The sequence below is a fragment of the Solanum dulcamara genome, chromosome 7 (genome assembly GCF_947179165.1).
Source record: "Solanum dulcamara chromosome 7, daSolDulc1.2, whole genome shotgun sequence".
NCBI classification, from domain to species: domain Eukaryota; kingdom Viridiplantae; phylum Streptophyta; class Magnoliopsida; order Solanales; family Solanaceae; genus Solanum; species Solanum dulcamara.
Window position 1 is genome coordinate 13,207,549 of NC_077243.1, and position 60,948 is coordinate 13,268,496.

At 32.3% G+C, this 60,948-nt stretch overlaps 3 protein-coding genes and 3 pseudogenes across 3 annotated transcripts; 5 read left to right on the forward strand and 1 right to left on the reverse strand.

Moving 5' to 3' along the window:
• The first annotated feature begins 13,275 nt into the window (after window positions 1-13,275).
• LOC129894175 (trans-resveratrol di-O-methyltransferase-like) lies at window positions 13,276-14,744 on the forward strand. Its single transcript, XM_055969734.1, has 2 exons — window positions 13,276-14,126; window positions 14,270-14,744. Exons 1-2 carry the CDS (start codon window positions 13,341-13,343, stop codon window positions 14,573-14,575), a joined length of 1,092 nt encoding a protein of 363 aa, XP_055825709.1. The 5' UTR covers window positions 13,276-13,340; the 3' UTR covers window positions 14,576-14,744.
• An 8,264-nt stretch (window positions 14,745-23,008) lies between these two features.
• Window positions 23,009-24,207, forward strand: LOC129894529 (trans-resveratrol di-O-methyltransferase-like; annotated as a pseudogene).
• A 12,769-nt stretch (window positions 24,208-36,976) lies between these two features.
• On the forward strand, window positions 36,977-41,081 carry LOC129894176 (trans-resveratrol di-O-methyltransferase-like; annotated as a pseudogene).
• A 2,136-nt stretch (window positions 41,082-43,217) lies between these two features.
• LOC129894530 (uncharacterized) lies at window positions 43,218-46,026 on the forward strand. Its single transcript, XM_055970237.1, has 6 exons — window positions 43,218-43,715; window positions 44,169-44,624; window positions 44,748-44,924; window positions 45,091-45,201; window positions 45,337-45,432; window positions 45,508-46,026. The coding sequence occupies exons 1-6, from the start codon at window positions 43,218-43,220 to the stop codon at window positions 46,024-46,026; spliced, it is 1,857 nt and encodes a 618-aa protein (XP_055826212.1).
• Window positions 46,027-48,050: 2,024 nt separating this feature from the next.
• LOC129896867 (uncharacterized) lies at window positions 48,051-49,592 on the reverse strand (annotated as a pseudogene).
• An 8,914-nt stretch (window positions 49,593-58,506) lies between these two features.
• On the forward strand, window positions 58,507-60,144 carry LOC129895235 (trans-resveratrol di-O-methyltransferase-like). Its single transcript, XM_055970919.1, has 2 exons — window positions 58,507-59,354; window positions 59,683-60,144. The coding sequence occupies exons 1-2, from the start codon at window positions 58,605-58,607 to the stop codon at window positions 59,983-59,985; spliced, it is 1,053 nt and encodes a 350-aa protein (XP_055826894.1). The 5' UTR covers window positions 58,507-58,604; the 3' UTR covers window positions 59,986-60,144.
• Window positions 60,145-60,948: the final 804 nt, after the last annotated feature.

Below are 60,948 nucleotides of genomic sequence, written 5' to 3' on the forward strand. Positions count from 1 at the left end.
GGATTTTTTTTGGTCCAAGGATCAACTAGGTAGCTATCCATACCGAAGCATTGATAAAACAATTTTTTGCTGGGTTTCAAAGCAAGCTAGGAGTAATTGTTCCTCCACTCTCTAGCTTGAGGGGAAGCTGAAGATATATATGGAACAGGAAGCTAAAGATATATATGGAACAGGTAAAACAACCTGGTCCAATCAACGTACAACTGGAGTTCGAGTCACACTTGCAGAAAAAGAGGCATAAATTGTACTAACTAAAGTCGACAAGGATTAAATTATTTATAAATTGCAGTATTATCATAGTAGTAATAGTTATTGTAGTAGGACTCTAATTATAGCTAGCTTAGGACTCTACAACCCACTTCTATATAAGGAGCATGTACTCTATAGTTTTAATAATCAATAGAATCCTTGATTTCTCTCATCCTTTTGTTGAGAATTCAACAAAATTTACTTATTTTGAACTATGAAAAAATATATCTAATAATTCACTTAATATGAACTAGAGAGAGTAATATGTAATGACTTATTTTGGACAATCATTGTTAATCCTGCTATTAATGGATAGGAAACATAAATAAAGTGTATTAAAAAAAGTTAATAGGTAAATTGGTAAAAAATATATATTTTTTAATTTATAATTTCTTAAGAGACGTATAAAAAAAAATAGACAACTAATAAAACAAATCCCAAGAAGTACAGTAAATTCCAATCATTTGCCTTAAACTTTTGGTTATAGAGAAATAATTAAACCCGTACCGGCCCCTTACTTAAAATAACAAAGACAATCACCCTTAACTGTGAAGTCCACACCGCATTTTAAATGTCAAAATATAACTGTCAATAATTATTGACCAACATGTATATATATATATATATATATATAAAGAGTGAATTTTAGACAATCAACTAAACTTTGCAGAAAATGGAGGAGGGGAGGTGAAACAATTTTACCTCTAATGATGATGTGATGAATAAAAGAAGAGAAAAAAAAAATACATTTTCGATATGCTATTTGTCGAAAAAAATGGGACTTTCTCTAGTAAAATGATAATTATAGAGAACCCTGATGGGACCGTAATTTTTATCTGGGCTCTGCAGTACACGATCCAAATTTAATCAAAATTTCACGGGCTCCGGACATTTCGTGGAAAACAAAAAAAAATGATAATTAGAGAAAAAAAGAAGTTGAAGGATAAAAAGGAATTAACATGAGAGTATTGGGTCTTTTCCTTTTGGAACTCCTTTTTCTATTTGTCGCTTGATATTTTCTTTCATTTCTTAAATGTTCATTTGCTTGTTCAATATTTGCTTGTTCAATTGATCCAATTAAGAAATAGATGTAAACCGAAAAATATAGACTGATAAGCAAATGGAATACACAATCCATGTAATTATTTGATTGTTAATTTGTTATCTTGATGTTTACATAACATTAATGAGGTTTTCCATGATATATATATTGGTTTATATCAATGACGTCTAGTGGTGAGAGCTACTTGTCTACTTAATTTCAGTACAAAAAATGTTAGATTGAGATAGTTTTAAAATTAATAAAAATTCAGGAGTGAACCCATGTTGGTCATTTGGATGGTCGAGCACTCATTATTTTCAAACACAAAATATAAATTTATACAAATTTTATTTGTGAGGACCTATGATCGAAAGGACAATTGTGTGTTGTGATTTTTCGGGCAAGTAACCAACGGCTAAAACCCTTTTGGTGTCCGATCGAGTACCACAAAATTCATTTTCCCTCAATCAGTGAGTTATTTTCCTTATTTGCTTTCTTATTTTACTTTTGGTTTATGATATGTGCTAGACTGTTTAGTCTTTCTTTAATTTCCTAACTTTTAATGATTTTTCCTTTCTTCCATTTCGGTTTTAAGGTGTCTTTGTTACGGAGGAGATTAAAATCAGAATATGTTTTTAATTATTATTTTTTATCTTTGGTTGGTTAAAATAGTTTTAAAAATATTATTTTCTCTAAAAAATAAGAAGTTACTCTAAAATTAGGAAAATAATTTAAATCTAATTTTAATCTTTCAATGAATAGTTGTTTTAGAATTAAATTTAGGGTAAGTATTGATACTATTATTTATCATTTCCAAAATATGAAAGCATCGAACTAAAAGAGTAATGACAATTATGGTGTCCGTGTTATCTTTTGTGCACCTTGATTAATTTCAAATGATACATTTCCTCTCCCATCAACACAATTTACTGTTGGAAAAATTATAATCACACCAAATATAATATACACGCTAAATAGCTATAGCAAAAGAGTAATAATGACACTAAATATTATGGGGTAAATATGATATAATAAGGCAGAACTTATCGGTGACCCCCTAAAGTTGACACCAACTTTCACTTAGATACCTCAACTAGACTTTGTTCATTTTAGACACCTCAACTAGACTTTGTTCATTTTAGACACCTCAAGTAAGGTTTCGATGTGTCATTTTGACATTGTTTTTACAATCACCCAAATATCTAAAGTGTGTGTAGTGCACTCGTCGATGACGTGTCAAATAGTGAATTAAACGAAGACACATGACATATATATCTATAAAAAATAATTCTCAAATGATGACTTTTGAGTAGAAAAAAATGGGCAATAACTTGATGACATGTGATATTTTTTTAATCCAAATAATAATTAAAAAAAGAAAAATTAACAACTTCTATTAATCCCCCACCGTCCTAGTCGTTTCTCCAACTCCACTCACCTTCTCCAACATCACCCACCCCAACCCCTCCCCCAACCCATCAAATCTTCATCTTCACCCACTCCAACCCTACGCATATCATTTCAAAAATACTTTAAAAAGAATTTAACTATTTTTAAAAATTTATTTTATCATTTTTTTCTTCTTTACTTATAAAAATTAGTTATTAATAAGCAGTGGAAGAAAAAAATCAATTCTCGTATGCGCAAAGGAATCAGAATACGTGAAGAATAATTTGTGGATCTATAAGTTACTAAATCTAATAAAAAAATTGATTATATGAAGATGTCTTTAAAATATTTTGGAGAATTTTAAAAATATTTGTTGATGTTTTCCAAATTATTTCGAGGAGGAAGAAGGCAACAAAAAAAGAAAAGGTGTTTAAGCTTGAGAAAATCTCGTGGCATTCGAATTCACTCTATATTTGGTATCATCAAATCTATTTCACCATGGATGAAAAATGGTAGCTAGAAAATGGAGAAGAAGAAGAACAAGAAAAAGATAAAAAAAAATAATAATTTTTTTATTAAAAAAACGTTCTTCACATGCTCAAAATGAGTGCAGCAGACGCAATATGCCAAGACAGCACAAAGTGTCAAAATGACATATCGAAACCTTGCTTGAAGTGTCTAAGTGAAAGTTGGTGTCAATTTTAGGAGGCCACCGATGGGTGTCGCCATATAATAATAGTGATAACAACTTAGTAGTGACAAAAGACAACTACTCTTTTTAAAAGAAAAATATTTTTTTGTTTCACATAACTCACTAAAATATTACTCCCACATTATTTTCTCACAAATTAAGAAATAAATTGTGGATTAATCTCAATGCTCTCTGTTGTTGTAAGAATTTTTGGATCATGGGTTGTCCATGTGAATCGACCCGATTCAATCTTATCCAATCTGTGAAAGGATAAATCTGATTTTGAAATAAAAATGTGGAACAGTTCTTGTTCAACTCCAACTCCTTTTTCAAAAGGAGAGGGAACAATTAATTAACTGTTCAACCTCTTCCTATTTTAAGGGTCAGTAACTTCATGAAGTTACGTGAAAAGAAAAACAAAAAGAGAGAAAAAGGAGAAAAGCCAGACAAAGAAAATTTATCTAAATTTTTTATATTCATCAACACACACGAAATAGAAATACATTTAGTTTATGGATTTGAAACTTGATTTGCTAGTGAAATCAAAGTAGATTTGTGGCAAATTTACTTGGTGGACATAACAACAATCCGCTGTGTATAAGAAGTACACAATCCGTTGTTCTTGCTCTATTTTTTTCTTCATTGATATCAGAGCCATGGATATATGTTTGATTGATTCATGAAACTAGCCTTGAAATCATGATTTATGTGTATAAGATGAATGTTGTAGTTTGACAAATTTTTTCTGACAAGTTTTAAATAATACAGTTTCTGTTTTGGTCCATTTTATACATAGTTTGTTGATTTTTGAAGCCTAAATCTTTGATATTCATGATCTACTCGTTGTGGTCTTTTTGAAAACATATTATAATAAAATAATGGATGAAAAACGAGTGAGATATAAATTTTAAAAAATCGGGGTAATTTTTTGACTGTTTTATCCCAAAAAACTGCTACTTTTTTGTGGTTTTAGGCTTTTTTAATTTAAAATTTTCAGACTTGATTCTTTCATATTAATGACCTATTCGTTTTGAGCTTTCCAAAAATATATTACAACAGTCAAATGGATTTAAAATGAATGAGTTGTTAATTTTGAAAGTTTTAAGTATATTTTATAAATACAAAGTCTTCCAACCTTAGAGCCTTTTCATGATCCTTTCTTTTTACTTTCTCGTATGTGCAAAGGAATCAGAATACGTGAAGAATAATTTATGGATCTATAAGTATAATAAAAAAATTGATTATATGAAGACGTCTTTAAAATGTTTTGGAGAATTTTAAAAATCTCTGTTGATGTTTTTCAAATTATTTCGAGGAGGAGGAAGGCAACAAAACAAGAAAAGGTGTTTAAGCTTGAGAAAATCTCGTGGCATTCGAATTCACTCTATATTTGGTATCATCAAATCTATTTCAACATGGATGAAAAATGGTAGCTAGAAAATGGAGAAGAAGAAGAACAAGAAAAAGATAAAAAAATTAATATTTTTTTATTAAAAAAAACGTTCTTTACATGCTCAAAATGAGTGCAACAGACGCAATGTGCCAAGACAGCACAAAGTGTCAAAATGACATATCGAAACCTTGTTTGAAGTGTCTAAGTAAAAATTGGTGTCAACTTTAGGAGGCCACTGATGAATGTCGCCATATAATAATAGTGATAACAACTTAGTAGTGACAAAAGACAACTACTCTTTTTGAAAGAACAACATTGTTTTGTTTCACATAACTCACTAAAATATTACTCCCACACTATTTTCTCACAAACTAAGAAATAAATTCTGGATTACTCTCAATGCTCTCTATTGCTGTAAGAATTTTTGAATCATGGGTTGCCCATGTGAATCTACCCGATTCAATCTTATCCGATCCGTGAAAGGATAAATCTGATTTTGAAATAAAAATGTGGAACATTTATTGTTCAACTCCAACTCCTTTTTCAAAAGGAGAGGTAACAGTTAATTAATTGTTCAACCTCTTCCTATTTTAAGGGTCAGTAACTTTAAAAAGTGAAGTTACGTGAAAAGAAAAATAAAAAGAGACAAAAAGGAGAAAAGCCAAACAAAGAAAATTTATCTGAATTTTCTATATTCATCAACACACACGAAACAGAAAGACATTTAGTTTGTGGATTTGAAACTTGATTTGCTAGGGAAATCAAAGTAGATTTGTGGCAAATTTACTTGGTGGCAATAACAACAATCCGCTGTGTATAAGAAGTACACAACCCGTTGTTCTTGCTCTATTTTTTTCTTCATTGATATCAGAGCCATGGATATATGTTTGATTGATTCATGAAACTAGCCTTGAAATCATGATTTATGTGTATAAGATGAATGTTGTTGTTTGACACATTTTTTCTGACAAGTTTTAAATAATACAATTTCTGTTTTGGTCCATTTTATACATAGTTTGGTTATTTTTGGAGCCTAAATCTTTGATATTCATGATCTACTCGTTGTGGTCTTTTTGAAAACATATTATAATAAAATAACGGATGAAAAACGAGTGAGATATAAATTTTGAAAAACCGGGGCAGTTTTTTGACTGTTTTATCCCAAAAAACTGCTACTTTTTTGTGGTTTTAGGCTCTTTTAATTTAAATTTTCAGACTTGATTCTTTCATATTAATGACCTATTTGTTTTGAGCTTTCCGAAAATATATTGCAACAGTCAAATGGATTTAAAATGAATGAGTTGTTAATTTTGAAAGTTTTAAGTATATTTTTATAAATACGAAGTCTTCCAACCTTAGAGCCTTTTCATGATCCTTTCTTTTTTACTTTCTACCAGAAAGTTGTGACATTTGTTGTCACATTGAATGGTATTTATCATAATTTTAATTTTTGATTTCTATTTCAGATATGACTGAATAAGAATATGCTTCTATTACTCCAAGTGGGAGTGATATAAACAGAGAAGTAAAAGAACTCAAAGCAAGAGGATCAAAGTATAAGCTGATTGAGATTCTGAGCCTGAAGTCATAAGAAATGACTCAAGGGTAGTACAGAATCAGAACAAAGATGAAAGGGCTATTCGAGGGAAAGAGAGAAGAAACTAAAAGAGTTCAAGTCTTTTAAGATGTCCCCTACTATTTCAGTTGCTAACTTTATTCATTTATTTGAATTAAATATGTAGAACTGAAAAATTATGTAGAACTCTCGAATTGAAAAACTTTGGCTATATCAGTAGACTCTCTTTGTGAGCCATGGGGAGAGAGACTAATTAATGTATGTCACGAGGTTTGGCCTAGTGAACCTTTTTGTGTGTATATACATTATCTCAAATTGAAGTGCGGGAAACTTTATTACTAATGACTTGTAACTTCATTTAGTTTGTTTATTTCAACATATGTATTATGTTATTTCTCTCATCATTATGAATATGTGAGTTTTATCATATTTTGGATTGGTTGTTATTCCATATTACACTAAAATATTATATTAATTCTAAAACTTAGAAAATCTTTGTGATTGAGTCTTCATAGAAATAATACACATTAAGAAATTAGTTTGTAATTTTAGTTAAGCATTTGGTTTGTAGAGGATGATTGGATATTTACATACCCTTTCGATTTTACATCAAATGTGAAACCCTTATTGGAATTAATTTGCTTGAATGTGTATGTCACATGCATTATTGATGAATAAACTTGTGTGATTTTCTCTTAAACTACAGACATGGCATCTAAAAGTATCATTGCTGACTTAAACAAAGGCGAAAAACTAAATGGTGACAATTACAACATTTGGAGTCGTAAGATATATATGTTTTAGATGAGCAAAATGACACGAAGGTATAAGTCATGTCCTTTGTCAACCTGAAGAGGGTAATACTTCTCAACACAGAAAATATCTCGAACCTTACAAAGCTTAGAAAAGAACGGATTTCATTGCACGTGGAATCATTGTAAGTTCTGTGGTTGATGAACTTATTCGTGAATGTGAAAAATTTCCTAATGCTCATGCCATGTGGGCACACTTACGAGGAACATATGGGGGTACTTATGTGACCCGTCTGAGACAACTGACTATCAAATTTAACACTATCAAAAAGCTTCATGATCAAAGCATCAAACAACACCTTAGGGTGATGTCAAACATGATAGCACAACTCAAGAGTGCTGGTCACGTACTCTCAGATGAGAGGCAAGTTCAGGCAGTGATCCGGTCTCTTTCTAATAATTAGGAACATTTGAAGGTTAACTTCACCCGCAATAAAAATATTAAAACCTTTTATAATGTCACTCAACATGTTGAACTTGAAGATGAATGACTTGATGCCGCTAAAGCTTCTTCTAATGTCTTTGTGATTGAAGCTAGTAGTTCAAAGTCTTTAGTTTTCAAACGTAAGAAAAATTGAAAAAGGAAAGAAAAGAGTAAGGAAATCGAAGGACCCTCTGAGAAAAAGAAGAAATCAAATTCCAAGAAAGGAAAAGAATTCTTCAAGAAAAGAGACAAGAGAAAAATGAAGTGCTACAATTGTCAAGAATTAGGGCATTTTGCTCATGAATATACCGAGCCAAAAAATATAGCATTTTTAAAGGCATCTCCAAGTGCTTCATATGTTTCTAGCACTTCTTTATTAATTAAATCTTATCCTATGTGAATTGTAGACTCAGGATCCACCAATCACGTGAGTCGAGATCGAAAAGTGTTTGTGGAATTTCATCGAGTTTTCCTGGATCAAGATGGATTTACATAGGAAATAATGCTAAACTTGAAGTCATGGGAATAGGTACTTGCAAAGTAGACTTGCGAGATGGCCGATCGTTGATGTTGCATGACGTCCTATATGCTCTAGAGATTCGACAAACTTTAGTATCTGTCTCAGTTCTTTTAGATGTCAGTTTCGATATTTTTTTTCGTCGTAATGGCGTTAAAATAACTCTAGATAATGTTTTGTATGGTTTTGGTATTCTAGTATTCAAGTGTTGTTGGATCTGATGTACGCTATGATGTGTACTCATCCAAACATTTGTTATGTCGTAGGTCTTGTAAGCAGGTATCAATCTAATCTTGGAAGAGATCATTGGAAGGCAGTGAAGAGAATATTCTAATAGCTAAAAGGAGCTGTAGATTATTCACAATACTATAATGGATCTAATTTACTCTTGAGAGGCTACACAAATGCTGATTGGGCTGGTGATCGAAATGATAGAAAATTCATTTCCGATTATGCTTTCTTACTTAATGGTGGTACAATTTCATGGAAAAGTAACAAACAAACATGCACAGCTCTTTCAACCATGGAATCTGAATTTGTAGCTTGTGCATCTATAGTGCAAAAAGTTGTTTGGTTAAAGAGATTCTTTGAGCATTTCAATATTTCAAAGAATTCAAAGGGTCCCATAATTTTATATTGCGACAGTCAGGCGGTTATTGCATATACAAAGGATCCTAAGTGTCATAGTAAAATCAAATATATTGATATCAAATATAACTTTGTAAGAGATATGGTAGCAAGTGGAGAAGTGAATTTACAATATATTCCTACTCGAGAAATGATAGATGATCCTTTTACAAAGGCGATATCTAGAGACTTGTTTGAGAAACATGTGAAGGCTCTAGGTTTGCGTAGTATATAATTTGTATTGTAAAATAACCTTGTTGTTAATAATATTTTCATCAATAAAAACTATTACATTTGTATCTAATATGCATGTGATAATTTTTTAGAAATAAAATGTGTCGGACAAGTTGCGAGATTGGGTCTCTCACAAGAGAAATCATCTCTTACGTCAGAGAACATGAAGAGATAGTTATCACTGCCATATTATGGCTTATTTTTGAAAATCAGACAAGAGTCTCTCTAAGAAAATGAGTTTGAGGATCACCGAAGAGAGAAACTCGGGTTAGACACCAAGAGGTGTTTAGACCAAGGTCTAAACGATGTTGGATGATGAGACGCATACGTCAAGATAAGATGAGAACATCGTATCACGTATTTCATACCACGTGTGTTAAGCAATCAATGAGTTAATGAAAGAATGATCCCTGCTTCTTCATTATGTGAGACCCTGAAAAGTTAAACTTAAACTTTTCATTAGAATACCCTTTGACCTTTTACTGTTTCCAAAAATATTTCAATCAATGTTGTTACTTTAGCATGTCATTAATAGCTATGAATGATTTGGCAATGAGGTGCATGTCTAGAAAAGTAGTTGATTTGAGATAGATAGATTCGAGTAGAAAGGGAAGATGATTAAATTGAAATAATATGACTTATGTACACAAGCCGACTGTTACACTGACTATGTAGATGTCGAGTGTAATTGTGTATAAAGTTAAAATTGAATTCGAGTTCACCTCTTAAAGAGGATGAGGGATCGAATGAGTAACTAATAATATAGTAAACTATAGGTATTGTGAGTACTGATATCATAATATTAATAGTGAATTCTTTCCATATGTGATTGAATTTCTATATAGGGCTTATAAGACCTTGAAGGCAAGCCTTGATGCTCACAGGTTGTACGAACTATTTGTCGTATGAGTTGTGTGTCTGGTTGATGTTATTGGATCGGGTCTTGTCCATCATGTGAGAAGTAGGAGACGTAAGAATGTTTAGATCATGGATCGATCATGTGAACCTACCCGATCCAATCTTATCCGACCCATGAAAGGATAAATCTGATTTTGAAATAAAAAGGTAGAACATTTATTGTTCAACTCCAACTCCTTTTTCGAAAGGAGAGAAAACAGTTAATTAACTGTTCAACCTCTTCCTATTTTAAGGCGACATGATGTCTCCTTTTTGGGTAAGTCCGTAATTTGAAAAAGTGAAGTTACGTGAAAAGAAAAACAAAAAGAGACAAAAAGGACAAAAGCCAGATAAAAGAAAATTTATCTGAATTTTTTATATTCATCAACACACACGAAACAGAAAGGCATTTAATTTGTGGATTTCAAACTTGATTTCCTAGTGAAATCAAAGTAGATCTGTGGCAAAATCACTTGGTGGCAATAACAACAATCCGCTGCGTATAGCAAATACACAACCCGTTGTTCTTGCTCCATTTTTCCTTCAATTGGTCTCTCTATTTTGGTGTATTTTTAAATATTCAATTACTACTCTATTTATAGAGTTATGAGCCTCTTGATTACATCATTAGTGACACAAATATAACAGCCAATTTCTACAAAGTTTGGTTGTCAACATTTACCAAAATTTTACTAACAATTTCAACAAATGTGGCGGCCAATTTCCATAAAGTTGGCTGCCAACTTCAACCAAAATTTAACTACCAATTTCAACAAATATGGCTGCTAATATTTGATCCCACATTTATCAGGTAACTCTGTCTATCAAAGCTACAGCAGATAGGAAGAAATGGTCATCTAGGGAGTATTTTTTTTTTGTCTTATAATTCTCAACCACTTTATTAACTTCTATTGTTACTATTAAACAAGCTCTTGACCAAATCCGGATATATAATTTCTGATCGGTGTGTTATGACCAGGGATTAATTAACCATCTGATTCATAAGGAAGTAATCAGGGAAATTATTTGATTCTTCGTAAAGGAAGCCTTTTATTTTGGTAGGCGCTAATGAGGAGGACGTACATCGTTACCTTATTTTACGCACAAGGTTCTTTTCAGCTACTTTACGATTTAATTCTGAAATCTGTATCATTATATCGTAAGGTCGTGCGAGGTTATTCTAACATTTTATTGGGCGAATCCTAGTAGCTTAAATACGCAGATTTGCTCGCAATGCAGATAAATAAGACAGAGAAGTATTGAAGAATTTATTTCATTCTTTTAGGGGGGTTGACGGGCCTATCGACCCACGGACCTTTGTTTAGAATTATTTTCCTCGAACAAGATCGTACATTTTTACATAAAATAAGAAAAATAAATTTTATATATGTATAATCACTGAACTTTTCTTATACTCTTTTATTTAGAAATAAGTACTTTAAACTATATACTATTAATTTCTTTAATGCAAAACTATTTACTTATGATTTATTAAATCATAAATTCTAAAAGTTTTTCTTTATTTCTTAAATCTTTTATCAAGTAAAATATTGCTACATAATTGAGACAGATAAGTATAGTATATAAGAATATGTACACCCTGTATTATCTTCTTATGAATAAACATAGATCTCATTTATGCTAGAAAATGCTAGAGGAAGAGAAGTCAAAAAGGGCTGCCAGCATTTTTAACTTGTCAAAGTTGGCAGCAACCCTTTTTTGACTTGGTTGTTGCCAATAAATCTTTACACGTTTTTGAAAATGCGTTTACGCATTTTTCTTTCGCCTATATAAATAGAGGGCCTGTTGCCCTCATTTAGATCATCCTAAAATCCCAGAAAAAGAGAGTAAAAATACAAAGAGAGTTATACACCAAGATAAATATTGTAGTCTTGAGTGTCCTCTTTAGTAGTTGTTCCTTTTACAAGAGAGAAGTGTTAATTGTTGTTTTCTCCTTGTATTTGAGAGCTGTGTACTCCATATTAAATAGTGAGATCCTTTTACCCCGTGTTTTTTCCCCTCTATCAGTTAGAGGGGTTTTCACGTAAAATTCTCGTGTTCAATTTATTTTCATTAATTTTATCATATCAAACTTTAGTTGTGGTGCTTCCTCACCCTAACAGTGGTATTAGAGCCCTCGGTTATTCTGTCTGTTTTATGTGAAGGTACTATTCGTGAATAGTAAACTTTTGTGAATAGTAAATTCGGTGAATAGTACTTTTTACGTGAATAGTAAATTTCGATGACGGTACAGTTTGTCACGATTGTTCGCAAAATATTCAAAAATGATCCAGAAGGTTGTGAAGCAAATAACAATGTCGAATACAATAAAGTTTGACGTTGAAAAATTCAATGGGACTAATTTCTCATTGTGGAAAATGAAAATAAAAGCGATATTGAGAAAAGACAATTGCTTAGCTGCAATTGAAGGCAGACCCACAGACTTTGTTGATGACAGCAAGTGGAACGACATAGACAGCAACGCAGTTGCTGATCTACACTTGGCACTAGCTGATCAAGTGTTGTCTAATGTGGCGGAAAAGCAGACGGCGAAGGAAATATGGGATACGCTTACGGGGTTGTATGAGGCCAAGTCTTTACATAATAAAATCTTCTTAAAAAGAAAATTATATACTCTTCGAATGGCAGAGTCCATGTCAGTTACTGAACATATCAATACTTTGAATACTCTGTTTTCGCAACTTACAACAATGGGTTGCAAAATAGAGGGGAGTGAACGTGCGGAGCTTCTACTTCAAAGTCTGCCTGACTCGTATGATCAACTCATCATCAACCTGACGAACAATACAGATAGTCTAGTTTTCGATGAAATTGCAGCCGCTGTCTTGGAAGAAGAAAATCGGCGCAAAAACAAGGAAGACAGACAAGCAAGTACGCAGCAAGCTGAAGCTTTGATGATGGTGAGAGGAAGACCAACGGAACGTGGCCCTAGTGGGAGTCACAATCATGGCAGATCTCAATCAAAAAGTAAGAAGAATATCAAGTGCTACAATTGTGGCAAGAAAGGGCACTTCAAGAAAGATTGTCGGTTCAAGAAGAAGAGTGAACACCTTGAGCCATCAAATGCTCAAGGGAATGTTGCATGCACCTCGGATGATGGCGATATTTTATGTAGTGAGGCAATATCAAATAATGAAGGCAGAAAATGTTTCGCTGATGTCTGGATCATGGACACAGGAGCAACATGGCACATGACTTCCAGGAGAGAATGGTTCCATCAATATAATCATAAATTTTAAAAGTTTTTCTTTATTTCTTAAATCTTTTATCAAGTAAAATATCGCTACATAATTGAGACAGATAAGTATAGTATATAAAAATATGTACACCCTGTATTATCTTCTTATGAATAAACATAGATCTCATTTATTCAATCATTGGTCCTCTCGTTTTTCTTATAAATATATACATAGACCTGGATCACTATCACAACCATAAGTATCTCAAAGAAATTAAAGTATCACAAATATGGCATTGCCTAATAATGATAATATTGAAGACAAAAGTAGAGAAGTATTGGCTGCTCAGGCACACATATGGAACCATACATTCAACTTCATCAGCTCCATGTCACTCAAATGTGCTATTGAACTTGGAATTCCAGATATCATTCATAGCCATGGCCGACCCATGACCCTCTCCGATTTAGTGAATGCCCTCCCCATCAACGTCAAATCCAATGGTGAGGATTGCATTTATCGTCTCATGCGTATGCTAATTCATGCAGGCTTCTTTATTCAAACCAAGATTAACGAAGAAGAAGAGGGTTATTTACTTACTCCGTCTTCACGTCTTCTCCTTAAAGATGAGCCTGATTCGAGCATGATTCCTTTTATTCAAGTGGTACTTGATCCTATTATGATGGATCCGTGGCACTATCTCAGCCAGTGGATCCAGAATGGCGGGCCTTCTCCCTTCGCCACCGCTCATGGCAAGCACATCTATGAATATGCCGAGAAGGCACCAAAATTTAACCGTATATTTAATGAAGCCATGGCTAGTGATGCCCGCTTGGTCGCGAGCATGTTGATAAAAAATGTTAAGGGAATTTTTGAAGGGTTGAAATCGTTGGTAGACGTTGGAGGTGGCACTGGAAGCGTAGCTAAAGCTATTGCCGAAGCATTTCCACAAATAAATTGCACTGTGTTAGATTTGCCTCATGTAATTGAAGGGCTTGAAGGAAGCAAGAACCTAAGCTTTGTGGGAGGAGACATGTTTAAGTCCGTTCCTTCTGCCGATGCAATTTTACTAAAGGTACATATGTATATAACTTGAGATACATATTTAGAGATCTATTAATTTTATATATGTATAGTCACTGAACTTTTCTTACTATAATAATAAAGGTAAGCTTTGTATTAATTATTAGTGGTTTATGTTTGATGAATGACAAGCAGTGGATATTAGATGACTGGGGCAATGAAGATTGTATCAAACTATTGAACAAGTGTAAAGAAGCAATTCCAAGTAAGGAGAATGGAGGAAAGGTAATCATCATTGACATTGTGATATTGGATAGCCAGAAAGGAGACGATAAGTCATATGAAACTCAACTCTACATGGACATGCTTACGATGGCTGTTGTTTCTGGGAAACAAAAAACCGAACAAGAATGGGCAAAACTCTTCTATGATGCTGGTTTTAGTGACTACAAGATTCATCCCATCTTAGGATTAACAAGTGTTATTGAGGTTTACCCTTAATCTATAGGGTTGGACAAATTAAATAAAACACCCTACCCTGCGGCGTGTGAAAATAATAATAATAATAATAAAATCCAGTAATGTTCCTCTCGTTCCCGTTCTTGTTCTTCGTACGATGTATTATGTGTTAATAAAAGAACCTCCTTGTACTGTTATACATGACAAGTGAGTTATATAATCATTTTCTACTGATTTTCAATAGTGTTCTTATTTTAGAATTATAATCATTATTAAAATCTGTCGCTAAAAGAGATTAGCGCGATGAAATTTAGCATGGTGAAAATATCCGATGACCCGACCCGTGCTATCTGTTTTCCTTTTAAAAAATCTATCCAGCTAGTAGATATATAATTTTTTTTAACTAGTCTAGTTTGATCTTGAATATTAATTTGATGGTCGTTTTTCTAATCAACAATATCAAGCAAAATGCATATTTACTTTGGAGAATTCAGTCGTGATCTTGCTTTTTGTAATTTAATCTTTTAAAGATAATTTTTCAAAAAATAAATTCATTGCAAGTAATGTTTTATTTCATGAGAATCTGATGAAGGGTAATGTGAGATGACAAATTCTTGGACAAAAACAAACAGTATAATATGGATCAAACATATATGTTATATATCCACTAGAAAAGGGATATTCAGATTAATAATAGGGACAATTTCAAATATGTACATTAAATTAATTAGTTTACAATAAATATAGCCATGTTTTATTTAAATTACTTATACATAAACTATACACTGAATATACATTAAGATACACTCAAAAACTGAATATAGTTTGACTATACATGAAATATATACTGACTATACATGCCTATACAGCAAATGACCATTTTTTTGATAATTACTTTTGTCGAATGGCCATGTGGTGTAATTATCCCTTAATAATATGGATATTCATATTATCATATACCATTAATTTGTATGCTTGTTATTTTCATGAGTACTTGCTTTAAGTTTAAGCTTATTTTGACGTTTAACTTATGTCTTTTCTTCCTTTCGTATGGTGGTGTGTCCCTCTTATTAGTAAAATTAGTTTAGCGGACTTGCGTTGCACGTATGTGTCGCATCAATAATAATGGGACGAATAAATGACTCAAAAAATATTATCACGTACTAATTTAATAATTTATGAAAATTCTTTTAATATAATATAAAAGGATTAAAAGCCTTTTAAAAAAAGTAATTTTAATGAAGAAGAATACCGAAATCATAGAAACTAATATTATAAATAGTCTATACTATATTAAAGGCATGAAAACCATTAGAAATGTTGTTTGAATTTTTTGTCTTTCATTAAAATATTCTGTTTTAGACAAAATCGTTTTTTCATCATGTTTCTCAAATTTTAATTTTATTTAATATCGTTATAATATTGACTCCTAAAATATACGGAAAAAATATTAAAGAGTTCTAAAATATATGGAAAGAAGAATTAGAAATAGACTCCTAAAATAAAATAAATAGTAAGGAAAATTGAGGCTTTGATGAATGTAATTTACGTAAAATAGGAATACTAATTACTTGAACGTGGGAAAAATAAACTACCTTAAATAAATATACTAATATGTGTGTGGGGTGGGGTGGGAGGAGGGTTACTACCTTAAACAAATTTATTCTTTCTTGAAATTAAAAGTGAACAAAATATTTAAAATACTGCAAGTTAGAATCTATCTTGTCATATTTAAAATCTTCTTATAATTATTTAATTTCAATTTGCAAAGTACAAATTTTCATGTACCCGTTTAATTATTATTTTTCAAATAATTGTTATTTAATATTTAATTATTATCCTAATATTTAGGACTTTAAAATTAATTAAAATTATAGATATTAAATCTTTATTTATTTATAATAGGTAAAAACTTCAAATATATAGTACTTAAAATTGACAAAAATTTGCTTCTTATATCATTCCTTACTAAGCTAGAAAGTCTCAATATTTAGGACTCTATTTAAATTTTACCTTATAAAAATGCACCTTCATAATTTTTGTATATATCACATTAAATTAAAAAGCAATGACAAATAATACCTACCAAGATATCAATACCTACGTGTATTTCATTAATTTTATTCCATCTAGGATTCTACGTCTATATATATTTATAGGAGTAGCTGGCCAACATCCTTTTTGTTTTTTTTTATTTTAGGTTGTTCTTTCTTGTTTGATTTTTTTTTAGTTCTAAAAATTGTATTGTCTTATTATATTTAATTTTCTTTGCACTGATTTTGTAGGTATCTTGAAGACGGATGATGTTGATAATATAGACACAGTTGATAACAAAATTTTGAAAGTAAATTAATTTGAGGTCTTCTTTTCTTTAATCAGTGTTGAAGAATTTGAGATATCTAATTAAGAGTGAATGTGTTCCAACTATTCCACCACAATTCATATTGATTTGCGGCTTATGAATTTGTCAATATATTCAATATCAAATCTGCCAAGCATTTTGATATTTGACATTCTATTAGGTATATTCTCCTGATTTTTTTCTCTTTTTTTAATCTAGAATTTGTTGCCTATTTTTTCTATTAAAAATGTACTAATATTTAAATTTGAGCTTTTAATAAATATTTAATTCAACTAAAGTCGTATTCAGTTTAAATTATGGTAAAGACTATATATGTTGATATTGAAGTTGATTACAACATTCTGGTGAGACGTAAAAGAACAAGCTATTGATTAATTAATATTGAGTTTTAACGTATGTCTAGAGCTAAGTATGATTAATGTACAGTATATCTGTTTTTTTATTTAATTATTATTCATGAAAGTAAAATTGTTTCCTCTTCATAATTTAAAAGAGTTATTTATTGATTCCAACATATATATGATTTTTGTAATGATAATAAATAGATTACAATGTCAACATATATTATTTAAATAAATATATCATCTATTTTAACATCAATTATTGTTTTTTAATAATTTTTTTGTCATTTACTACAACAACAACAACCCAGTGAAATCCCACATCGTGGGGTCTGGGGAGGGTAGAGTGTACGCAGACCTGACTCCTACCAATGTAGGACGGCTGTTTCCGAAAGACCCTCGGCTCAATAAAAGCATAGAAAAAGGTCAGACAAGAATATTAGAGTAAATAAGTAGATGACAAATACGGTCCAAACAATAGTATAATCAAAGCACAAAAAACAGTAGATATTATTATTGGATAATAACATAAATATCATAAATAACATACATCAGAGTACAAGAAATCATAGTGCGTTAATACGCCTACGAATAAGGGAGAATAAAACTATTATGTACTAGCCTTCTACCCTAATGTGTGTCCTCCACACCCTCCTATCTAAGGTCATGTCCTCGGTAAGTCATAAATGTGCCATGTCCTGTCTGATCACCTCTCCCCAATATTTCTTCGGCCTACCCCTACCTCTCCTGAAACCATCCATGGCCAGTCTCTCACATCTCCGCACTGGTGCATCTGGGACTCTCCTCTTCACATGTCCAAACCATCTCAATCGCGTTTCCCGCATCTTGTCTTCCACCGAGGCCACTCCTACCTTTTCTCGAATAGCCTCATTTCTAATCTTGTCACTCCTGGTATGCCCACACATCCATCTCAACATTCTCATCTCGGCAACCTTCATATTTTGCACGTGGGAGACCTTAACTGTCTAACACTCCGCCCCATATAACATAGCTGGTCTAACGACCACTTTGTAGAACTTGCCCTTAAGTTGTGGTGGCATCTTCTTGTCACATAACACACCGGAGGCGAGCCTCCATTTCATCCATCCTGCCCCAATACGGTGTGTGACATCCTCGTCGATCTCTCCGCTGTCTTGCATGATAGAACCAAGGTACTTAAAACTACTTCTCTTTTGGATGGCTTGTTCCCCGAGCCTAACTTCCGCGCCAACCTCTTGAGGTGTCTCACTGAACTTGCACTCTAGGTACTCTGTCTTGGTCCTACTCAGCTTAAACCCCTTAGACTCCAAGGTGCGTCTCCAATCTTCCAGCTTAGCGTTAACTCCGCTACGAGTCTCATCGATGAGGACTATGTCATCCGCAAAAAGCATACACCATGGTACCTCACCTTGAATTTGTCGCGTCAATCCATCCATCACCAAGGCAAATAGGAATGGGCTAAGAGCTGATCCTTGATGCAACCCCATCATAACTGGAAAGTGTTCTGAGTCCCCTCCTACTGTCCTTACCCTCGTTTTGGCACCCTCGTACATGTCCTTGATCACCCTTATGTACGCTACAGGTACATCTTTAGCCTCCAAACATCTCCATAGTATCTCTCGTGGGACTTTATCGTAAGCCTTTTCCAAGTCTATGAACACCATATGCAAGTCTCTCTTCCTTTCCCTATATTGCTCCATTAGTCTCCTCATAAGGTGGATGGCTTCTGTAGTTGAGCGTCCCGGCATAAATCTGAACTGGTTCTCTGAAATAGACACGCCTCTCCTCACCCTCATCTCTACCACTCTTTCCCACACTTTCATAGTATGACTTACAAGCTTAATACCTCTATAGTTGTCACAGCTCTGGCTATCCCCTTTATTTTTGTAAAGCGGGATCATGATGCTCGATCTCCATTCTACGGGCATCGTTGCCGTCGTAAAGATGACATTAAATAACCTAGTCAGCCATTCCAAACTTACCGAGCCCGCACTCTTTCAAAATTCTCCAGGGATCTCGTCAGGTCCGGTCGCTCTTCCCCAGCGCATCCTACAAACAGCATCCTTAACCTCATCGACCGTAATACTCCTACAACCCCCAAAATCGTGACTCCTTCCTGTATGTTCCAAATCTCCCAACACAATTTCTCTGTCCCCTTTGTCATTCAAAAGTTTATGGAAGTATGGCTGCCATCTTTGTTTGATAAGGGTCTCCTCTATCAATACCTTTCCATCTTCGTCTTTAATGCACTTCACTTGATCCACATCGCGTGCCCTTCTCTCCCGGGCCCTGGCTAGCCTGAATAATTTTCTGTCCCCACCTTTCTCTTCCAGTTCAGCATAAAGACGTTCAAAAGCTGCCATTTTTGCCGTTGCAACCGCTGACTTCGCCTCCTTCCTCGCTATCTTATACAGTTCTCCATTCGTCCACTTCTCCACCTCATCCTTGCTCTCTATCAACTTAGCATACGCCACCTTCTTTGCTTCCACTTTCCCTTGCACTTCTCTATTCCACCACCAGTCCCCTCGATGCCGACTACGACTACCTGTCGAGACTCCTAGCACTTCCTTTGCTACAACCCTAATATAACTAGCTGTCATATCCCACATATCGTTCGCATCCCCACTACTATCCCAGGCCCCCATATCCTTCAATTTCTCTCCCATCTCAAGGGCACTAACCGTTGTCAAACTCCCCCATTGATCCTAGGTCGTTCTTCCCCGACCCTCCTCGTCCTTGTCTTCTTTATCCCTAAATCCATCACTAAGAGCTTATGTCGGGTTATAAGGTTGTCGATCGGGATGACCTTACAGTCTTTGCACAAACCCTTATCTTCCTTCCTGAGGAGTAAAAAATCTATCTGAGTTTTAGCCACTGAACTACGGAAGGTTACCAAGTGGTCCTCCTTCTTTGGAAAACTCGAGTTGGCTATCACCAATCCGAAAGCTCTTGCGAAATCCAACAGTGCGGTTCCTCCTCCATTTCTGTCCCCGAAGCCAAAGCCCCCATGCACATCATCATACCCTCCCGAAATAGATCCGATGTGCCCATTGAAATCCCCTCCTACGACAAGCTTCTCAGTAAGTGGTATGCCTCCCACTAACTCGTCCAACTCCTCCCAAAAGCGCCTCTTATCCTCCTCGCATAAGCCCGCTTGCGGAGCATAAGCACTAATAACGTTCAACGTGATCCCTTCAACGGCAATTTTAATCGACATCATCCTATCATTGACTCTCCTAACCTCCACCACCTGATCCCTTAAATCACTGTCTATTAAAATGCCTACCCCATTTCTATACTTCGATTTACCAGAAAACCAAAGCTTATACCCGTCTACCTCCTTAGCTTTAGAGCCGACCCATTTTGTCTCCTGGACACAGGCTATATTAATCTTCCTCTTCTTTAGAATCTTAACCAGTTCTATGGATTTACCCGTTAACGTCCCAATGTTCCAAGAACCTATTCTCAGTCTAGACGCTCCTTTAACCCACTTACCTCTCCTTACCCTCGTCCCCGTCCATGAGCGAGAACATGACCCTAGTCTACCATCACTATCCAAAGCCACGAAAATGCGTATGAACTAATAAATTATTCGGGGGTTTAAAATCGGCAAAATGTAACTACAAGTATATGAACAAAGGATAGAATATAAAGATATAAAAACCGGAGGTACCAACTCCGATAGAAATGAACCTGGTTGCCGCCGAAAAATACTGCTCACGTCGGAATACTGTTCACGTCGGCGTACTTAGTTTAGTTGCAGCGGTTGTTCGTCACCGAAAATACAGATCTGTACACCTGGAAAAAAAAAACTTTGCCGGAAAAACCAGAGCTTCGCCGGAAAAACTGGACAAAACTTTACAGATCTGCCTTCACCTACGCAGGGTCTCGAGATTTCCGACAACTTTGACTTCTAAAGGACTGTCGACGTCCGACGAATGTTGCTTTGTCAGAGTTTGCTGGTCCCACGTTCGCCGGTGGTCTTCGCCGGTCGGAGCGGCGACTAGAGAGAGAAGAGGAAAGGATGAAGAGAGAGAGAGAGACGGCGGATGTCTCCTGGCCTTCGCCGGAGCAGCGGCGAAGAGATAGAGAGAGGAAAGGAGAAGAGAGGAGGGGGAAAGAAGAGGTGGAGTTTGGTGGCTCGGGTCTTCGCCGGCTGAGCGACGGAGAGATGGGAGTGGGATTGCGATGGTGGCTGTGGTTGTTCGCTGGTGGAGAGGAGACGGCGAAGTGGAGTGGTGGTGGAGGCGGCGAGTTTGTGAAGACGCAGAGACAGTGAATAGGCTATGCAAAAATGTCAGTCACCGTTGCAGTGCCGGAAAACGCAGTTGAACAAGACAACGATCTTACTATTTTTCTCAAATTATTATTTAATTTTATTAGGTTAACATATTTAATTTTCCTTTAAATATTCTTGTCGTATTTAGGTTGTTTAGGTTTAATTTCTTTGTTTAAGATTCTTTTGTTTATGGTTTTCTTTGTGGACTGATTATATTGTGACTCCTCACTACAACCGGTTGATTGATCATTTAAAGATAAAGATTTGAATGATTCATATGAAGAAAAGTCACAAAAGCTTGAGCAGTTCTTCAATTATGTATTGTTGGAGAGATTTGTTGGATAACTCAACATGCGTTTTGATTGTAGTTATTAAGTACTCTCTTTGTTCATTTTTCTTTATCTACTTTAATTTTAAACGCTCTTTAAAAAAATAATGATTATAATACGACTATTTTATCAAAAATTTAAATTAATTAATGTATAGTTTTAGATCTTAAAAAATCTTTTGGTGAATAAGTAATTAGTATTAAAAGTAAAACATGAAGAAGAAAAAAAGGTTTGACACTTTTTTTTGCACTTTTGAGATATAATATACTGTAACGGTCCGTTTCAATCGTCAAGGATAGATCAATGGTGAAAGAATTGAGCCAGAATTTTTCTTGTGTAGTAACTTAGAAATTTTAGGCTAGGCCACTCTCAGACGAAATATGATTGAGATGAGGTCTAGGGCAATCCGGGAATGAATTGAGCTTAATGTCTAAGTTTGGTTTTGATTTTATGTTAGCTAAGAAGTTGAATTGGGTAAGTAGAACTCTCGATATCGAACTTGGTGTAATCAAGGTTTGAGGTTGTGTTGTGAAATAGAGGATTGAGAGAGAATTTCCGAGTTTCTATCTCTGTGCAAGACGCTATGACGAGGCCGCCTTAACTGGACAGTCGCGGATTTAATATAAAAAAGTCTCAAAACCAATTTATTTCTGCAACTTAGTTCTTGGGTTAGAAATAAACGATTTAGGTTATTTTCTTTAGTTTTCTATCTCTCCTAAATCGTGTTTTGATTCCTAAACCTGAAAATATATGGTGATCATCTTAGGGGAGGATTCTTGACTAAAATTAATGGAAGGAAAAAATTCTAGTTGAGTGGTATGATCATGAAATTGGTCAAGGATTAAGATTTGGATATAATTCGGATATTTTAGGTCATTGTTCATTAATTATTGTATTTTGTATTTGTTTAAGAGTAAGAAAGTCTCAGAGGGCAAAATTTGGGACCAACACACAATTTCTTAGGGGTCCAACCGTACTAGAATGCATTGTCAAATGCACGCCAACCACTAAAGATAAGTTCATGTTGGCAGGCTGTACGATGAAGCATTACAAGTCCATGTCCACAGGGTGGATTGGTCCTCTATTTCTTCTTATATATATAGACATGGATCACCATTATTACAACCCTAAGCATCTCAAAGAAATTAAATAAGTATCACAAATATGGAATTGCCTAATAATGATAATATTGGAGACGAAGCTAGAGAAGTTCTGGCTGCACAGGCACACATATGGAACCATATATTCAACTTCATCAACTCCATGTCACTCAAATGTGCTATTCAACTTGACATTCCAGATATCATTCAAAGCCATTGTTGAGCCATGAACCTCTCCGATTTAGTAGATGCCCTTCCCATAAACAATAATAACGCTAAAACTCAGGATTGTGTTTATTGTCTCATGCGTATTCTAATCCGATCCATGCAGGCATCTTTATTCAAGAAGAAGAGGGTTATTTACTTACTCCGACCTCACGTCTCCTCCTCAAAGATGATCCTATGAGCATGATCCCTTTTTTGCAATTCGAACTAGATCCAATTATGTTGGATCCGTGGCACTCAATCAGCAAATGGTTCAACAACATTGGTGACGACTCTAATACTACTCCATTTGTGACTTCTCATGGCAAGCCCTTCTTTGAATATGCCGAGAATGAACAGAGACTCAACCATTTATTTAACGAAGCCATGGCTAGTGATGCCCGTTTGGTCATGAAAGTGTTGATTAAAAATAATGGTAAGGGAGTTTTTGAAGGATTGAAATCGTTGGTGGACGTTGGAGGAGGCATTGGAACCGTAGCTAAAGCTATTGCAGATGCATTTCCACAAATAAATTGCATTGTGTTAGATTTGCCTCATGTAATTGAAGGGCTTGAAGGATGCAAGAACCTGAGCTTTGTAGGAGGAGACATGCTTAACTCCATTCCTTCTGCCAATGCAATTTTAATAAAGGTACATATATATATAACTTGAGATACATATTTAGAGATCTATTAATTTTATATATGTATAGTCACTGAACTTTTCTTACTATAATAATAAAGGTAAGCTTTGTATTAATTACATGACTAGGGCAATGAAGATTGTATCAAACTATTGAGCAAGTGTAAAGAAGCAATACCAAGTAAGGAGAATGGAGGAAAGGTAATCATCATTGACATGGTGATATTGGATATCCAGAAAGGAGACGATAAGTCATATGAAACTCAACTCTGCATGGACATGCTTACGATGGTTGTTGTTTCTGGGAAACAAAAAACCGAACAAGACTGGGAAAAACTCTTGTTTGATGCTGGTTTTAGTGACTACAAGATTATTCCCATCTTAGGATTAAGATGTTTTAGTGGGGTTTACCCTTAATCTACAAGCTCTTGGCCAAATTAAATAAAACATGACCACCCTGCAGCGAGATGCATATATATTGCTACTACTTATATATAATACTAATAACAAAAGTCAATAATCTAGTGAATGTTCCCTGCTCCTGTTCTTCTTCTTCATATTCTGTATGTGTTAATAAAGCAACCACTTGGATACATGACCATTCCTTGAATGTAATATTTTATTTCATGAGAATTTGATGAAGGGTAATGTGACGTGACAAAATTTTGGGCAAAAAAGCAACAGTATACTGTATACCTTAGGATCGGTAAAATGGTTTTAAAAAAACTATTAATCATCCAATCTGACCCATACCCAGATAAGATATTTTTAAAATGAATCAAATATGGATATACTACAAGTCTATTACTACTCCCAGGTTTTCAGTACAAAAGGGAAACTCTATTTCTCCTCTGAGATTAGGAAACAGAGAAGAGAACAAAATTTTAGCTTCTTTACACAAATTGATTCCTTCTATGCACGTGACTAACAATAGCCATATGCATAAGTCCAATAAAGGTTTTTTTCATCACGAATCATGAAAAAATTTATGATATAGAACCTAATTTTTTTACTTATTTTTCATCAAATCAGCTCACTAGAAAAATGTATGGTAAGTAATAGATTTTTACTTAAATAGTGAAAAAACTTTTTAATTTTTTCGTGCGAAAATATTACTATTTACTCAAAATATCTATAGATAAGTGTCAAAAACACACATAAACTATCACATTTGTTTGAGTTTCATACCTAAACTATTGAAAGTGTGAGTTTCACACCTAAACTATCACTTGTTAGTTTAAAAAACACACCTCAGTGGTGTATATAATAAATTCTCTCTTTTATTTGACACTTATCTCAAATATATATGAAAATAGACACTGAACAATTTTCAATGAAAAAAATAGTTATTTTTTAGTAGTGTTAGCTATATCGGGTAATGCATTCGGAGAGTATATAATTCAGTTTGCTCTTCTTATACTCCATTCGATTTCCAAACATCTGAAATATGTAGTATACTTATTTAGAATTAGGGAAAAGACATAAATTGCCTCTGAAGTTATATAGAAAAGTCAGCTACATACTTAAACTATCATGGCGATCTATTACGCACCTAAACTATCTAAAAGTGAATTTATTACCCCTGAAACGTATAACACCACTCTCACAGTATGTGGTGTATTACACTCGCTGTCACGTCAGTGCCATTTCAGAAATTATAATTTTTTATATCTTTTTTCTTTTCTTTAATAATTAATTTTTCTTTTATTAATTATATTTTATACTAATTAACTCCTAATTAATTATTAAAACTCTCATAACACCACCTATCCCCCCCTTCCAACCCCAATCGTCTTCTCCACCAAAATCAAATTCACCTTACTTCGTCTTCTCAGTCATACCCAAACACTCTCTATTTTTTTCTAGTCAAAATATATTAAATGTTCTTGCCTATAAATTTAATTTGCTTGAATCTGAACAATTTGAGTGATAGATAATTTCTATTCCATATCTAAAGTGGAATAAAAAAAGTTTGACTTACAAATTTTTAACTAGAATTCTTCTTCTTCTTAATGCGTTTTGAAAGAAAAAAAATCAAGATTCAAAATGGGAAGTAAATGGAGGAAAGCAAAGGTGGGGCAAGTAGGTTCCAAACACACTTGAAGATTCACCGGCAATGGCGACGGTGGCCAGAGGGAGATTTTCAATGTTATTTCGTGGTCTCACACTTTGATGTTATGATGGAAAATAAAGAATTGTGATGAAAAATAAAGAATGAAGAAGAAGGGGATAATGGGTGGGTGTGAAGAAGAAAAGATGTGGGGGTGAAGTGATTTTGTTTTTTAAAACTTTATTTTACTACTGACGTGCTATATTTTTTTTTTGTCACGTCAGTTTTAGGGGGTAATAAACTCACTTTTAGGTAGTTTAGGTATGTAATAGATCGTCATAATAGCTCAAGTGTGTAACTAATTTTTCAATACAACTTCCGGGAGAAATTTATGCCTTTCCCTTTAGAATTATAATCATTAGTAAGATCTGTCGATAAAAAAGACTAGTGATGGCTTCAATCCGTATTCATTTGTAGCTGCAATTTAGCAGTGGTGAAAATATCTGTAGGGCTGGTAAAATGGTTTAATTTTAAAAAATGATTGTTTACTGAGAGTCGAGGCTTATTTAGGCTTTTAGCTTGTAATAACGTGGCTAGCAAAGTAACAATAGCCATACGCATCAATTCCAACCTATACGAGCCATTACACTATTAGAAATGAAGATTTGTTTTTTGGTAAATTAATAAAAAATTTGAGGTATAGAACGTGATTTTTTCACTCATTTCTTACCGAACCAGCTTACTATTAGGAAACAGATTCTCACTGAAATAATGAGAAAATTAATATTTTTTTCGTATGTAAACATTTCTACTTTTTTCTTTTCTCATTGATTCAACCAAAATATCTATGAAAAGAGATTTTTTAGTGGAAAAATAGTGTTTTTAGTAGTAGTAGTAGCTATAGCCGGTAATACATTCGGAGAGTCTATAATTTGAATTACTCTTCTTATACTCTATTTTATTAAGGCAAAATGGTCTGATGGACCTTTGTACTTATATGGATTGTAATCTGCACCCTTCTACTTAATATTTTGCCAACTAAATCCTCAAACTCAATGAAACTCAATATTTGAAACCCCTCTGACCATTTACCAAGCTTAAGTGGCAACTTAATTATTGACTTAGAAAAAATGTGTGATTTCACGGACAAAAAACGCGTAACATAAAATTTTAGGCCAAATATAATTAAAAGAAAAAAATAGAATAAAAAAACCAAAAAGAAGATTGAAAATTAATGTTCACTGCTTTCTTTTTTTCCCTACCCCTCGCCATTTCTTTTTCTCTTTCTACCGTCACATGTGAAGGAAATCAACAAGTGTGTTGATGTACCTTGAGCATCATTAGGTGCAGTTAGTTAAGTTAACTATGAGAATCTGTTTCTATTAGTTAGTTAACTATTAGCAATGTATAGAATCGGTTGGAGTTAGTTAGAGACCAAAAAGAAGATTGAAAATTAATGTTCACTCCTTTCTTCTTTTTCCTACGCCTCTCCATTTCTTTTTCTCTTTCTACCGTCACATGTGAAGGAAATCAACAAGTGTGTTGATGTACCTTGAGCAACATTAGGTGCAGTTAGTTAAGTTAACTATGAGAATTTGTTTATGTTAGTTAGTTAGCTATTAGCAATGTACAGAGTCAATTAATTGGAGTTAGTTAGAGAGGTTGGTCGAAATCACACAACTAGCTTGATGTATATAAACAACTCTTAGATTGAGTTGAATGTAATGCAAGATATTTTCTCATATCATTTTCTTCTCTCCCAAATTACTCTCTTTCACTTACATTCCTCTCTATTTTTCCTCCACCTAATCCCTCATTTCTCTCTCTTTATCCCCTTTCCCACTGCTCTCCAGTTTCTTCTTCTTCTTTTTTAAGGCAAAATGACACGAATTAGCAAACATATACTAGTTAATTATTATAGATAGCTATAGTTTAAGTTAATTCTCACTCCCGGCAAACTTTTTATAATAATTAATATATATAGCTATAGTTATTCAGAATTTGTATAATTAAGCTCCTAATTGTATAAATTCAGAATTTGTTTGTATAAATTCAGAATTTCTAAGTTAAATAAATCCAGATTTTGTATAAGCTTACCATACCATGTATATAATTATAATACTGATACATTTAATTTGTATAAGTTCTGAAAAATTCTTAAAATATATAAATACAGAATTTGTATATACTTACCATGTTTGTATATTGCCAGCGAATTATACAAGCGAATTTGTATATTCGCTGCGAATTATACAAACGGGTATGCGAATTATACAAACAGTTGTTATAGCTTTAGTTGCGGAATGTAATTACCTAAACTGTAGCTATTTCTGTCTATTAAGATTTTTATAGTAGCTATTTGTGAAATTTACTCTTTTTTAAAACTCTCTTTCTTCCCAAATTAGAATGAAATTATGCGATGACAGATTGTGAGGAAGTAATTTATTGAGTTTTTTATTGAGCATTTGAAGTTCTTCCCCTTATTTTCACTTTCTCTTTCTCCCCGTTCTTCCCCCACCCTCCCCATTTTTTTTTACTTTCTCTTTTCAGTTGGTGATGTGACAAATCTGATAATTTGGGTGGGTAAAAATTAATAGTTAAATGTCATTGTGAAATTAGGTGGTGTTTGTAGTATAAAATTGTGTACAAATATTAAAATATATTGAGGTATTATAGTGGTGATCTGTTGGCATCAATAGAGAAAAGAGGTTTATGGTGTTTCAAGTGATGGACGAAGTGTTAAAAAAAATGTGATTGAAAGTTATAAATGATGAAAACTATAGAAGAATGGTGATTTTTAGTTATTTAGGGAAGTGGTGGTAATGGTGAAGAGGGAAGGATATGGTGGTGCCTTTAATGTAAAAGATGCAAAGAGAGGTGATCAAGGGAGAATGAAGGAGGAATGGAGTGAAAATTAAAAAAATGATTTTTTTAAAAAATAAATAATAATTAATGTGTCATTTCAAATCTAACGAGGATGATGACATGTCATTTTTATTGAGCTTTTGAAGTTCACATAAAGCCAAATACTGAGTTTCATTGAGTTTAACGGTTCAGTTGGCAAAGACTTAAGTAATACAAATGCATACAAGTATAAGGATCAATTAGACCATTTCTCCTTTTAGGAAAGCATCCACAATTTGATTAGATCCTGTGAAGCAATTTTGAATCCGACAATTTCTCTAATTGATCAGTTCTTTACCTTTCTGAATTGTAACATGCATCTGCCATGGAAGTATGATTTTGAATTGTAACATTTCAACAACCAAAAGGGAGATAGTCACATGCAATGACAACTTAACTATTCGAATTTGTTTTCTATTTTAATATTATTTACAGCCCTAAATTATGCGAGAATTTTACCCTCTGAAACTAATTGTTAAGTTTGCACAGGTTTTATGTTTAACTTTTTATGTCTATTAAGATGATGTTATTGCACAATTGAGTGCTTTTGTGCACGGGTTCTTATATTTATAAATTTGCATCATTCGTTTTGATATCTATAAAATTATTCTTGATATTTTGTACAGGTTTACTTTATTTATGAAGTTGGCATACTTGTAAATTTGATATTTTGCATAGATTTCTTCATTTATTTGGTATATAAAACTTGCAAATTTTTATTTTTGTTCATGTTGTTGAATAAAAATGGACTACAATTGTAGAAAAAACTGCACCAAAGTAGCAGTCGAAACTACACCAATAATCCACCAAAAACTACACCAAAACAATAATAAAAACTGGACCAAAAATTGCATTTAGACGAAAATAATATGGGAGTTTGAATAATACGAAAAAATTAAGTTCAAGGAGGATAATGTTGGGAAAATAATAATCACACTCAAATTAGCAATAGTAAGATAGTAACAACGACACCAAATATTATAACGGGGAATGACAATTTGGTAGTGGCAAAGGACGACTACTCTTTTTTTTCCACACAATTCGCTAAAATTTGTTCACACACTTTTTTCTCATAGACTAACAAATAGACTGTGGATTACTCTCAATGCTCTCTATTGCTCTCTCTATTTTGATGTAATTTCAAATGTTCAATTGCTACTATATTTATAGAGTTATTGAACCTTTTGCTTGCATCGTTAGTGACATAAATGTGACAGCTAATTTCTACAAAGTTTTGTTGTCAACTTTCACCAATACTTGACTAACAATTTCAATAATGCGGCAGCCAGTTTCCACAAATTTGGCTGTCAACTTCGACCATAATTTAACTATCAATTTCAACAAATGTGGCTACCATAACTACGGACATTTGATCCTCCAAATCTCTCTCTTAATTTTGATTTTTCTTCTTTATTTCAATGCTTGATCTCAATCTCTCGAAATCTTTAAACTTGAAAGGCTTTGTAAAGATATTTGCAACTTGATCATGAGATTTCATAGACTGAACTCTACCTCTTTCTTGGCAATGCATTCTAGGACAAAGTGATATCTTGTGTCTATGTGCTTTCTCCAGTCATGATACACTAGATTCTTGACAAGTGCTTGTGCAGATTTATTATCAACACAAATTATTGTGGCTTCAATTTGTGGAAAATTGAGTTCCTTTAACAATCTCCTTAACTAAACTGCATGATACGCACATGATCTTGCTACCACATATTCAGCTTCACGAGTCAAGAGAATAACAATAGAGTGTTTCTTTGAACTCCAAAAAATAACACAATATGATCCCTACAAAAACACAAAATCAGATGTGTTTTTTCTATCATCAACATCTCCCGTATAATCACTATCACAATATCCCACAAGGTTAAAATCATCAGAAGAAAAATAAAACAGCCTAAGATCGATCGTACCTTTTAGGTAAAGAAAAATTCTTCTCGAGACCTTCAAGTGAGTGAAGGTGGAAATTTTATGAAGTGACTTACTATTCCAACTACAAAGAGTATATCTGATCTCGTACATGTCAAGTACCTTAAGCTTCCCATGAGACTTTTGAACAGAGTGGAGTCCACCGTTTTTCCATCATCAATTTTGGATAATTTTGCTCCACTTTCTATTGGGGTGTTCACGGGGTTGCAATTGAACATGTTGAACTTCTTCAAAATCTATTTTATATATATTTCTTGAGATATGAAGATGTATTCCTCCATTTACTTTATTTTTATGCCCAAGCAATATGATATGAGCCCAATGTCCGTCATCTCGAACTTAAGGGACATCACTTTTTTGAAAGCTTCAAACAATAAGTTGTTACCCATCAGAATAAGATCATCAACATAAACAAAAAGCAAGAAAAATATCTCTGTTAGTATGAACTTTAATGTAAAAAGCATATTCATGGAGGAAAAGAGTAAATCCATTGTCTTGAAAGTACTTGTCAATGCGACTATCTCATCCCCTTGAAGCTTGCTTCAACCCATATAAGGCTTTCTTCAACCTCAGCACCTTATGTTTATGATTTCTGACCACAAAGACTAAAGGTTTTTCAATGTAGACCTCTTCTTAAAGATATCAATTGAACAATATCAATTTGACATCTAGTTGATAACTTTTCCACTTTATTTGCGCTGCCAAAGAGATCAGCAGACGAATCATCTCCATATGGACAATAAGTGCATAGACTTCCTCATAGTCGAGACCATGCCTTTGCTTGTAGCCTTTAGCCACAAATGTTTCCATGTATCTCTCCACTTCTCTATGATAATTTTTCTTTTCCATGTATACCCATTTGATTCCAATTACTCGATAATCCTTAGGAAGAGTAGTTAACTCCCAAATGTTGTTCTTCTCTATTAACTAGATTTCCTCTTCCATAGCTTGTCTCCATCTTTTATCTGTAACAACTTCATCAAAATTCATTGATTCACTATTAGTAAAGAGAAAACACAAAAAATCAAAATTAGTAACTTCTTTTATGTTATCATAGAGTTCTTGGATGCTCCTCATCCTATGCGGCCTTTCACTTGAACTTTATTGAGTAGACAGAGATGTAACATTTGCTAGTGAAGAAAGTGAGATTACATTCTGTGCAGGTGTCGTTCACGCTCCGAGAGGGTACCCTAGACGTAGCCGGCACTAAGAGACCATGTCTAATCTCCAAGAGAACTACTTGGTCTTATCACTCATTCAGTCATCAACAAAAAACTTCAAATAAAAGAAAGAGAGTTTTTCAAATAAAATGGTCTCGTATAATAAAATAGTTTTAAAAAATAATAATAACTCAAGGGAACTTCTCCAACCTACTCCGTCTATCTCTAAGAAGCCTCTAATCACTATCTAGGCGGTGCCAAGGACATGTACATGGCTACCTCAAAGAAATAGAGTACTCAACTCAAGAAACAAGTAAATAAAGGGATTCCTTCGAATGTAAGGAGGTCTCACAACAATCAGGAAGGGCAATGATCTTCAACAGAGCGCTTGTTGATGATCTCTAGCACCTGTATCTGCATCATGAAATGATGCAGGCCAAATTCCATCAGTACATAGAATGTATGAGTATGTGAAATAGCTAGAAAGGAACCACAACCCACAAAACTCAAACTCATGCATCTCAACTAAAAGGGCTCACTCTGAAATGACACAATTCAATAGAGCATAAAATAAAATAACACAGTGCTTTAAAATGATATGCAATAATAAATGCAACTCGGTATATAAAAATATAATATTTTACTCTTGGAAGTTTTTCTAACCGACAACCACCACTTATGAGCTAGTGATGATACAACACTTAAAATTATCATTGCCACAGTAGTCCAATACCTTGCCAGTGCAAAGGACACTTAACCTCGTAGATCCAATATAAAATTCCTCTTTTGGGACAAGAGAGGCTTGGCCTCTATCCAACGCTGGCTACGAAAATTATGGGGTTGGAGTTACTTCTACTCTTACCTTCTGTCAGTACTTAATACTACTGTCAAAATACTCTATTATGCTCATATAAATTAAGCGAGAAAATTACTCAATTAACTCATTTAGTCTCTTTTAGACTTTAGCTCAAAACTTAACTCGTCTCAACTCAAAGAATGCATTTAAAATAAAATTATAATTCAACCTCTCAACTCAATCTCAAAATAGACGTTTTAATATAATAATGCTCAAATGTTTTATACTTAAAATACTCATGCTCAAGATAATAATTAAGAAATTTCTCAACTCATGCTCAAATCCTTTCTCAATCAAAGATGCAAATGGTCATTCTTTAAACTCAAAATAATGCATAAAATATTTATGAAATCTCACTTAGGATTCATGTGAATACAAACATGAATTTATACTCTCAACAAGACTTAACTCAAGAAACTCATAAAGAAATATTATAATACATATACAATAACATATTGGAATTCATATACAAAACTCAATAAGAATAATAAATAATTTGAGAACTCAACTCATGGAATTTCAAAACTCATCTCAACTCAGGGAACTGAAGACGTAGGGCACGTGGATGAATTCAATCCCTGTTATGGATAGCCTTACATACCTAAAAATTGAAGAAACGATTGAAACGTAAAGACTTTGTTTGGACCTTGAACCCTAGCTTTTTATCCTCTCCAATCCTTACTCTCAAATAATCTAAGTGCTTATGCGGGTATAAGTGTATAGGGTACTATTAAAGGGTCTCAAAGTAGCACCAAAACGTCAAGGTATTGATTTGGAAGGGTGGAAAAAAACCAATTTACCCCTCATTAAAGACCGAGTTTGGCCATCTACGGATCGTCCTACGACTCATAGAAATTTCTATGGGTTGTAGAAGTCTAGTTGTAGAAATGGGTTGATCTACTCATGGGTTCTATGACTCATGTCCACGAATCGTAGAAGGAGTGATAATTCATAGAACCCTCTCATCCTGCACATAATTCTCAAAAACCTATGAAACCTGAGTCTCTGAATCTCTTCTACTAGTAGGCTCTTTGACGACTCATCAACCTCACTCATAGGAACATCTTAAGTTTCTGAAATTTGCCTAAGTGTCAAGGTGTTCTACGAGTCATTTCTACAACTCGTAGAAATCCATACAAATTATAAGGTTAGTCGTAGGGGTTGCTTCTCAAAATCTCATATTTTTACTAAGTATTGAAGAGGTCTACGAGTCATCCCTATGACTTGTAGAACTCTCTACGGGTCATAGAGGACACTCGTGGTCCACTGATCAGTTTTTAATTTCTCCACATTTCTCATGGTCCTCAAACTCCGTCTAGGCTAGAATAACACGGAATGTTACAGTGTCATGGTCTTTGATTATTCTTCATCTCCAAAGTATGGAAGAAAATCGTATGTTGTTTCTCACCTTTTTTGGTGGATACTGTTTCTCAAATAATCTGCACAAAAAGCAGCCTTCATCCAAAAACAATTGGCATACTTTTAGCTTTCAACATACATCTAGCCATATTAAGAATTGTTCTATTCTTTCTTTCTGCAACTCCATTTTGTTGGGGCGAGTAAGCTACAATTAGAGGGAAACGAATTTCATGAGATTGATAAAAGTCATTAAATTCTTTTGAAGTGAATTCGCCTATTCTATCGGACCTTAATGCTTTTATTTCATAGCCACTTTGTTTGTCTACAAGTGCTTTGAATTTTTAAAGGCAAAAAGAGTTTCTGATTTTTGCTTCAAGAAGTACCCAAGTCTTTCTAGTGAAATCATCTCCAAGGAGGAAAAAGTATTTACTTTTACCAAATGAAGGTGGATCGATTGGACCAGATACATCGGTATGTACAAGCTCGAGTGGCTTGGCTGCTCTTAATGTGGCCCTTTTAAAAAAACTCCTCCTTGCATTTTTTTAAGAAGACAAGATTCTCACAATTGATTGGGATGGTTGATTGACTGAATCACATCAACCATGTTCTTGTCTTCCATTGATTTGAATGCTTCAAAACTCAAGTGCACAAGTCGCATGTGCCAACACCATGAGTCATCTTGCACATTAGCCTTCAATGTAACACCCCTTAAAATGTTATTGATTCATGGATCCTTTCATTCATGAAGTCCAAATAAATTATCAAAAAAAAACTATTTAATTCAAGCATGAAACTTTATGGATTTTCATATCATGATTCTAATTGCATAGATTATTAAATATTTGAAGTTTAATCACCTATTTTATGTTAGTTTATGTTGGCTCTTAAATGCATTAAATTTTTTTTTGATTAATGAAAGGTCCTTATATGAAGACATAAAAATGTTTTAAAGTATTTTGATTATATTATGATCTCTCATGCCTAAAAATATTTTTATCATATTATGATCTCTCATTACTAAAGATTTTGATCATGTTCTCTCATGCCTAAAGATTTTGATCATGTTCTAAAGTATTTTGATCATATTCTAAAAGTATTTTGATCATAATTATTTCTCTCATGACTAAAGTATTTTGATTATATTATGTTCTCTCATGACTAAAGTATTTTGATCATGTTCTAAAGTATTTTGATCATATTCTAAAAGTATTTTGATCATGTTCTCTCATGACTAAAGTATTTTTATCATATTCTAAAAGATTTTGATCATGTTCTAAAAGTATTTTGATCATGTTCTCTCATGCCTAAAGATTTTGATCATGTTCTAAAGTATTTTGATCATGTTCTAAAAGTATTTTGATTATGTTCTCTTATGCCTAAAGTAATTTGGGCATAACTTTTCATAGGATGGTCCAAATTAGGTGATTCAAATTTCTGAATAACCACAACATCATTACCTACAACTTTCATGAAGAACATATCTTAAGATTCGGATTTTAAGTAGATCAAATAAATTGATCTTTGCAAGACATGGTGCTGTGACGGAATGGAGTGTTTGTAGAATAAAATTCATATCTCGATGTAGAATGCTCCAAATTGGATGATTCTTGAACTAACTGAAACTAGACTTCTATATCTACAATTCTTATGAAGACACCAAATCCTAATAAGGAATTTATCTTATTCAAACGCAGCTTCGAAAACATATATTCCGTTAAAAGAGATTTCATCTCACCTACCATAGAAAGATCTAGAACCATTTGACATCATCCATGACATCAAAATTCTCCATTGAATTTTCAAGATCATCCTTTATGATTATGTTTATTTATTGTTAGGTCCCTCCTCCACACCTATAAATACCCACCTTATTTCCTCATTTTATTCACCAAGTTTTCTTAAGCAACTCTTCTCTCTATATACTTCTTTACTCCTTCTCAAATATAGTTTTAGTTTTAGTAGTATAAAGATACTACTCTAGTGATTCTTATACTCCGGATAGTACACAAAATAAACCGGTGAGAAGAAAAGGCTAGGGGTCCAAGAGTGTTCCAATTCGAAGTAAAGCTTCCGATTTAAGGTATGTAAGGCTTCCATAGCATCGGATTGAGTTCGTCCATGCGCCCAATATTTAAATTCATTATAATTGAGTTATAGTTGAGTTTTGTCCAAATCTTGAATTCTAAATAAATTAATTCTTCTTCGATTGAGTTTGATATATTTATGCATTAATATTATTATTATTATTGTTATCTCTCATATTATTGGAATTATTATTCATGGCTACTTTCCCATGAATCCTAATTGATTTGATGTTCATGAATATTTTTACACATATTTTGAGTAAAGATGTTGGCTTTTTAATATTTTCATTGATAAAAAGAGTGATATGAATTAATACTATATATGTATTTTATTGAGTTTTGAAAGAGCAAAAGAATTGAGTTTAAATGATTTTTTTGAGTAAATGATGTTTTGAGCAAGATGTTTTGATGAGATGTAAATGATGTTTTCGAAGTATAATAATTGATGAAGAGGTAATGAGATGAGTTTGATGATTTAAATTAAAGTCCAATGAGACTAGATGATGAGTTTAATATGAGCACATATTTTGGGAGTAGTATTGAGCACCGAGTTGGGTAAGAGTTTAATTGACTCAAACCCCAGAACTACGTAGCCAGCGTAGGATGGAGGCTATGCCTCTTAAGTCCCAAAAAGAGGACTTTGATGAGTGGATCCAAGATGGTGATGTCCTTTACCCTGGCAAGGTATTGGATGGATGTGGCAACGACATCGCTTCGTTGTATCATCGCTAGCTCATAAGTGATGGTTGTCGGTTAGAGAAACTCCCAACTAAGTAAGCATTGCTTATTACTATTATTTTTATTATTATATTTTAAACTTGCATTACATATTGATGTTGAGATGATGTTGAGTTCTGAGATGAGTTTTCTTGAGAGGAGTTTCTTGATATCTGTCCTTACCTTCCTGCCATTTTACATACTCGTACATTCCACGTACTGACGTCATTCGACCTGCATCGTTTTATGATGCAGATACAAGTGTTAGAGATCCTCAATAGGCGCATCGTTGAAGATCATTTCTTTTCGGCTATTTGGTGAGTCCTTCTTGTATTCGAAGGAACTCCTTATCCTTTTATTATTGTTGAGTGTGATATTTCTTTTAAGGTAGCCATGGACATGTCATTGGCACCATCTAAGAGTATTAGAGGCTTCATAGACAGAGTTTGATGATGTAATCCGAGTAGTTCTCCTTAGAAACTACTTCTTCTAAGAATTATCATTTTTTTTCTTTTAATATTGATGATGACAAGCCCACATTAGTATTCTTAAGTCTTCCGCTGATGAACAAATGAGTAATGAGACCAAGTGGTTCTCTCGGAAGCCAGAGATGGTTTCTGAGTGCCGGCCACGCCTAGGGTACCCTCTCGGGGCGTGACATTCAAACACTTTGCATCAATGATCTTAAGATTCAAAGAGAAAAAACTATTCTTTGTCATATTTACTTTAGCAATTAAGTTGTTACTTGAATCTCTAAGCCAAAGATGCATATTTTTCATGTGAATATTATATTCTTTTTCAAGAAGTTGACCCAAAATACTTTTCAATTTTGATACATAATAAACTCCGTTGATCAATTTATGGCCACCATATTTACACGATATCAAAATCATACTTATCCCTTTAATTTGGATCTTTGAGGTATCTCCAAAAGACACATTACCTTTCACCGTCTTTTTTATCTCCACAAACTTGTCTTTGTGCCCACACATATGATTGCATGCTTTATTGTGAAGATACCGAGAACTGCAGTAATCTGTATCTTCTTCTTTAAGTGTCATTAACAGTGTTGACTCATCTTCGTCTTTGTTGTTGTCAACAAGATCATTTTTTCTTCAACATTACTATGACATTCCCAAGATTAATGTCTAAATTTATGACAGTTATAACTCAATTTTAGATTTGTCATACCTTATTTTGTAGGTTTATTGATAATAAGACGTCATCTACCTTCTCGTAGTCCACGACCACGACCTCAAAATGATTGGTGGCTTTTATCTTCATTGTTAAATTTGTTAATATAGTTTATTCCTCTTTCCACGGCCACCACAACCTCCACGGCCTAGCCATTTTCCATTTTCTCTATAATTTTTTACAAATTCAAAATTTTTGAAAGATGCCTGAGTTTTAAGAAGTTGTTTTAGTGGTTTTTCTTTTATCCTTTTCATCTTTTCTTCGTGGGCTTGTAAAGAATCTTCCAATTGTTCTACCGCTATAGAGTCAATCTTTAGACTCCTCAATGGCACACACCATATAATCAAATTTAGTTGTTAAAGAGCGAAGGATCTTTGCTACGACACGCACATCATCTACTTCCTACCTGTACCTTCTTAGTTGATTCACTAGAGCCATTAATCATGAACAGAAATCTGAAATTGATTTGGATTCTTTCATTTTTAAACCTTCAAAAGCAATCTTTAAAGTTTGAAGTTTTATCTTCTTTACTTTATCAACACCTTAGAGAGAATTTTGTAAAATCTCCCAAGTTTCTTTTGAGGTGGTTGCATCAGCTACCTTCTCAAACATGTCATCATCCAAACATTGATGGATGAGACTGAGGGCTTGTGGATCTTTCTTCCTTGTCTTTAACAAGACATTTTTATCATTTTGTGACAGTTTCTTCTTAGCGGATTTTGCATACCTTTTGTCTACGATGCCCCAAACATCTTAAGAGCCAAGAATGACTTTCATTCATAGACATCATTTTTCATAATTTTCTTTTGTGAGACGAGGGTACTAAAAGAACAATGGACTATTATTTGACATGGCTCTTATACCATGCTGTTGGAAAAATAATAATCACATCCAGGATAATATCTATGCTAAATAGCAATAGTAAGAGAGTAACCACGACACAAAATATTATGACGGAGTATATATGATACAATAATAGTGATGACAGTTTGATAGTGTCAAAAGACGACTACTCTTTTTAAAAGAACAACTCTTTTATTTCACACAACTCACTAAAATATTAATCACACTACTTTCTCAGACTAAGAAATAGACTAAAGATTACTCTCAATGTTCTCTATTGCTCTCTCTATTTTGGTGTATTTTTAAATGTTCAATTGCTACTCTATTTATAGAGTTATTAAACCTCTTGATTACATCATTAGTGACATAAATGTGGCAGCCAATATCTACAAAGTTTGGATGCCAACTTTCACCAAAATTTGACTAACAATTTAAACAAATGTGGCAGCCAATTTCCACAATCAAAACTTAACTACTAATTTCAACAAATATGGCTGCCATTACTGCCAACATTTGATCCCACGGATAATAACAACCTCACATATAGTTTATGGGTGTAACTAATTTAAAGAATTAAGCTCAGGAGTAATAGAGTTCTTACCTAAATTTAAGTGTATAACTGACAATTTTATCATAGTTAAAGAGTGTTTATGCCTAATCCCTAATACTTGGATGATTCATAAAATCCGTTTTGGTTCATGTGGAATTATATGCATGTATTGACTAGACAGATACCAAAAACATATGCATCATTTATGGGCAAATGTGTATATTAAGCGGTTGTTACATTAGCTTTCAAGACCTAAAATATTTGTATGCCTCATACGGGGAAAAGTCTTACTAAGACGTCAATTGTATTGTTTTAAGTATGGTCTATTTATATATTTAATCTTTACGTATATAATGTATCGTTATAAATATATGTGGATTTGACACTAGGCCTCCATGCATCTCAACAATAGTGTGTAAAAGAAAAATGGCATTGTTAAATAGTAATGTTGGAGACGATGAAGCTAATAGTAAGCTTCTCGTAGCACATGCACACATATGGAACCATGCCTTCAGCTTCATTAATTCAATGTCACTCAAATGTGCAATTCAGCTTGGAATACCAGATATCATCCATAACCATGGCCGAGCCATGACCCTCTCTGATTTGGTGAATGCCCTTCCTGTCGACGACAAAGGCAAAGGTAGTCAGGATTGTGTTTATCGGTCTCATGCGTATTCTAACTCATGCAGGATTTTTTATACAAACCAATAAGGAAGGTCCTATTATTGAATTAGATCAAGAAAGGATTAGTACTATTAGTCTTGTGCTCACTTCAACTTCACGTCTCCTCCTTAAAGATGAGCCTTTGAGCATGATTCCTTTTTCTACAAATGCAATTAGATCCAATTTTAATGGACCCGTCGCATTGTCTCAGCCAATGGTTCCAAAATGGCTACTCTAGTACTCCATTCGCGATTGCCCATGGCAAGCCCTTATTTGAATATATGGAGAAGGAACCCAAGTTTAACCGTTTATTTAATGAAGCCATGGCTAGTGATGCCCGGTTGATTATAAGTGTAATGATTGGACATTGTAAGGAGTTTTTGAAGGATTGAAATCATTGGTGGACGTTGGAGGTGGCACTGGAACCGTGGTTAAAGCTATTTCCAACGCATTTCCACAAATAAATTGTACCGTCTTTGATATGCCTCATGTAATTGAAGGATGTGAAGGTAGCAAGAACCTGACCTATGTCGGAGGAGACATGTTCAAGTTCATTTCTTCTGCCGATGTAATTTTTCTCAAGGTAATTATTTAACATTCCATCTCTTTTTAATTAATTAATACCCCTAATAAGTTGTCTCTAGCTTGGTGTATTAATGTATGCATGCTTATACAGTGGATATTACATGATTGGAGCGACGAAGATTGTATAAAAATATTGAAGAAATGTAAAGAAGCAATTCCAAGTAAGGAGAATGGAGGAAAGGTAATCATCATTGACATGGTACTGATGGATAAAGGAGACGACAAGTCATATGAAACTCAACTTTTTTTTGACATGCTTATGATGGTTGCTCTTACTGGAAAAGAAAGAAGTGAACAAGAATGGGCAAAACTTTTCGTTGATTCTGGTTTTAGTGACTACAATATTATTCCTATACCGGGAGTAAGATCTGTGATTGAGGTTTACCCTTAACCTACTCTTATCGATCACAAAAGTTCAAATAACACAAGGCGATAAGGCCAAATTATGTAGTGCTCCAATAACAGATAGTAGAACCCGATAAAATACTCTATCTTAAGTTCCCCTATTTGTGCGTTATAGGAAATGTTATTCTTCATTTCCTTATGTGTTAACAAATGAAGGAACTTCTTGTTATATAGATGTCATATTAGATTACAATTTACAATTATTACAAGTCCCGTATTTTGTTGTCTGTAAGAACGCCACGTCCTCTAAAATACTATTTTATCATGGACTATTTTGCGTAGATATTAAATTGGGTGATGGGAAGAGGGAGTTTTACATTTACAATCTCACCATTGATAAATACTTGTTTAGTCCACTACTTTAAAAAAAGGGCAAATTACCTTTTTACACAACTTTCCCTAATATATTTACTTTTACTCCCATATACACCAAAAAATTTCCAAATTCCCTCATTTTCCTTTCTCTCTCTAAAAGTCACTGATACATCCGCCCTATCCCTCTTTTCTTGCCCTAATTTGCTCCTTCAAGTGTTAATCAGGTTACAAATAAGGTAATGTATCAATCTTTCCTTATATGAAACTTTAATTCATCCTCATTCAATATGATTTCTCCTAAAATTTGTATATTTTGATTTCTTCTGAAAATCTTTGATAAATCTTCTAATTTTTTATCATTTGCTTTCTTCTGTAAATCTATCTATTTGTGTTTCTCATACTTTAGCTTATACATATGGATTCCGTTCATGGTCTCAAACAGTCCACTAAAAATCAACGAATTCTTGTTTCTCCCGGGTCTGATTCGTCTTGGGAAGGTTACGACGAAGTTAGATCAAAACATCGTAACGATCCAGCAGTGATGAATAAGCTACGAGAGAATTTGAAGTCAAAAGCTACAGTTAAACATGCACCCAATGAAATAGTCAAAAAGATTGAAGGGGTTACAACACGCCCTAATCTCCCAAAGGTATGTGTTCAATTAAGTTTTTTTGTTTTAGAATGAATTTTTTGTGAAGGTTTTAATGTTTCTGATACATATCATTTATGTATCAGATACATAATATCTTTTTAAAAGAAATCTTTTGGAGGTTTTTTATTTCCGATACATCATGTTTAAGTGTCTGTTGTTTTAATTTTTAATGATTCTGATACATATACATTTATGTATCAGATACATATTATCTTTTTCAAATGTATTTTTTTTGGAGATTTTATATTTCTGATACATCATTATTAAGTTTTAGTTTCTGTTGTTTTAATTTTTAATGACTCTGATACATATATATTTATGTATCAGATACATAATGTATTTTTCAAATGTAAATATTTGAGATTTACTATTTCTGATACATCATGTTTAAGTCTCAGTTTTTGTTATTTCAAGTTTAATGAATCTGATACATCTACATTTATGTATCAGATACATAATGTATGTTTCATATGAAATTTTTTGAGAATTACTAATTCTGATTCATCATCTTTAAGCCTCAGTATTTGTTATTTCAAGTTTTAATGATTCTGATACATATATATTTATGTATCAGATTCATAATGTATTTTTCAAATGCAATTTTTTTGGGGATTTACTATTTCTGATACACCATGTGTAAGTGTCATTTTTTGATGTTTCAAATTTAATGATTCTGATACATATACATGTATGTATCAGAATATAATATATAATTGTTTCTGATACATCTTCTGTATGTATCAGAATCTCATCTTATGCATCAGATATCTTAATGCATATGATACATCGTATCCATGTATAGAGTTCAAGTTGTATTTAACCATTTTCATGTCAATGCAGGGAATGAAATACGTCATCAAGAAGATCCCGTCACACCCATTGAGATTCGGAACGGCATATAGGGCTAATTTTCTTGATGATTTTGAATCATCAATAGGTGAAGAAGGTATAAAGTTATTTAGGCAATCTATATTTGGTCACTACTTAGATATGCCAAACTGCAACTTTCAAGGGCAAATCATCAAATGCCTCTTACTTCTTGAGGTAGACCAAAAAAACAAAGAAGAACTGCACATTCGTCATGTGCAGGGTAATATACTGCGATTTACAATAAATGATTTTGCTATCATTACTGGTTTGCGATGCACCGGTAATATGAATGACTTCAAGTATTCTGATGATCAAGCAAGTAGATTATTGTCTTTATATTTTCCTGGTGCCAAAAATGGGGTCAACAAAGCTCGTTTCGTTGAGCGTTTTCTGGTTGGAGGATGGAAAACAAACGAAGATGCCGTTCAGATGGCCATTCTCTATTTCATCCATACTTTTGTTTTTTCTCAACTAGGTGATGCACCTATATCAGTTGATGATTTCAAGATGGTAGAAGATGGTAGTTATGAGCAATATCCATGGGGGAAATTAGCATATTCAAAATTGATAAAAGGAATGCGTCATGAGTTTTCAAATGCCAAACAAATGTATCGTCTAGGCGGCATGCCATACGCTCTGAATGTTTGGATATATGAATGTGCATCTCAAGTTCCCTCTGAAATTGCTGTAAGAGTGGGTAATAAAATTCCCAGAATTCTTAACTGGCGTGTTGTCGCCGTGAAGCCAAAATTTGAGACATTCATGTCTACCATCTTCAGTGAGGTACATGCTTTGAATATTATTCGTTTATGCACTGATTCATTATACATAAAATCTAAGATACATTATATATCCATGACCTTGATACAGTATAATTTGATTCATAAAGTAGATGTATCAGCTCATATATTTATGTATCAGGATATAAATATATCAAGATATAATCTATCTTATACATATACTTTATATAACCTTTCTGATACATATAATGGTATGTATCAGAAAGGTATTTACAGCTCATGAAAACTCATTTATCAGTATTTACAACTCATGAAAACTCTATCTTATGTATCAAATTATAATGTATCTAGAATTACATCTCATGATACATCTGAATGTATGTATCAGATAATGTTGTTTTTCTATCAATTTAGCATGTATGAAGGATTAATGTTTCTGATACATCATGTTTATGTATCAGAATTAACATGTATCAATTATTCAATTTTTTTGCAGTATCCATGCTCCAACATTGTCCAATCTCAACAAGAAATGGAATCTATTGTCGTTCATGACAGCCAACAGAAACCTGAAGATTCAACATCGGCTGCCAAGGTCAATTTCAGAAAACCTCATGAAGTCACTGGATTTGAGGACTTCTCAACCACACCACCCACTGAATTTTTAAAGAGATCCAGGGATGTCGCTGAGACATCTTCTCCACCTCCTTCCAAGAGAATGAAGACTTCCCCTGCTAAAAAGCCAATTCAAGTAGAAACAGCCAACATGCATAAGGATTTCATACCACCAAATGAATCAGAAAATCTTGTTTCTCCTGACAATGAACCGGGGGCAAAGTCACCAAAGGAATCAGAAAAGCCTGTTTCTCCTGATAATGTACCAGGGGCGAAGTCAGCTTTAGGAGGTGAATCTTCCGGTCATTCGGATCGAATTATTCATATGCAATTCAAAGCATTGAAGAAGTCCATAAAGAAGTCTCTAAAGAGATACGTAAGTTATTACTTTAAGATGTATCACGTACAATATACTTTTAATTAGGTGATACATTCTAATTTTTCATATACTTGTATCAAGGTTGACCGGAAGTTCAAGCGTTTGGAGAACAAAATGGATTCAAATCACATTGATCTTTTGAAAGCCATCGACAGTATGGCGAACCGAATGACTGGCACATCATCTCAAGTTAAAAAAGATGATTTTGATCAATCATTCCATGTGGTTGAACAACAAGAAGCACCTACTGGATTGGAGGTGCACAATTTTGCAAATAAATTTGACCCACCCCAAAAAATGACAAATCTAATGTCCAGGAAGATATTAAGGTACATACATCATGTAATATTTGATATTTATGCTTTTAAACTTCTGGATAATTTTCATTGTCATGTATCAGTTGTAAATGTTATTATGTTTTCAGGGACCTGAACCATCCACCATGATAAATCAGGTGGACAACATATCGGAACAAAGCATTTTAGCAGATGTTTCTGAATTATTTGATCAGCAAGTTTATTCTGATACATTAAAGGTAATGTATCAGAAACAAATTGATGAATAATTTGATTCTATATATATATTTTGTATAAGCTCTACCTCTTTAAATATATATATATCTAGACATTTAGTACATATATATCATAATTAAATGTTATTATGTTTCCAGGAAGATGAACCATCCGTCAAGGATGTATCAGCACACCAAATGGAACCACAAAGAGCAGATACTGATCAGCTTATTGCTGATTCTGATACATTACAGGTAATGTATCAGATTTTTTACTGAGATAAAATCAACATTATTAATTTTTTTAATGACGTTATACATTACGTGTAGAACACTGTAAAGAAAGATGGAAGAGTAGCTGATGATAAATCTGCCAAAGTAGAAGAGCAAGTCGAGGAGATTGAAAAAGAAAAAATCAAACCAAGCACATCAGAATCCAATACTTCAGCACCATTTTCGACCGAAACTCTGGATGTGATAGATGCTCTAATATACGGACTTCCATTACCAGCCATGCCATTGACAGCTGTTAGTCATGAGCAAGTTCAGGATGAATGTCTATTACGCGATAGCCAGCTACCAACCACTCTTCCATCAAAAGCTAATGTATTGTCTGACGATGCGAAGACACCATATCGAAGAAGCAGGATTCCTTCGAAGATCTTACAGTCGCCGTATCTTTCAAACTTTGGGTCGAGTGAAAAGGGAAAGGAAAATTTGTCAGATGTTACGCATCAGACACACCCTTTTGAAGGTTTTGGTATATGCTATCAACCCCCTTCCGAGCTTGTCACAGACTACTCTCAATGGATAGATAAAGGACTTCTAAAATCACATGGCAACAAGTAAGTATGACATATTCAACTTATACCCATACAAGTCGTGTATTATATTTGTTATGTTATTAAACTACAAGTTTCCATTCAGGAATTCGAAGGAGGATCATTACAGATCTAAGTGCTCTTCATTCGGCTTTGAAAAAATAGACTTTGTTGTGGCATTTCCTAAAGATAAGAACTTGTTCTACCTAATTTCACAGCCGGACAGATGCTGGAACGATGAGGTAAAAATTTCATCATAAATAATATGATACAACTCATACTAACTACCTGATACATACATATTAATGTATCTGATACATAGATAGATAAATGTATCCGATACATACATAATCTGATATGTGATGCTAGTTGTTATATAACTAATACTTTCTTAAAATGTGCAGCACATCGATGTAATATTTTACTACCTTCGGAAGAAATCGAAGATGCAGTTGAGCAATCAGTATCGATACACAACGACAAATTGCATTTTCAAAAATTACATCGAATATGCACACACACGCTACTATCACCTTCCACCTAACATTTCTACACAAGAAGATATGGCAAGGGCCACTGTTACAGCTCATCAAGAGAGATCCGTGAAGAACATAATAAGAGGTTTCTCAATACCAGCCGGTTTGCCCTGGCATTTGGTAGATGAGGTATACATTCCAGTGAACTGCGACATGGATTTTCATTGGGTTCTTGCGGTAGTTGTGTTGAAAGAGAGATTGATACGTGTGTATGATTCATCGCCTAGACGAAGAAGTAGCAACCCTTCCCAAGAGATCCAAAAGATAGCAGCAATGCTACCAACATACCTGCAAGACAATGGTTTCTTTGACAACAACGAACGTACTGATTGGTCGTCTCTTGATTCAGACAAGGACAAATCAACCGGTAATATGCTTGAACCACATCACCCATTAGCAGTTGAGTATGTTGAAGGAATTGCGCAACAGGGAAGTGGCAGCTTGTGAGTATTAACATCGGCTATGTATACCTAAATCATTCATATGTCAATTTTACTTTTTTTAAATTCCTGTATTCCTTTATTTGCAGGGATTGTGGAGTTTTCCTGGCCATGTTTGCTGAATATCTTAGTGATGGAATTTCTATTCCAAGTACCGGACTAAACGCTGAATTCTTCCGTTCAAGATATGCCGCACTCTTATGGAGATATGGTTGTCAGAAGGCCATGGATGGTTATGTTAGCGATAACGACGATCCAAAAAAACCAAGGAGAGACATATCTCCAAACCAAGGAGAACTGATTGATGTCCAATAATTTTTTTTTGATAGTAAACATTTTAGGTGATTCTGATTCTTCCAATGTATCTGATACATAAACTGTAATGTATCAGATTTAGTATATTTTAATATTTCTATACCTCAGATTTATTATGTTTTTCTCTGGTGTCAAAATGGAATATAAATTCAAAGTTTATGTTTTATACTCTACTGTATCAAACTTGTATCGAGTATAATATTCATAAGTCTCACATTTTGTGAATTCTGATACATGAATCAAGTTTTTTTTATTATGATACATCATGCACATGTATCAGATTCTCATTTCTCAATATTTAATGATTCTGATACATTAATTTTTTGCATAAGAATTCTATTTCTCAAGATTTAAAGTATATGATACATCTTGCTTATGTATCAGATTCGCATTTATCAAGATTTACTGCATATGATAATCTACAACCTATATCAAATAGGATCTTATGTATCACCAACAACTTTTGTGTAATTATGGTTGTCGAAAAGACAAGAATGTTTATGTTTGGAAAAATAACGATCCAAAAAATAAACCATGTGAGATTTGTCATTAATCCAAGTCATGGCGAACCGATGGACGTCCTGTATTTTATTTTAAAAAAAATTGTAGCAATAAAATGTTCTAATCTTGATACATAAAAAAATTGTCATTAAAAGATTTTTATATTTATGTCACGTGTCAAACTCAAATATAAAATATAATAATAGATGTTATTTTATGATTCAATTAGAATGTACACCGAGATACCACAAACATCATATCTATTTAGGAATGAAAGTACAAGTCTTTCTGTTGTGGCCTTCGTGGCCACAACGTCCACAAGAATTTGTGCTACTTGTTATTTTCTCATTAGCGAACTTTTTTCTCCCTTTCTTTGGTCTTCCTGGCATCCTTTTGTATATTGGCGGCAAGACAATTTCTTCCAAAATTTCCTTCGGAGCAGTCCAGTCTTTCTTATCTGGCATTGGAACCATTGGTAATTCATAAGTATTTGCCAACGCCTCTGGTTTGTAGTAATCAGAACAATATGGGTGCAGGTCAGTAATGTTCTTGCTCTTCAACACTGCAATTGCATGTGGACATGGTATCTCGTCTAGTTGAAATCTACCACAAGTGCATGTTTTTCTCTCTAGACACACAATGTATCTTATACCTAATTCGTAAACAGAATAAAGATACTCTGATGAAGCAACAACCTGCAGAAATTATATTTCAAATTTATGTATCAGTACTGCTTCCTCACATACACAACTATGTATCGGAACTGATGTTAAAGGGTAATAATTATCACAGGATATACATATCAGATGAATCAACAGCCAGCCAGAAATAAATTTCACATATATGTATCAGAAAGTACGTATCAATTACAGAAATAATGTATCAGAACTGATGTATCAGTATGTATTTTAAACATGTTATGTTTATATGTGTCAGTACTTATGTATCAACTACACATTTGATGTATCCGAATTGATATATCAGTCTATAATGAGCACAGGCTTTACTTGAATGACGAAGCAACAAACTGATATAAATAAACTTCACATATATCTAATAGTACTTATGTATCATCTACACTACTAATGTATCTACACTGATGTATCAGTATATATTTAGAACAATTTATGCATAACTGATTAATCATCAGACTGAAGGAAAATAATCTTTACATATATGTATCAGAACTTATGTATCAAATGTAGAACTTATGTATCAGAATTGAAGTTTCATTATTTAATTAGCACATGTTATACATAACTGATGAATCATCAGCCACCAAGAAATAAATAACACATATATGTATCATAAAGTATGATTCAATTACAGAAATGATGTATTAGAACTGATGTATCAATATATATGTATCAGAAAGTATGTATCAGAAAGTATCTATCATGTACCAGAACTGATGTATCAGTATATATGCGTCAGAAAGTATGTATCGTGTACCTTCATTCTCGAACACTTGATCGTGTTTGAAACTAGGATATCTTCGAATTTTCTACCCAAAGTATGTTTTGTATAAGATGCTATTTCTCTATTTTGCAGTTCCAAGAACCAAATAACATTCTCGTTTGCTCCAAAAAGTCAATTATAGGCAGCTCTCGTGCTTCAACAAGACATCCATTGATACATTCTGCGATGTTAGAAGTCATCATTCTACCCCTGTTGACAGTGGCATGAACCCTTGACCACTTTTCGTATCCTGCATTTTTTAAATATTGTGCCACCCGTTGATCGATTCTTTCAATTTTGGCCATTAATTTATCGACTTCATCTTTTCGGTATGCCTTGGCCATTGAATAGAAGATGTCACTTAGTACAGCTTTGCTCCTTCTGTATTTAGTACACACATTTTTCCATATATGCCATATGCATGCAAAATGAGGAACATTGGGAAATACCATGCTTACACTCTTGATTATGCTTTCGTTCCTATCTGATACAACACACATATTGTCCCTCTCTCCAAATGCATTCTTGAAATTCTGAAAAATCCACGTCCATGATGAATCATTTTCTGTATCAACAATACCATACGCCAACGGCAATATGCAACCTAATAAATCAATAATATCTGTTGACACCCAATTTTTACCCTCAACAATGTAATTTTTACAAAAAAATAAAAATAAAAATAATAATAATAATAATAATAAATAATAATAATACAATAATAATAAAATATATATATAAAATTAAATAATAATAATAATAATAATAAAACGAAATATACATATATGGTATCTCTTAGTAATATTTAAATTTGACTTATAAAAAGAAAATTATTATTTACCATAATTAATTATTTCGTAAATTAATAATTAGTTACAATGAGGTTAATCATTTTACTTTTGTTAAAATTAAGAAAATCGTAAATTAATTCGTCTAATTTGATAACCAATTTCACTAATTAATTTTACGTTTTCATTACTTCTCCTAAATAACAAATAATTAATATTGAATTAACAATTTTTTTTTTATTCTTCCATTAATACTACAACACGCAAATAATATATATGTCATCTCCTCGTCAAAAAAATAAAAATAAATAAATCAATAAAAAAAAAAATAATAATAATAATAAATAAAGAAATTAAAAAATATATATATTATTTATTCATCCGAAAATAAAAATAATAGAAAATAAAATAATAATATTCTGCACACCCTTTTGTCCCTCTTTTAAAATAATAATAAATAAATAAATAATTAAATAATTTAATCTTCCGTAAAATAAAAAATAAATAAAAAATAATAATAAATAATAATAATAAAAAATAATTTACTACCCACACTTTGTCCCCTCCCCGTTTCCCTATACTAATAAAAAAACTAACGCGTGCCCCCGCCCATACCCCTTTATCTCTAAACTATATATATATTTATATTCATCCGAAATAAATAAAATAAACAAATAATTTTGCCTATCCAAATATATCTATATCTATATATATATTTATATTCATCCGAAATAAATAAAATAAACAAATAATTTTGCCTATCCAAATATATATATATATATATATATATATATATATATATATATATTATATTCATCCAATTTTTACCCTCAATAATGTAATTTTTTTCAAATAATATACAAATAAAAAATAAAAAATAAAATAAAAATAAATAAATAATAATAAAAACAATATATATAGTAACTTTTATTTTTGAATTAATCAGTTTATAATTAAGTTAACTATTTTATCTTATTTTTGTTAGAATCAATTTTTGTAGTCATTTCTTATAACCATTTTTTAATATATCTAACCACCCCTTAGATTATTATATTACCTATCCATACTACTAAATACATCCTCCCATACCCCTTTTGAGAATATATATATACATACTAATCTCATTTCCAGAAAACTTCCTACACGCGTGGCCCCCTCACCCTATATAATAATAATAATAAAATATATAATATATTAACATGCCATCCTTTTTGTCTCCTCCATATATATATATATATTAAAATGCCATCATTCCTTGTCCCCTCCCTTTCCAAAATAACCGTGCCCCTTTTTTCCCATACCCTATATATATAATAAAATATATATATTCATCCTAATAAAAAATAAAAGCAAATAAATAATAATAAATAAATATATAAATAAATCTCTGCCCATACCTTATTAAAATAAAAGGTATAATAATAAAAAATATATAAATCCCATACCCTTTTTTTTTCAGAAAACATATTTTTAATTAACTAACCACGCGTGCCCCCTCCCCATACCCTATATTAATACTATATATATATATATATATATATATATATATATATATTTCTTTCAGCTATTTTATATTTCTATTCATCCCGCATTATTTTAATATTTTGCCCATTCCGCATTATTTTAATATTTTTCCACATTCCGCATTATTTTAATATTTTGCCACATTCCGCATTATTTTATTATTTTTCCGTCGTTCCGTATTATTTTAATAATCCGCCCATTTCGCATTATTTAAATATTCCACCCATTTCGTATTAATTATTATTTTTCCGCCGTTCCGCATTATTTTATATTTTCGCCCACTCCACATTATTTTAATCATCCGTTATTATTTTTATTTTTTATTTAATTTCTATCTCCCTATAAATAGAGGGATTAGACAGAACAAGGGGATTTTACACGAACACAGATAGAATAGGGAAGAATTTTTGAATTTTCTCTCAATTTGAACTCGATTTTACTTGAAAAACGAGGGTATATTCGTGACCAAAGCATTTCCGTTCACTGCCCAGCAACAGGTAATATTTACTCTGTTCTTCTTTTATTTTTCATTGTTATTATCATAAAAGGTTATCCTAAATTATTATCTTGCTAATTTCGTCATTATTTTCTTGTTTTGCATGAACACCCCTGGAGCAAAAATGGAGTCTTGATCTGAGACTCAATATAATCATCCTACCCTCACATGGAGTCGATATCCTAGATCTTTTAAAAATAGCAAACGAATAAGATCGCCATATTCAGTGTCAATCCGGGCTGTTTATATTTTTAGCATTTATCATTATTGTTATTATTATTCTTATTATCAGTGTCTGTTTATTTGATGTCGTTATTATTGTTATTTTAATTATTATTGCTATTATTATTATTAGTATATTTATTTTCTGTTATTACTATTATTATTATTATTTTCGCTGTCAATATTATTAATAGAAGTAGTAGTATGTTTATTTTTCCGTTAGTATTACTATTATTATTATTATTATTACTATTTTCATTATTCATATTAATATTATTATTTTCATTATTAATATTATTAAGAGAAGCAGTAGAATGTTTATTTTTCTGTTAGTATTACTATTATTATTATTAATATTATTATTATTATTGTTATTATTATTTTCGTTATTATTATTATTAGTAGTAGTATATATTTTTATTATTACCGTTTTTATTATTATTAGTAGTAGTAGTAGTAGTAGTATCTTATTTACTGTTAGCATTATTATTATTATTATTATTAGTTTATTAATATTTTCGTAATTATTATTATCATTATTATTAGTACATTTTGTTTACTGCTATTATTATTAATGTTACCATTATTATTATTATGTTATTATATGTATTATTATTTTCGTTATTAATATTATTAGTAGTACTATTATTATTATTATTATCATTTTCGTTATTATTATTATTATTATTATTTGCATTATTATTATTATCATTTTCGTCATTATTATTAATAGCTATTTTTTTTACTATTATTATTACTTCGTTAATATTACTATCATCATTTCATTACTATTATTATTATTATTATTTTCGTCATTATTATTATTAATAGTAGCAATGTTTTTTTATTCACTATTATTACTATCATTGTTAGTATTTTTGTTATTATTATTGTTATTACTATTATCATTACTAGTATAGTTATCATTATTAATATCATCATCATTATCATTATTATTATTATCATTATTTATTGTTATTATCATTATTATTATTATCATTATTATATTTATCGATATTTTATTTATGATTATTATTATTATTATTATTATTATTATTATTATTATACTATTATTGTTATTATTTTATTATTATTATATGTTATTGTTATTTGTTATTAACGTTATTATTTATTATGCTTATTGTTATTCTTCTTATTATTATTATTGCTATTGTTATTATTATCTATTTATTATTATTCGTATTATTGCTATTATATTTACCGTTATCATATTATTATTATTATTATTATTGCAATTATTATTATTGTTGTTGTTATCACTATTTATCATTATTATTATTATTATTATTATTATTTACTTATTATTATTATTATTATTATTATTATCATTATTATACTAGTATAGTTTATTTACTATTATTATTACTACTATTATTGTTGTTGTTGTTGTTGTTATGAGTTGTAGTTATATTTTATTTTACTGTTAGTATTATTATTATTATTATTATTATTATTGTCATTAGTATTAGTAGTATTTCTATCTACTATTATTATTATTATTATTATTTTCTTCATCATTATTATTATTATTAGTAGTACTAATAGTAGTAGTAGTATTTTCATTTACTGTTATTATTATTATTATCGTTACTATTATTATTCGTAGTATTTTATTTTACTATTATTATTATTAATATTATTATCGTTATCTTTATTAGTATTATTAGTATTAAATTCGTTATCATTATTATCCTTAGTATTTTTTAGTGTTACTATCATTATTATTATTATTATCATTATTATTATTATTATTATTTATTGCCGTTATTAATATTATTATTTCTATTATTATGATTATTGTTATTATTATTATTTATCATATTATTATTATTATTATTGTCGTTGTGTTCTCACTAATGCAATAGCTAACATTATATGGATATTTAGATTTGTGAAACTTTAATTAAAATGGTTCATCATAATAAAAGAAATCAATATTTTTCTTTAAGGCTTAGTTATTAAAATACATATATATCGCATTTAAACACTCACTTAGTTACTAAGCTTTGTTTTCAAAACTTTTGAGCAACCTTTTTATAATTTTAATCATTTAACCTAAGTTTGGCCGGTAATCGTTTTTAATGCCTAACCCCTTCCCTTTAGGATAACTAGAACCCTTATCTAGAATCTCATAAGCTAAGTAGACCACTAATCGGAGATCATTTTTTTAGCATTGAATAAGTTAATTATTTAGGTATCCTAATTTACCTTAGAAATAATTAGGTGGCGACTCCTTAGAATTAAATAATTTAGGAATCATCAATATGTTGTACACCGTTTGACCTCGAGTTAAAATGGGGTATAACAATATCGATACAATAGTTATTAGAATTCATCAGAAACACAACAAACGTGAAAAATGAGATGACACACTATTATTCAATAAGAAACAGTATAAGAAAGTAATACCTGCCCCATCAAGTGTGCTAGCTGATACAAACGTCCCTTTATAAGGTCCATCAAGATGTGCACCGTCAACAACAACTACTGGTCGACAAAACTGAAACCCCCTCATCAAAGGCCTTAACGCTATGAACAAATACATGAATTCATCAGTTGATGACTTGTGCATACTTATATACGAATTTGGATATACGGTTTTTAGAATATGTATATATACAGGCAGCTGTCTATATCCATCAGCAGATTTTCCCCTTAACATCTGCAAAGCATGCTCTTTTGAACGCCATGCCTGTTGATAGGTAATATCAATTCCATATGCTGATTTAATATCCTCTCGTATATCATTAGGGGTGACAATTCTCTTATGATTAACCAATTTAGGGGCTGTGAATGCACTAACAAAAGCCTTTGTAGCATGAACTTTGTTGAAAATCCTATCTCTCAGTGCACATGAATGTTCACTATTGAAATATCTAACTTTGAATATATCCGTTTTTTTCCAACATGAAGCTTTCATTCTCCAACAACATCCTTCTGAAAGGCATACTATCACATAACTGCATTTGTATTAAAAAAATGGCATGTATCATATCAATATTTTTTCATTTATAATATCAACAAATACAGTGACATACTGATAGGAAGTGTGTCAACCCATGTACTTGATACATGCTTCTTTGTATGTATTGTTAAAAAAAAACATCTGATACATAGAGTATTATGAACCTGATACATACTGACAGCATTATTATCATTTTTTGACTGAGTTACAGGAATGTAGTTTTGATGTATCATGACATGAAATATTATTTTATTTTAAGAATGTATCATGCAAAGACAGTAATATGTATCTGATACATACTGTTGGATACTATCCAACATCAAAATTTCCAAATGCAGAAATCGAGTTTTGATGTATCATAACATGAAAAATTATTTTATTTTAAGAATGTATCAGATACAAACAGTAATATGTATCTGATACATACTGTTGGATACTATCCAACATCAAAATTTCCAAATGCAGAAATGGAGATTTGATGTATCATGACACGAAAAATTATTTTATTTTAAGAATGTATCAGATACACACAGTAATATGTATCTGATACATACTGTTGGATAGTATCCAACATCAAAATTTCCAGATGCAGAAATGTAGTTTTGATGTATCATGACATAAAAAATTATTTTACTTTAAGAATGTATCAGATACACACAGTAATATGTATCTGATACATACTGTTGGATACTATCCAACATTAAAATTTTCAAATGCATAATATGCGCATACCTTTTACTGTCGGATCTTTTAACCTTGAAATTAAATTCATTATTGATTTTGTATTTGGCCATTACATCAACTAGAGTTGCTTTATCCTTATAGAATTGATTCTCCTTTACTTCCGCACCATTTGTATCATCTATGTAGTTCGTCAACTCCAATTCTGCTATATAACAACTTGCAACTTTACCAGATTCTTCTAAACCAAAATTATGGAACTCATTCGCATTTGATTCGGCACAAACGATTGCTCCAGATGTACTGTCGAATGATTTTATCTCACATCTTTTTATATCAAAGCTTGATATGCACAGGGGATAATTCACGAAACCAGGCTCTTTCTTCTTCAACTCTATGTAAAGATTAACACCCATATCATTACGAATATATATTGGCGACGAGTTACCTTCAACTATGTATCGGATTTCAATTTCTTTCTCTGATTCATTCACACTCAATTCAGCAGCGATTGCTGCTTTTAAATTTGAGTAAGATACATTGTCACCGACAACGATTCCATCACTTTTGTATTGTTCATAAGTAATATCGGATTGCCAAACTCCAGAATGTCTCAGTAGTATCGGGATATTCATATCGATTAATTGATGAAACGCGAAGTTTTCTTTGAATTGATGCTCTGTTGTTTTCCTTGTAGTCGATGCTCTGACTTTTGACTTCAAAATTCATCTACATAACTGTCGTCTTCTTTAATAGATCAGTAATTGATATAAAGAGCCAATCTTTTATCCATAAATAGCTTATGTGCATTAACTATTCTATAGCTAAAGTTATGTATCAGATACATAACTTATGTATCAGCAAAAGTTGAAAATTAATTGAAATCAACTTCGGTATGAATTGATGCTTTGTTTTTTTCATTCGAGACGACGCTATGTTTTTTGGCTTGAATCTTCATGGACATAACAATTGTTTTTTTTAACAATTGATGTATCATATACATAACTGATCTATCAGATACATAACCCAAACTGGAAAAAAAATGGAAACGAAGTTGGTTTGTTTTTCTGCTCTGTTTTTTTGGCTTAAATCTTCAACTGCACAACCGTTCTTTTTTTAACCAAATTAATCCCATTAATTAGTTTACTAATTGATTTGAAGAACCAATCATCCCTTATATTAAGATACTATCCATAAATAGATGATCTTCATTAATTACTGATTGGTTAATTGATGTATCAGATACAAATATAATGTATCAGAAAAGTTGAAAAAAAAGGGGATATCGGGTAATTTTGATACAATGAGGGATGTATAGTAATTAAACTTTTCCATTATGGGATTTAGGTAAAGTTTACTTAAAAAAAAAGGTGAAAATTATTTACGGGTTTAAAAATCAAACTTCCTCCCCTAATTTTGAGAAATAATCTTAGCTTTTGATCCTGATCAATTCAGAGGATTAAAATGTTGTTTGTGTCTTGAGATCAACTTAGGTTCGCGGTGTACTCTTCATGTTTGACATTTATGTTTAGGGTAGAGGGGAGATTTTGCGAAGAGAAGCCTGTGGATTCCACTAAATATAAATAACACAAAAATGAAAAAGAGGAAAATAATATATAATCACATGTTTATACTGCTATACAAATAAAAAGTTAATAGAATTAAGCTTGAGTTTTTCAAAATTTATACGAGTAAAAATTACTATTTTGCTTCTTTTTTTTTACGAAAAAAAAAAACAATGGGGATATGATAATGAATCTCCTAACTATAGTTTGGGACGCATCCTTTGGTAAGGCAGTTATGACGGTGATTCACACAGGGCTAGAAAGAACCTATTAAATGAAGATAGTACAATAACATTGTTTCACTTTTTCGTATAATGAAAATTATATTTTTTTTAGCTCAACCAAGTTGATAAAATGATCAAGTTATAAGTTTAGATTAGAGGTGATAATTGGACGGGTTGAATTAAATTTAAGCGGATCATAGTGGGTTAAGACAATAAACAGGTTAAGATTCAATCCAAGTCAGATTTGCTTGGGTCAAAACGGGTTGGGTAATGAGTCATAAAATAGGTCAAGACTTAACTCAATCCAATTTTTACTAAGTTTTAATTGTTTTATTTGTTCTTTCAAAGTAACTAGTACCTAATTAAAAAATTTATTATTGCTATATATAACATGTCAAAAAAAAAAAAAAGTTTTTTAAAAATATTTTGACAAAATTTCTCATGAGTCAATTTGAGTTACAAATCAATCCAATTTTTAATGGGCTGACCTAACTTATTTATTTATTTTCCTTTTATTAATGATCCTAAGCAGATGCAAATTAAAATCGTCTTTAATCATGTAAAATTAGGAAGATTAAATATAATAATAAATGTAGTGGAAAATTTTGGTAAGTGTGAATGATATACCAAGACAACATTTCATATCTGGAAGAAAAATCATTTAATATAAATAACTTTCCAATAGATGAACTCAAAGAATTTGATATATGACAATAGTTACCATATCTTAATAAATCAAATTTATGTATAGTGAATCTCCTCATTTCTTCTAAATATGGTATCTTATTTATCACTTGTCCTCTAATTCATCTTATAAATATAGATTTCATAATCACAAACACCACATCTCAAAGAAACAATCTCACAAATATGTCATTGTCCAAAGACGAAACTAGTGAAGTCCTTGCCGCTCAAGCACACATAGCGAACCATGTATTCAGCTACATCAATTCTATGTCTCTCAAATGTGCAATTCAGCTCGAAATTCCGGATATCATCCATAGCCATGGCCGAGCCATGACCCTATCCGATTTAGTGAATGCTCTCCCTATCAACAAATCCAAAGGTCAGGATTGTATTTATCGTCTCATGCGTATTTTAATTCATGCTGGCTTTTTTATTCAAGGAGAAGATGGTTATTTACTTACACCAACTTCGCGTCTTCTACTTAAAAATGAGCCGTTGAGTCTAGCCCCGTTTGTGCAAGCACAATTGGATCCAATTTTAATGAATCCTTGGCACTCACTCGGTGAATGGTTCAAGAACAGGGACTCTACCCCGTTCGCGACTGCTCATGGGAAGCCGTTGTTTGAATATGCAGGGGATGAACCAAGGCTTAACCGTTTATTTAACGAAGCCATGGGTAGTGATGCCCGATTGATCATGAGTGTGTTGATTAAAAATGGTAAGGGAGTTTTTGAAGGGTTGAAATCGTTGATAGACGTTGGAGGCGGCACTGGAACTGTGGCTAAAGCTATTTCTAATGCATTTCCAGAGTTGAAGTGCTCTGTTTTCGATCTGCCCCATGTAGTTGAAGGCTTGGAGGGGGGCAACAACCTGAGCTATATCGGCGGAGACATGTTTAAGTCCGTTCCTTCTGCTGATGCAGTTTTACTAAAGGTATAAATCGGAACTAACGTAGTTATCCATCATTTAATTCATTCATAATTTGCTTGCGTCAAAAGTAATCAAATGATCATGATAATAGTTTGATTTTCTATATTTGGGTTTGAATTGCAATTTTACCCGTGGGTTTGCACTATTTGACCCGTTATTACTCGATAATTTGATGAGTCACACTTTAAGTTCAACTTGGTAAGTCAAATAAACAAATGGATCATGACTCAACTAGTTTAGACTTTTAGACGGATTGAACCTCTTGTATAACCTTTTCTTCAACTTGTCTTATTTTTGTGTTTAATGAAATTTATGCTTTGATGACAAGCAGTGGATATTACATGACTGGAGCGACGAAGACTGTGTTAAAATATTGAAGAAATGTAAAGAAGCAATTCCAAGTAAAGAGAATGGAGGAAAGGTGATTGTCATTGACATTGTGGTTGATAACCAGAAAGGAGATGACAAATCATTTGAAACTCAATTGTTCTCAGATGTACTCATGATGGTTCATGTTTCTGGTAGAGAAAGAAATCAACAAGAGTGGGCAAAACTATTCTCTGATGCTGGTTTTAGTGACTACAAGATTAGTCCTATCTTGGGATTAAGGTCTGTTATTGAGGTTTACCCTTAATATAATACAACAAGTCCAAATAAACATAGACCTAGTCAAATATAATGATGAGGTGAGTGAAGCATGCATTTTGAACTTTTAGAATAAGGTAATATTAGAAAGCAGAGAAATCTTGTGAGTGTTCACCCTTGTGAAGGTTAGTATGAACATTGTTCTTTTTTATGTGGTAACAATAACAAAGGAGACTTCGTTATATTTCATAAAATTTCTATTTCATAGCAGGGTATAAATCATCATTCAAATATGTCTATAATATGATAAATTTTTCCGTCTGACTTATGATTGCAACTTTTATGATGATTGATTGTTGGTGCCTGGTATTGGAACCAGACCACAACAACCTTGCAATTCAACTCTTCTTTTATGGAGTCTAAGCTAATTAAGAAAATGGAGTTTGAAATTTTACAGAAATCTTTGCCGGTTTTTTTCTTTTGGAGATAGCTATTTAGTGAATGAACCTCTTTTTATTTTATTGTAATTTATGATCTTTTATATCATGGTCTAAAGATTTCTTTAGGGAAAAATTAAAAATTTTATGAAAAAATGATTTAATATTTTTTTTCTATACCGTTGAACAATATATGAATAGACAGTAAACCGAAAGAGAAATAATCTTTTAAAGGTAATAATATACAGACTTGTTAAAATAGAAACAAAGTTTAAATGGTGACCTTTAGAAAGAGAAAATTTGTATAAATCAGCCGATAACCAGCCCAAACTTTTAGCAGACTCCGTACCGAGAAGGCCACAAGGAAATTTAAGGAAAACTAGTGAAATTTATAAATGTACTATCTTAAGAAAATATTTACTATTTATAATAATAATATTTTTTTTTACTGAATACTTATAATTATAATACAAGTATAATACAATTTTAATATATATTAGCGAGAATAATTTATAAAACTCATATAATACAAGTTTTATTCATGGATAATTTATTTATCACATACTTTAATACAC

Bases quoted from the DNA above. Each gene is read 5' to 3' on its own strand.
- LOC129895235 (XM_055970919.1), top strand. From the start codon at position 58,605: ATGTCATTGTCCAAAGACGAAACTAGTGAAGTCCTTGCCGCTCAAGCA. The intron at 59,355-59,682 runs GTATAAATCGGA...GATGACAAGCAG, and splicing joins CTGATGCAGTTTTACTAAAG to TGGATATTACATGACTGGAG.
- LOC129894530 (XM_055970237.1), top strand. From the start codon at position 43,218: ATGAATGACTTCAAGTATTCTGATGATCAAGCAAGTAGATTATTGTCT. The intron at 44,925-45,090 runs GTGCACAATTTT...TTATGTTTTCAG, and splicing joins AAGCACCTACTGGATTGGAG to GGACCTGAACCATCCACCAT. The intron at 45,433-45,507 runs GTAATGTATCAG...CATTACGTGTAG, and splicing joins CTGATTCTGATACATTACAG to AACACTGTAAAGAAAGATGG.
- LOC129894175 (XM_055969734.1), top strand. From the start codon at position 13,341: ATGGCATTGCCTAATAATGATAATATTGAAGACAAAAGTAGAGAAGTA. The intron at 14,127-14,269 runs GTACATATGTAT...AATGACAAGCAG, and splicing joins CCGATGCAATTTTACTAAAG to TGGATATTAGATGACTGGGG.